This window comes from Natrix helvetica (assembly GCF_964273705.1).
Source record: "Natrix helvetica genome assembly, chromosome: 1".
Lineage (NCBI taxonomy): Eukaryota > Metazoa > Chordata > Lepidosauria > Squamata > Natricidae > Natrix > Natrix helvetica.
The window spans coordinates 349,189,276-349,250,852 of record NC_138548.1 but is presented as its reverse complement, the minus strand read 5'-3'; the positions used below and the strand labels follow the sequence as shown (position 1 = coordinate 349,250,852).

General features: G+C 43.9%; 3 protein-coding genes across 3 annotated transcripts in view; 1 reads left to right on the top strand and 2 right to left on the bottom strand.

Annotated features, from left to right (window-relative positions):
* Positions 1-1,126: 1,126 nt before the first annotated feature.
* On the top strand, positions 1,127-8,997 carry LOC309401804 (vomeronasal type-2 receptor 26-like; the record flags this gene model as incomplete). Its single annotated transcript, XM_081971061.1, has 4 exons — positions 1,127-1,408; positions 5,408-5,626; positions 6,652-6,778; positions 8,087-8,997. 4 exons carry the CDS (start codon positions 1,127-1,129, stop codon positions 8,995-8,997), a joined length of 1,539 nt encoding a protein of 512 aa, XP_081827187.1.
* A 6,308-nt stretch (positions 8,998-15,305) lies between these two features.
* LOC309401741 (vomeronasal type-2 receptor 26-like) lies at positions 15,306-28,847 on the bottom strand (the record flags this gene model as incomplete). The annotated part of the gene is made up of 5 exons (XM_081970932.1): positions 15,306-16,216; positions 22,559-22,616; positions 23,859-24,147; positions 27,663-27,893; positions 28,837-28,847. The coding sequence occupies 5 exons, from the start codon at positions 28,845-28,847 to the stop codon at positions 15,306-15,308; spliced, it is 1,500 nt and encodes a 499-aa protein (XP_081827058.1).
* Positions 28,848-50,943: 22,096 nt separating this feature from the next.
* Positions 50,944-61,577, bottom strand: part of LOC309401675 (vomeronasal type-2 receptor 26-like) — a gene marked incomplete at both ends in the record, with an annotated part of 19,323 nt that continues 8,689 nt past the window's right edge. Inside the window, 4 exons of the mRNA XM_081970799.1 lie at positions 50,944-51,845; positions 56,393-56,585; positions 56,973-57,170; positions 61,391-61,577. The exon at positions 61,391-61,577 is cut by the window's right edge and continues 102 nt beyond it. Of these exons, the coding sequence (XP_081826925.1) occupies positions 50,944-51,845; positions 56,393-56,585; positions 56,973-57,170; positions 61,391-61,577 (1,480 nt within the window). The remainder of the gene's footprint in view (positions 51,846-56,392; positions 56,586-56,972; positions 57,171-61,390) is intronic.

Below are 61,577 nucleotides of genomic sequence, written 5' to 3'. Positions count from 1 at the left end.
GAAGATCTGGTCCACAAGGACTTCAAGCATGACAAAGAACACATGGTGAGACTCCTGTAGGCACATTGCACAGGTCTGAATTTTAATGCTATCCTTTTAATGTGTCAGATTAAATGTTATCTTTGCTCGATCAAGTCCGTGTATCTGTGTTCTTTGGCAAAAGAATTGTGCATCCCCTTAAACAGCTCTGAAACCAAAGACAGTGGTGCCTGTCTCAGAGAACTAAAGAAGATCTTCATTATGGTATCTGAAATACTACTGCTGCTTCTTCTCCTGTTGTCCCATTTTCCATGTAGTACGCTGATGACTAAATGTCCATTAAATGTGCAGAAAGAAGGAAAACACGAATTTAATTACTACAAGCCAGGAGATTTCCTGATTAGTGGAATCATATCTACATCTAGCGCTATATTTAAACCATACATCTTCTTTAAATCTCCAAGATACACATTTACAAGGTAATTCCTGATGTGTACTTAACATTACTGATTAATTTTATGTTTTCCACTGTCCTACGTTTAATAGAGGTGGTTAGCTGTTACGAACGTTAAAATTTTATATGTTTTAAAGTTTAACATTGATATTTATGACATTAGCAATCTATGATTAAAACTATCTGGAGTTTCCAGTTAGGATGATTTTGAGTCTGAAGAAAAGCATTGGAAATAAAGTCCTCTCTAGTCAATAGGACTATCCTTCTAAAAACAACACCAAAGAAGCCCATCACCTGGCAAGGTCCCATAAATGACTAATATACTCATCTGACTTTTCTTTTCAATTGGACAAAGAATTTCTAAGAATATTTCTGCATTATAATACATTGGTGTGCTCCCTTCCTCCTTTTCCCTTCACGAGGTCAACCAGAATCCGAAGCTGTTACCAAAAATCACCCTGGGCTACAGCATTGCTAGAGATACTGTATATAATAGATGCAATCCATAACTAATTTCAGATTGTTAGATTGTTAAATTGCCCTACTAGCTTCCTAAAACAGCAATCCAACTGATGGCTAAATGTCATAAAGGAACAGCTTAAGGTAATATGATGTGATTTTATGAATTGATGATGAAACCCCCACATCAAGATGGAAACCAAATGCAGTCTCTTATCTTGCAGTATACAGAGTATGAGCTTCTGGAACATCCTGCCCTTCTTCTTTGCCACTCATGAGGTCAACCAGAATCCAAAGCTCTTACCAAACATTACGCTGGGCTACAGCATCTATGAGAACTTTTTCAATGCAAGGATAACATCTGAAGTCATGATGGACTTGCTGTCTACAGGGCAAGAGAATGTCCCAAACTACAGTTGCGGAAGACAAAAGAATCTTTTGGCTGTGCTTGAAGGGACTGATTCAGAACTCTTTAATTTCATTTCAGCTATGTTTGGCACCTACAAAATACCACAAGTATGAATGAATAATGAATCTAATTTCATTTTATCTAGTCTACTGATAGTTCAAAAGGGGTCAGATAATAAATAGAATAGAATAGAATAGAATAACAGAGTTGGAAGAGACCTTTGAGGTCTTCTAGTCCACCCCCCTGCTTAGGCAAGAAACCCTAAAACACTTCAGGCAAATGGTATCCAATGATTAGGGGATTGGAGGCTAAAACATATGAAGAAAAATTACAGGGTCTGTCTAGTTTAATGAAAGGAAGGACGAGTAGAGACATGATAGCAGTGTTCCAATATCTCAGGGGCTGCTACAAAGAAGCTTTTAACATTTAAAAACTTTTAAAATGAAATAAGTCAGATGACAGAGTTTAAAAGACACCCTAAATATTATATTTTCATCAGGCATTCAAATGTCTCTTTCTTCATTTAAACACCAGCACATCTCTTGATTTTTTAAAAAGATACACAGGTTACAAAGAGAGTTTGCAGCTAAAGGAACCTTCATCATGGCTCAAATGGAGTCAATCATACTTTGCATGAAATTTGCATCCGCTTCACAAACCCTTCTTCTGCTCTTTCTCCCTGTCTTCTGTTCGCTGCAGCTTTGGGAGACAAAAACATCTTTTCATCATTATTCCAACCAAATCCAAAGGAAATCCCAAAGACTGTAGGGAAATTTTACTTTAAGAGGGTGCTTTCCCCTGCTTGCACTTAAAGACAACGAGAAAATACCCAGCTGTCACATTTTGTCCTGCTGCGATCACAATGACATTCCATTTTCTCCAATCCATGATCAAATTGGATCAAATATATATATTTCTTTTTAACAGTCATTTACCAGTCTTTACAATAAAAGAGTACAGCAAAAAGAGAAACAATTGAATACAGCAATTTGTTATTGGGGAAAGGAAAAAAAACACCAGCATATTTACTAAAATGTTTTGTACAATTGTATAACTTGGTGAATTTATTTGACCACCTGTTGTGTCAGTGAAGGGCTAGCTTAAGAAAAAAAAAGGCCTTAACTTATTTTTTCTCCTTAAAAGTGAAGCAATCAACCATATTTTCTATCTCATCTTAGATCAACTATGGGGTGATCAGCCACATTCCTGAACAAAAACATCTTTTTCCTTTTTTCTACCGGGTGAGTCCAAAGCAAGAACTTCCTCACTTGGCGATAGTCAAATTGCTCCTGCATTTTCGATGGACGTGGATTGGCCTCGCTGCTCCGGACAATGAAAGTGGGGAAAAGTTTAGGAGAACATTTGTGCCAGGAGCCAGAAGGAAAGGAATCTGTGTTGCCTTCTCAGAAAGTTTACCCATGGTTCTTAGAGCAGGGAGGGAAAAGCACTTCCTTCAATATTTTAGCGACACCAAAGCAAAAAGTATTGTTTGTCAGTTGGATTCTCAGACCACATTGATACTAGCAGTGCTAATACAAGACATTGAAAAGCAAAACCCACTGTTTAAGGAAAAAGTATGGATTGCCACAGCTTTGTCAGATATCAGTGTGAGATTGTTTTATCGCCTGGTTAATCTCCAGCATAACCATCTTTTATTATCCTTCTCAACTCAATCAAAGAAAAGGACACAATATTATGATTTTAATTCACATTATTCTGCCACAGGGAAGTTTGGGAAGGCAGCATTTCAATGTTCCTATTCAATCCCCTTGTTGTCAAAGAAATCTTGGAATACATGCCTGGAAAAAGAGAGCTGGGAAACCCCGCCCCAGGATCTGGTTGAAAGAATCCTGTCTGAGGATAGCTCCAGTATTTCCACAACAATCCAGGTTGTGGCCTGGGTCCTCCATGCTGCCTCTTCCTCCCAAATGAGTAAGAGCAGGATGCGTGTTGGGGACCATCAGACACCCCAGATAATACAGCCATGGCAGGTGACACTTCTATTACAAAATTCCACTAATGGTTTCCTTTCCATTCTTTAGTCTTTAAATATTTTATTAGATTATAGAATAAAATGAAGAAATACGAAATCAGATAGGAGGACACAGTGGGGAGGAGAAGGGGAAAAAGTGAGGGGGGGGAGAGAGAATTTTTTTTAAAAAGTGTTGACTTTCTACTACCTCTGTTGCACTAGAATAAGGCATTAACATTCAAACCTCAACATTTTACTTTTCCATAATAATAGAAACTAGGCTATTTTATAACAACACATCAATTGAATCAATAAGGGGGGGGGCGTTCCACCAGGTTCACCTGGTGCGCCTGGTGCGCCAATTGCAACCCCTTTTGGACCGGGAGGCCTTGCGCACAGTCACTCACGCGCTGGTGACGTCTCGCCTGGACTACTGTAATGCTCTCTACATGGGGCTCCCCTTGAGGTGCACCCGGAGACTGCAGTTGGTCCAGAATGCAGCCATGCGGGTAATTATGGGGAGATCGAGGTTCTCCCATATAACACCTCTCCTGCGCGAGCTGCACTGGCTTCCTGTGGCCTACCGGGTGTGCTTCAAGGTGTTAGTCACCATCTTCAAAGCGCTCCATGGCACAGGGCCTAGTTATCTGCGGGATCGTGTCCTGCCCCATACATCCCTGCGACCCATTCGCTCACACAGAGAGGGACTCCTCCGGGTGCCGTCCTCCAGAGAGTGTCAGAGGGTGGTGCCCAGGAGTAGGGCCTTCTCTGTGGTGGGCCCTACCCTTTGGAATGACCTCCCCCCAGACATTAGGACAACAACTGACCTCCGCTCCTTCCGTATGAAACTGAAGACCTACCTGTTTCGACTAGCCGGCCTGGCATAATTCTACAGCTTCTCTACCCCTTGGTCATTTTTAACTGTTAATGTTAGTTTTTAAATTTTTAATGTTATTGGGGTTTTAACTTTTTCTAAGCACTGTAATTTATTTATTTATTTTTTACCTCCTCTATATGATACTGTTTTGATTGTTGCTTTTGTACGTCGCCCCGAGTCCCTGTGGGGAGAGGGGGCGACTAACAAGTTTAAATAAATAAATAAATAAATAAATAAATAAATAAATAAATAAATAAATAAATAAATAAATAAATAAATAAATAAATAAACAAACAAACAAATAAATAAATAAATAAATAAATAAATAAATAAATCTGAATACTAAAGTTTTATTTTTTCCCACCTCAAGCACAAAGTTCAGAAGTGATCTCCTTGTTGCCAAAAAAGTACTTATATTCTTTTCTTTGCTCAAAATGGTCAATTTCACCATCTCTGCCAACTCCATCAACTTTGGTGGCCATTCTTTCAATACTTAAATGTTACGTTAGAGAGAAGCAGAGACGATGGGGATAACACCAACAATAATTGCCTGTTTCTAATATTTGTTCTGAGCAGATGAGGAGGTTTAGAGAGAGAGAAATTGAGAGATTGTGTTGTTGAATCTTCTGGAGACTGTATTGCTGAATGTTCTAGATTAAACTGGATGTGCTGAATTAGGAGGCTTGTGAGAAAAGTATATAATGTCTCAAGAGACTGAAAGGTTTATTTCTTTTTATTTTATTTAGTTTGTCAAACATGTACAAGATAACAACCATAAGTATAAACATGGACATGAACAAGGGAAATTAGTAGAAATAAATGGGGACAGTATGTCAGAGATGGAAGGTACGCTGGTGCGCTTATGTACCAGGGATGGGTTTTGGCTCCCGCTACTGCCAGTTGGCAATGCATGCATGCACAGTACTATAAAGAATGCTTCTACACATGAGCAGAAGCAAAAAAACCCAATATGGCGCCACCATAGGCGCTGCCAATAGAACCAGTTCGGGGATGTGGCCTTCCGAGTTACTTCCTACTCATCCAAACTGGGCTGAACAAGTAGGAACCCACCTGTGTTATGTACACCCCATTTATGGACCTCTCATGAATTGGGTGAGGTCCACGGTAGACAGTTTAAGGTTGAAGTTATGGGGGTTTGAGGATTTAGAGAGAAGCACTGGGATAAAGTACCCCATTTTGACTTAGTGTTGAAATGAAACGTGTACATTGCAAGTGTGATTCTCCATATCTTTTCAGCTCCATCCTTTTCTAAGAAACTTCCAGATTTACAATTTTTCTGTAAATGATGTTTATTTGGATGAGAATGGAATTCCTACTGCCGACTTTGATATCATGGACTGGGCAGTGTTTCCCAACAAATCTGCTATTGGGGTGATGATTGGGAATATTGGAAAAGAAGATCTCAAGATCTCTGTCCACAAGAGTTCCATCATATGGCCAACGTCTTTTAACCAGGTAACCAAATCTGCCTCTTTGTAGGTTTTATTATTCATCTGTTCCTATATATCCATGTGGTTTTGTGGTTTATCAGTCTTTTCACTATAATGGAGGGTCTGCACTGGTAAAAGGACAGGCTGAAGGAGACGCTACTATTTTTCCTGGATCTCAGAAAGGATCTATTGCTTATGGTGGGAATAGCAGCATTGTTCTGGAATAGGATGCAAAACAGAGGTGTATTCAGCAGGTCCTGACCAGTTCTGGAGAACCAGTAGTGGAAATTTTGAGGAGTTCACAGAACTGGTAAATACAACCTCTGACTGGCTTTGCCCCCATCTATTCTCTGCCTCCCAAGTCCCAGCTGATCAGGAAGAAATGGGGATTTTGCAGTAACCTTCCCCTGGAATGGGGAGGAAATGGAGATTTAATAGTATCCTTCCCAATGGCGGGTTCCTTCTGGTTTGGAGCGGTTCGGTCCAAACCTAGAAATAAGGATAAATTTTCTGACAGTGACAGCAATCAGCCAATGGAACAGCTTGCCTCTGAAAGTTGTGGGAGCTTCATCACTGGAAGATTTCAAGAAGAGACTGGATTGCCATCTGTCAGAAATGGTGTAGGGTCTCCTGTTTGGGTTGGTTATTGAACTAGATGACCTACAAGGTCCCTTTCAACTCTGTTAATCGATAACCTTGTGCTTTCCATGCTTTGGACTACAATTTCCACAGTTTTTTTTATCATTGACCATTTGGCTGAATCTGATGAGATCTGAAGTCCAAATGCAGAAAAATCCCAGAAGGATAATGCTGCCTAGACAGGAGAGTCAACAGCCTTTTCTCGACATTAAGGGGACTCTGGGATCCTAGCCTGCTGAAATGAAACTGCCAGTGATGACTTTTCACTAAGACAAAAATGTTTTCATTCTATTTGACAAAAAAAGATCTTGAAAGTATCTTCTTGAATTTATGAACCCACTTTGGTGGTGAATTCCATTTTTAGAAGTAATCCCCGCATTCATACATTTCTCTGACTTTCTTTCTGTTTAGAAGGCCCCCTTTTCTAGGTGTACTGAAAGTTGCATCCCAGGATATACCAAGCTCTTGAGGGAGGGAGAGCCACTTTGCTGCTATGACTGTTCTCCATGCATGGAAGGAACCATCTCTGTGCAGGAAGGTAGGTAGTTCAAAAAGAAAAAAAGAACCAGTCTTTCATTCCAAGGACAATATATTAGCAATAGCAATTGCTCCAGGGGTGGGTTTTGGCCAGTACACAACGGTACGGGCATACTGGATGGTGAAATTTAGTGTGCCTTCCTGTACCTGATCTTCCAGAGGCCCCGTATCGAAATGCTCTCTCCCCTGGCCTGCCCCCCTCCTCGCCCCCCCTGCCTGCCCTGTTGTTGCTTGCTCACCCTGCCTGTCCGCACCAGGCTTGCCCTGCCCACCCACTTCCTTTGCCGGAGCGGAGGATTGGGAGAAGCCCACATGGCGTGCGCTCCTTTCTCTTTGACAACCGCCTCCTTTCCAATGGCGGGAGGAGAAATCCATGCATTTTTCCTCCGTCTGCATAGATTCCCCCCCTCATTGGAAACGAGGCGGCTGTCAAAGAGAAGGGAGCAGCATGCACCACGTGGGCTTGTCCAACAGCCAAAGAAGGAACAGGATCAGTTACAAAGGGAAGAGATGGGGAGTCTGCCCTGAGGAAAAATCCCAGCGGCGGCAGTGAACCAATGCAGCAAAGGGTCCTCGTGAGGCTTGTGGCGGCGGTGAGGACATGCTTCCTCCGTTCGGTCTAAGCAGTCCCCCCTGCCCCTTCTGGGCTTGGGAGATGCCAGCCGGGCTGACCCACATGCCATTGAGAGCCATCACTGGCTCGGAGCCATGGTTTTTCCTTGCCTCATTGCCTTTGCTGCCGTTTCGTCCTGTCTGGGAGCAGATGGTTTTTCCCTGCCGAGGCTTGAAGCAGTTGCCACTGAGTCCTGCTTTGCCTTCCGTGACTTCTCCCTCTACTATTGCGGCTCATGGCAATGGACTCACACCCCCACATGTGGCATCCTGCTCCCAGCCTTCGCCTGTACCTCCACGCCGGGGCATGGATGGGCCTAGGCAGCCCAGCAAGCTGGGCACCCAAAAATGGCATCGATGGGTCCAGGCAGCCCAGCAAGCTGGGCACCCAAAAATGGCACGGAAGCAATACACGCATGCATACAAAACCCCAATAAAAACCTCTAGGTATGCAAACCACAGTAAAAAAATGATCAGCTTTGGGGTTGGGGACGAAGAGGTCTTCAGTCGACCCCCTCCTCTCTTCACCCCTCACCTCCCCAAAATCCTATGCAAAAATGAACTCAAACCACAAATATTCCTTATAGGTATACTTTCATAAAGCAAAACCCTACACTGTATTGAGATATTTGTTCTGGCAGCTGCAAGAACTAATTTATCAAGAATGATAAAGCCACAAATACTTTGTGTTTTCCAGATGTAGCCCATTGTGAAAAATGTCCAGATGACCACAATTCCAACAACAAGCGAGATCAGTGTGTCCCCAAAGTTTTAACGTTCCTGTCATACAGAGAAAGCTTAGGTCTTGTCCTGGCTATCTCTGCCTTTTCTCTCTCTCTAACCACTGCTTTAGTTCTAGGAATTTTTATTAAATACCGAGAAACTCCCATAGTCAAAGCCAACAACCGGGATCTCACCTACATTCTGCTGATCTTTCTCCTGCTTTCCTTCTTGACTTCCCTTCTATTCATTGGTCAACCCAAGAAAGTGACTTGCCTTCTTCGACAAACCACCTTCAGTATTGTTTTCTCAGTTGCCGTGTCTTCCTTGCTGGCCAAGACTATCATGGTGGTGGCGGCGTTTCTGGCCACAAAGCCAGGCAGCAGAATGAGGAAATGGTTGGGGAAATCTGTGGCCAATTTCATCATCTTCTCCTGCTCTGGTGTTCAGGTGGGCATCTGTTTCATATGGCTGGGAATCTTTCCCCCGTTTCCAGATTCTGACTTATATTCCGAAAAAGGACAGATCTTACTGCAATGCAATGAAGGTTCAGTCACCATGTTCTATTCTGCCCTTGGCTATATGGGCTTTCTGGCTGTCATCTGTTTCTTGGTTGCTTTCCTGGCCCGGAAGTTGCCAGGGACCTTCAATGAAGCCAAGCTGATCACTTTCAGCATGTTGGTTTTCTGCAGTGTTTGGGTCTCCTTTGTCCCCACTTACTTGAGCACCAAAGGGAAATACATGGTGGCTGTGCAGATCTTCTCCATCCTGACCTCCAGCCTGGGCTTACTTGGCTGCATCTTTGTCCCCAAATGTTACATCATCATTCTGAGACCTGACTTGAATATGAAGGAACATCTAATGATGAAAAACAACAAGACCTCTTGATTTTGCAGATTTTTAAAATCCAAATTATTGCTAGGATAAAATGAGACATTGTAAATTATTTGTTATTTATTCTAAGAACTCTGCCTTTCTCCCATGTGATGAATCTTACTATCAATAAAGAGCATAGTGAAGATTATTGATGTTTCTTTTACCAATTTAAAACCATGTTATTTGTCTTCTAATTTACATTTCTTCAATATCCATTCAGCATATAAGATGAATAAATAAGAAGGGAGTATACAGTCTTGTCTCACTTCTTTACTGATCTGAAATAACTCTGTTTAATTCTGTTTTGTTTAGACTCTAGCTTCGAGACATTACCAATGAAGCAATTGTTCTCCCATTCCATATCTCCTTTAATCCTACAACTACATTTCCCTCCCTTGCTCTTTCCTGTTTTGTCATTCCACTCTTCAATAGCAATCTTGCTTATGTATTCAATTTCAAACTGAAGTTGACCCTAAAACTCTTCTGCATCTATGTTTGGGACATAAGTTTGGAGAATCATCACTCATCACAATCCTCATCACAAATAGCATTGAGCAGAGGGATAGTACAGAGATGAAGTAGCTAGTTTGGGATAGGGAGAAGAGAGATCTGGCTCAGGAACACATAGAAAACACGGGGTTTAGATTTCTCAGTGGAAAAACTGGGCTTCTTGGCTGCCTGAGGGAATTAGAACTGGGAAGCACATATCTTCTGTGATTCTTCTCCTTCCAAAACTAATTTCAGTTGGTGTGCAGAGAGGAATGTTTAGACTTAGGCCTCTGCTTTATGCAGTTCTGAAGGCTTCACTCTCTTCCCACTCCTATTTAACAACCCAGATGTCAGATTAATAAATGTAGTGAGGAATATTGATTGTCTTTTCTTGGAGATAATGATTCTAGTGCAGCTGGCCTGAATATAAGGAAGGAGATTTATCCAGAGGTAAGCTCCTACTGCTTTGGAACGGTTCAGCCAAACCGATAGTGCTATGCCGGCCTGGGTCACAGAACTGGCAGCAACCCAGCCTGGCCATGACCCTGAACAAATTCCCTGGTTGTCATCTATTTTTGGAGTTCTGGCATGCACAGAACAATTTCCATTGAACTGTACATGCGTGTGCCGTGTATATCCAGCATGCATGCATGCAAAGTGCACACACAAGCAAACCGGCAGTAATGCCAGCTAGAACCAACCCCTGGATTTATCCATATTAGTGTGGAGAAAAGTGTGTGTGTGTGGGGGTTATGTTCCCTTTTTAAAAAACTGTTCAATTCAGAAATTCTAATAGAAGATGGCACTGGGCTGGATGTAGAGATTGAGCTATTCTGCAATGTGAGTGTCCTCTTATTCTCATGGCTCCTGCTCAAGGAACACCTGGCAGTCATGGCTAAGGAGCATATGCACAGATTCATCTACTGCAGGGGTGTCAAACTCAATTTCATTAAGGGCTGCATCAGGGCTGTGTTTGACCTCAGGCAGCCAGGGTGGGCATGGTCACTCATGCGCTGGTGACGTCCCGCCTGGATTACTGCAACGCTCTCTACATGGGGCTGCCCTTGGGACGCGCCCGGAGACTGCAGTTAGTTCAGAATGCAGCCGCGCGGGCTGTGATGGGGAGTACGAGGTACTCCCACGTAACACCTCTCCTGCGCGAGCTGCACTGTCTGCCTGTGGTTTTCCGGGTGCGTTTCAAGGTGCTGATTACCATCTTTAAAGCGCTCCATGGCACGGGACCTAGTTACTTGCGGGATCGCATCCTCCCACATACATCCCTGCGGCCAATACGCTCACACAGGGAGGGACTTCTCCTGGTGCCGTCCACTAGGCAATGCCAGCGGGCGACACCGAGGAGTAGGGCCTTCTCTGTGATGGGCCCAACCCTCTGGAATGACCTCCCCCCGACATTAGAACCACTTCTGACCTCCGCTCCTTCCGGCAAAAACTGAAGACCCACCTGTTCCGACTGGCAGGCCTGGCGTAATTCAACTGTCCCTCCTGGCAAATGTATTATATCTGGTTATTTTAGGGGTTTTTTAATTTACTGTATTTGTTTTTAGGGGTTTGAATTTATTTTATATCTGCTTTGTACAGTTCTTTTAACTACATTTTAACCTCCTCCATGTCAATTGTCAACTGTACATATTTAATTTAATTTTATTGTATCCTGTTATATTTTGTATGAACTGTACACCGCCCTGAGTCCCTTGCGGGAGAGGGGGCGGTCTAGAAGCATTAAATATTATTATTATTATTATTATTATTATTATTATTATTATTATTATTATTATTATTATTATGGTCAGTTTGACATCACTCATGTCCGGGGTGCCTGTGGCAGCCGAAGCACTCTGTCAATAAAAGCAGGCTCCCGAGCTCCATTTTCGGCTATGACGGCCTCCTGCAACCCTCTGCCAGTGAAAACTGGCCTCTGTCAGTTTTTGCTGGTAGAATAACCATGGGCTGATCCTTCACTGTTTCCAGGTTCACCCTGCAGGCCAGATCTAAGCACGCCGTGGGCTGGATCTGGCCCCTGGGCCTTGAGTTTGACACCCCTGATCTAGTGCATCAATTGTGCCCCTTCCTAGACCAAAATACCTTGATCATGGTCATCCATGCCTTTTTCACCTCCCATTTGGACTACTGCAATGTGCTCTATGTGGAGCCCCCCATGAAGTCTGTTTGGAAGCTATGACCTGTCCAGAATGCAGTGGCACACACAGTAATGGGTGTCCCCAGGTTCACCCCTGTTACATCTCTATGGCATGAGTTGTGTTGGCTCTTGATTCTCCCCCCCCCCAGTGTACTCATCATTATCTTCAAAGTCCTATATGGCACAGGACTAGATTATCTGATGGAAGGCTCCTACACATGACAATTGTATACACCTGTTACATAGAAGATTGGGGCATGCAAGTTTTAAAGTTCCTGCTACAACTCTGACAACATATAAAGAACGATTGCTGGAACTCGGTATGTCTAGTCTAATGAAAAGACGGACTAGGGGGTGACATGATATTAGTGTTCCAATATCTCAGGGGTTGCCGCAAAGAAGAGGGAGTCAAGCTATTCTCCAAAGCACCTGAGAGCAGAAAACCGACATTTGTCCCTAACTAGTTAAAACAATACAGTTCCTTCTTTCCCTGTCCTTGTAGGGATGAAACTCTTTGCTACATTCTGAAGAAAGATACTGAACAAAGTATAACCAAGAAGTGAGATTTCATCCTGACCAAACATCAAAAGTGCCAGAGTTTGTTGTAGTAATCAAATCCAAAAAGCACACACAGGTAACTGATGCAGCAGGATTCATTATCTTCTCTTTATATACATAATAACATATGAGATGGTGGTGAACCTATGGCACGCATGCCACAGGTGGCACACAGAGCCATATTAGTCATAATAACATGAGACATATATACTCATGATGGTGAACCTATGGCACATGAAGCCATATTTGCTGGTATGTGAGCCATCAGCTCCGGCGCATATGTGCACTCCAGCCAGCTGATTTTCAGCTTTCTGGAGGGCCAGGGGAGGCCATTTTCGCCCTCCCCAGGTTTCAGGAAAGCCTCCGGAGCCTGGGGAGGGTGAAAAACAGGCACAAGGACATTCCGGTTGGCCATTGGGTCTGTTTTTTGCCCTCCCCAGGCTTCAGGAAAGCCTCCGGAGCCTGGGGAGGGTGAAAAACGGGCCCAAAAGGCCAACCGGAAGTTTGAAAACAATCCATTTCTGGCTTCCAGACGGCCTCTGGGAGCCTGGAAGAGGCAATTTTCATCTTCCCTAGGCTTCAGGAAAGCCCCTGGAGCCTTGGGAGGGCAAAAACTCTCCCACCCATGGGGCAGGGGATTTGTGCTTCCATGTGTAGGGTGGAGATTGTGTCCTTGCACAGGTGGGTGGGCATATTGAATTGTGGGTGTGGGTACGCATGCAAGCGCAATAGTGCATGCACAGACACTTTTGGCACACCTTTACAAAATGGTTCGCCATCACTGATATATACAATATCATGTATATATGTATGTATGTATAATATACCAAGAGTGGTTGTCCAACATGGTAGAGAGGAGAAATTGGTTTCAGTTCTAGCAGCAGACAAGTTTTAGTTTTAGCACAGACTCTGAGCTACACAGCTAAGCCACGTCCAGGCTCCAAAGTGTTTCAGCTTTCATTGGCTGACCTTGTTGCTATGCCCTATTCCAGTTCATGAATATACTCTGATAAGAGACACCTATTAAGAAATCTTCTCATTTCTGCAAAAGAGAAGACCAGTAACTGTCATGGTCTTCATAAAAAGCAGGGCATTTCCCCCAGATATTCCTATATGACAGGATAGACTCTGTATGATTTTGACTCAGTGGTAAATTTGGAAGTCTGTAAGCTTTTCATGGCCATAACAAGAAGACTGCTATGGAGGACATGGCGAGGCAGAAATCTGTTTCCCAGAAGACTAAACATTTTCTCTAGCTCTCTAAATGTTTTCACTAACCAGAGCAGAAACATGCAGGGACAACCCTAATTTATAATACAATACAATACAATTCAATGCAATGCAATGCATGCAATGCAATGCAATGCAATGCAATGCAATATAATACAATACAATGCAATACAATAGCAGAATTGAAAGGGACCTTGGAGGTCTTCTAGTCCAACCCCCTGCCTAGGCAGGAAACCCTATACCCTATATATTTTCCCCCCTCGTCTCTTATAATACATGTAATTAATATAATACATGGGAAGCACATGTGTAAAGTCAACAATTCCATAAATGTAGTGACCTCCCCCTTCACTGGATGTATTTACACACTGGTTGGGCAACCACCTGTCTGAGATGTTCTTTGATTCACTCTGAAAGACTTTTATCCAGTCATAGCAAAAATCCCATTAAGCAATCTTCAGCTGTTCTTCCAAACAGGTTATGTTACCCCTCAAGAGCCTCTGTCATACAAACAAAAGGGCAGCAATTGGGTGAATGTGGTGGTGGGAGGGGTGACATTCCCGGCCATTACTTACATAGGAAAATATATAGGACAGTGATGGCTTTTTGCCCTCGCCTGCTGAAAACATGCGCGTGTGCGACAGCACACATGCGCGTGCCCACACCCATGATGTAATGCATGTGTGACACCCCCTTGAACTCCACCCCCTGTGCATGTGCAGATGACCCCTGTGCTCCCCCCATGCATGTTCATGCAACCCCCCTCTCCGTGCCCTGTTTTGGGCATAGCAGGCCTCCCTGCAGCCCCCTGGGACCAAACATAGGCCATTGGGGGGACGCCACACCCCCATGACCCATTGTGGGCCTAGCAGGCCTCCCTGCAGCTTCCTGTTCCTGTGGCAAGGGCATGTATTCTATTAGTTGCTGTCAGACTCCCGGGGGCTATGCAAGAGTCATAGCTAATTCTGTAGGCTGTCTATGTCCCAGGCTTGGTTGAAGCTTCCTGGGTGATGTAATGAAGGGGCTGAGAGCTAATCCTACCTTTATTCAGACCTTGCTGCTTGGAGTAATGGATTACCAAATCTGCATTTCTAAAGGCTGGCCTCAGTTTAGTATCTGTTTGGGGGCAGGGAGCGGCACCTCTGAGTTTCTGTCTTTAGAAACAGATTTCTCCTTTAGGGGAATATAATATTTTGCCTTTTAAAAATATTTCTCAAAATACATCATTCTTCTAGGAGGGGTGGGTGCTAACTTTCTACAAAAGCAAGCGATGGACAGAATATTTCCCCCCACTGGAAGGCACACTGAATGCAGAATGGGAGAACTCACTGTGGCCAACTCACCACAGGATTACTCACCACAGTCAACTCACCATGGGACAGCTCACAGCAGGACAATTCAATAATTCAATTTAATTATTTAAAATAATAAAATAAAATTTTAATTTTTGTCATTCACATTTTCTTTTGTTCTTCCTTCAGCATCCTCTCTTTAACCATTCTATTCCATCATTTCTTCCTACCCTGTGGCAATTGTCCTGTGACAAGTTGGCTGTGGTGAGTTCTCCTAGAGCCCACTGAATGTTCCATTGTAGAAGGATCAGCAAAACATTTCTCATACCCTCATCATTGACATTCCTTCTATTCAGTGTGAGGACATGCCTGTTGAGGAGCATATTCCTCACACTCAGAACATTTGCATGGTCAATCCAGTTGGATTTTCTTCTTGACTAAGTCTTGACAGTTTGGCATGATAGAAATGCTGTTCTTGCATTCCAGGCCTCTCAAGGATCAGAAATATTTCTTACAACGCATAAAAAGGATTTTATTTTCCAACTATTTTATTTTATGTTACAGTGATTATTTAGAAAAAAAAGCACTATTAATCAATAAGTCTCATCGTTTTTCATCCTTAAGTGCTGTTTGGTGTTCATGTCAGGTCTCAGGATAATGATGTAGCATTTGGGAACAAAGATGCAGACCAGTAAGCCCAGGCTGGAGGCCAGGATAGAGAAGATCTGCACAGCCACCATGTATTTCCCTTTGGTGCTCAGGTAGGTAGGGACAAAGGAGATCCAAACACTGCAGAAGACCAGCATGCTGAAGGTGATCCACTTGGCTTCATTGAAAGTCCCTGGAAGCTTGCGGGCCAGGAAAGCCACCAAGAAGCAGGTGGCAGCCAAAAAGCCCAGGTATCCCAGTGTGCTATAGAACATGGTGATTGATCCTTCATTGCATTTTAGGAGAATCTGTCCTGGTAGGGAATGAAGGTCGGAATCTGGGAACGGGGAAGAGATTCCCAGCCATATGATACAGATACCAATCTGGATACCAGTGTAGGATAAGACAATGGAGTTGGGAAGACTTTTCCCCAGCCATTTCCTCATCCTGCTGGCTGGCTTTGTGGCCAGAAATGCTACTACTACCATGACAGTCTTGGCCAACAAGGAAGACACAGCAACTGAGAATACAATACTGAAGGCAGTTTGCCGAAGGAGACAGGTCATTTTCTGGGGGCGACCAATAAATAAAAGGGAAGTCAAGAAGGAAAGTAGGAGAGAGACCAGGAGAATGTATGTGAGGTCCCGGTTGTTGGCTCTGACTATGGGAGTTTTTCGGTGTATAATGAAGATTCCCAAGACAAAGGCAGTGGTTAGAGACAAAAAAGAGGCAATGAGAACCAGACTTAGACCTAGTGTTTCTTGATAAGATAGGTAACTTAAAACTTTGGGGACACATTCATCTCGATTCTTACTGGACTGCTGCTCATCGGGACACTTTTCACAGTAGGCTTCATCTGAGAAACATAAATAATTGCTGTGTAAGTAGTGAATCCAGTAATGTGTAACACATTATAACTTATTTACCAAAAGAAGACAGTGACATATACGTAGAACGATAATAATTTATCCTCAGTTCTGTCTTTGTCAGTTCTGTCTTTGTCAATTCTGTACCTAAATGATTTTTATATTTTGCCTAGCCACATATTTTCTATCATTAAAAAAAATGTCTTATGTTGATCGAATGTACTTCAATAATCACAAGAAAGAGTGAATAACTGGTCTTAGGAACACATCTCTGCATCCACAATTATCTGGATTATGGGGCGTTTGGAGGGAGAAATAGTTTGCTAGCTCACAAGTAGGTTATCCTCTCAGCAGGTGGCATCATTTAACACACTTGATTCAGTTTGTGAGGTAAGTAGGGTGAGATCTGGTTTATACTTGAACATCTTCTTTGCTATTGAGCCACCTACCTTCTTGTCTGGAAATCGTTCCTTCAATGCACGAGGAGCAGTCATAGCAGCAAACCGGTGCTCCCTCTCTCATCACCTTGCTGTATCCTGGGAGACAACTTTTAGTACACCTAGAAAAAGGCGCCTTCTAAACATAAAATTGGAGAAATATGCAAATGAGGGTATTACTTATGAAAAGTAAATCATTCAGAAGATTCCAATTTAGAATATTGAAGGATGCAATTTTCATGTTTCTTTCAAAATGCAATGAAAATATACTTTTTCTCACAAAGTATGGTAAACATCATCCTCATATAAGAGCTTGAAGGCCAGCATGATTTTGTCCCAGAGTCTACTCAACTCTGAGCATGTGTTACCGTGTTTCCCCGAAAATAAGACAGGGGTTTATTTTCTTTTGCCCCACGAAATATGGCCTTGGGTTTATTATAGGGGAGGGCTTATTATTTTCTGGGGCAGGCGAGAAGTGAAGTGCGCCTTTTACCTTTCCAGCTCCGTCGCGTTCCTTGCCATTGTGCTCAGGGAAGCGGCTGGTTAAAAAAAAAAACCTCCCGAGTTCAATCAAACTTCTTGAACTCGCAAGAGGTTTTTTTTTTTTTTTAACCAGGGCTTCCCTGGACACAATGGCGAGGACTGCGATGGACCTGGAAAGGTAAGAGGCGCGCCTCGTGGCCCAACACCGCCCACCTTGCCCCAATGGTAAAGGCAGCCTGCCTAGTTCTCTTCCCTGCCGCCCCTTGAGCGAGGGGTGGCAGGTAGGGGGAGGAGAAGCGAAGCGCGCCTTTTACCTTTCCAGCTCCGTCACGTTCCTCGCCATTGTGCTCAGGGAAGCGGCTGGTTAAAAAAAAAAACCTCCTCCCGAGTTCAATCAAACTTCTTGAACTCGCGAGAGGTTTTTTTTTTACCAGGGCTTCCCTGGACACAATGGCGAGGACTGCGACGGACCTGGAAAGGTAAAAGGCGCGCCTCGAGGCCCAACACCGCCCACCTTGCCCCAATGGTAAAGGCAGCCTGCCTGGTTCCCTTCCCTGCCGCCCCTTTTGGGTGGGGGGGGGGGGGGGCGGAGAAGCGAAGCGCGCCTCTTACCTCGCTGCGTTCCTCGCCCATTCATCCAGTGAAGTCCCTTGTAAAAAAAAAACCCATGAATTCAACTAGCGAGGTTTTTTTTTAACAAGGGGGTTCAATGGGCAAAGAACGCAGCGGAGCTGTCAATCTCCGGTAGCTCTAGGACACGCGCCTGGCGGCTCCCCCCCCACATTGGTAAACGTTGCTACAAATGAGACTCCAAACAAATGATAGAATGGGGGGGGGGGAACGAAGACAGAGGACAGAGAATGAAACAGAAAAGGAAGAGAAGGGGGGAGGGAAGGAAGGGAAAGGAAGGCAAAGGACAGAGAAAGAAACATTCTCCCCCCCTTCTCTTCCTTTCCTGTTTCTTTCTCTACCCTTTGCCTTCCTTCCCCCCATTCACTTCCTTTGCTCTTTCTTTCTCTGTCCTTTCCCTTCCTTCCCCTTTCTTCCCCCCCCCCATTCTCTCCCTTTCCTGTTTCATTCTCTGTCCTTTGCCTTCCTTTCCTTCCCCCCATTCTCTTCCTTTCGTGTTTCTTTCTCTGTCCTTTGCCTTCCTTTCCCTCCCCCCTTCTCTTCCTTTCCTGTTTCTTTCTCTGTCCTTTGCCTTCCTTTCCCTCCCCTCCCTCCCCCCTTCTCTTCCTTTTCTGTTTCATTCTCTGTCCTCTGCCTTCGTTCCCCCCCCCCATTCTATCATTTGTTTGGAGTCTCATTTGTAGCAACGTTTACCAATGTAGAGGGGGGGGAGCCGCCAGGCGCGTGTCCTAGAGCTACCGGAGATTGACAGCTCCGCTGCGTTCTTTGCCCATTGAACCCCCTTGTTAAAAAAAAAACTCGCTAGTTGAATTCATGGGGTTTTTTTTTTTTACATGGGGCTTCCCTGGACGAAACGGCAAGGAACACAGCGGAGCTGTCAATCTCTGGTAGCACTAAGATACGCGTCGCTTCCCCCCCCCACTGCTACCCCCTCCCTAAAGGGAGGTTGGGGAAGGGAAGCAGCCAGGCAGCCGTTATCATTGGGGCTTGGTGGGAGTTGTTCTTTTTGCTCGGGAGGGAATGGGGTGCGAGAGGGATCAGGTGGGGGAGGGGGGATCGCATTGCTGAACTCTTTTTGCAGCGGACTCTTTTTTTCATGGGACGGAATGGGGCGGGAAGCACTTTGCTTCGCCTGCTGCTCCTTTTGCGCTGGGCTCTTTGCAAGGGAGGGAACGGGTTTTTTGAAGTGCATTGCTGCCGCGGGATCGGGACAGAACAGGGTTTTTTTGAAACGTATTGCTAGCCTACCGCTCTTTTTGCGGTGGGCCCTCTTTTTGCCCGGCAAACTGTACCCGTAGGTACGGCAAGGGCTGTGGGGTGCGTGGGGCATGCCCCCCCTCTTCCCACTCCGGTTTTGGGGGGGCTTATTTTGGGGGGAGGGGCTTATTTTGGCTCATGCTCTGAAAAACCCGATTGGGTTTATTAGCAGGGCGTGGCTTATTTTCGGGGAAACACGGTATGTATTATCATCTTCTACATGAATGGCCAATGATTAAAAAAAGGGGGGGGGAGTCTAATGCAAAGTGGGGAATGGAAAGGTTGTTTGCTCCTATTTCGGACAGTGTTGGCGAAACCTTTCGGCACCAAGTGCCCAAAGGGGAGCTTGCCGGAAACCAGAAGAGCAGCTGCCCAGTGTGCATGTGCATGCACATGCCAGGTAGCTGCTCTTCCAGTTTCTGGTGCGCGCAGGAGCACCAGCCACCTAGTCTTCTGGTTTCTGGTGTGCATGCAAAGACCGGGTGACCTGTGCACATGCATGCACCGGAAACCAGAAAATCATTTTCTCGGCATGTGCATGTGCACAGGGCAGTGACTTTTCCAGTTTCTGGCACTCCCAGGTACATGACGATGACATGCCAGAACCTGGAAGAGCAACGGGTGACCTCTCATGTGCCCAGAGAGATGGCTCTGCTTGCCAATTCTGGCATGCATGCCATAGGTTCGTCATCACGGTGCTAGGACAACATCCACTATAATTTGTTATGTGCCCTCCTTCTTCCAACATCTCTCTCCTGAATCTCAAGTCTTAAAGCATGATCCAGATTGGAGGAAGCTATCTGCCTTTAAAATGGCTTTACAGACCTGCTTAGCTTCCTTATAGGCTCCACCATGGATTAACCAACCACATCATTTCCATCCTGCCCAAGAACAATTCTGGCATCCACGCACTTAGAAATTTTGTGAGTCCAAGGAGAAACTGGAGAGCGTCCTTCAACCCAACCATTTTTTAAGACACACCATCCATCAGAGTGGCATAACATCAATTTCCATATATAGCAGCAGATAAATGATAAAATGACAACTGAATTACCTGGTTAAATGACGTTGGCCATTTGATGGCACTCTGATGGATGGAGACCTTGACTTCTGAAGAGGCTCCTCTTTCTATATTCCCAATTTTCACTCCAACAGTAGACTTGTTGGGAAACATTGCCCAGTTTATGATATCCAAGTCAGCAACTGGATTTCCGTCATCATCCAAATACACATTATCCACAGAAAGATTGTAAAGCTGGAAGTTTCTTAAGAAAGGATGAAGCTAAAAAGACACGTATTACCACGTGAATCCTAATTCAAAATAGTCTGCTTCAACTCAGTGCCTCTGTCTGCAAATGTTGGCAGAAAGAATCCAAGTAAGGATTAATTCTCTCTCTCTCTCTCTCTCTCTCTCTCTCTCTCTCTCTCTCTCTCTCTCTCTCTCTCTCTCTCTCTCTCTCTCTCTCTCTCGTCTCTCTCATCTCTCGTCTCTCATCTCTCTCTCTCTCTCTCCCCCCCCCCATTTCCTTTATCACTGAGGCCTGATCCCTTTTATGAAGTTGCTAGTCTCAGGTAACAAATAAATTTTGACTCCTGCTATCAATAGAATACAATACAATAGCAGAGTTGGAAGGGGCCTTGGAGGTCTTCTAGTGCAACCCCCTGCCTAGGCAGGAACCCCTATACCGTTTCAGACAAATGGCTATCCAACATCTTCTTAAAACTTCCAGTGTTGGGGCATTCACAACTTCTGGAGGCAAGTTGTTCCACTGATTAATTGTTCTGTCAGGAAGTTTCTCCTCAATTCTAAGTTGCTTCTCTCCTTGATTAGTTTCCACCCATTGCTTCCTGTTCTACCCTCAGGTGCCTGGGAAAATAGTTTGACTCCCACTTCTTTGTGGCAACCCCTGAGATATTGGAACACTGCTATCATGTCTCCCCTAGTCCTTCTTTCTCTTAAGCTAGACATACCCAGTTCCTGCAACCGTTCTTCATATGTTTTAGTCTCCAGTCCCCTAATCATCTGGAGACATCTCACTATGGCTGGTTCTCCAATATTGATCTTATATGCCAACCAACTATGGTGATAAATTTGGCCAGAACACCAATATCCCAAATTTCTTTGCCTGCAACTTTGACTCCTCTCTGTCTTTGAATCGTCTTCAGCAACTTGATGCTGAGTTGTCCTATCTTCGTTGGTAGGTGTGCCAATGCAATCTGTCTGTTTTATCTCTCTTATCTACCTTTCCCTTCTTCCCCCTCTGCTTGGAGATTGTTCTTCATCTCAGAACATGTCAAAGAAACTATGGTCGCCTGGGCAAATTTTTTTGGTTATAATGTGGAATTGGCTAAATGGGAAAAACTTTGGATACTTAATTGGAAACTAACAATGACCATGGCTTATAAAGAAAATCTGTATAAGATGTTCTACAAATGGCATCTTTCCCCAGCACTGCTCTCCAAAATGTTTAAAAATTTGCCCCCAAATTGCTGGAAGTGCAAAAAAACACCAGGCACCTTTTATCATATGTGGCGGACATGCAATGAGGCAAAAAGTTACTGGAAAACGATACAATCTTGGTTGGAACAAATGGTGGGAGATCAAATTTTGTTCAAACTAGAAATTTTTCTCGTAGGCATAATACCGGAGGAGTATAAGAAAGATGTGCTTTATCTAATTATACATGTACTAACTACGGCACGTATAACTTATGCACAGTATTGCAAAAAAGAAAATACACCATCAGAGGTAGATATATTTATGAAAAATTTGGCCTGTGTGGAAGCAGATAGGCTCACCCTTGAATTAAAAAATAAAGGGGAATCAGAATATTTTGAAGTTTGGAACAGATTTTATTATTGGTATAAGACAAGGTGACAAGACTGGAACAAACTGTAAATAATGTGATTGGATAGAAGGATAGATAATGCATTAAGCAGGCTAACAGTTATTGGATGAGATTATCTGTATATAATATGATTGTAAGGTCACTACGACTTCGCAGTGCTACACTGTTTTAAATGTAAAAACAATAAAAATATGTTTTAAAAAAGATTGTTCTTCATCCCCTTGTCTATGTCTTCTGAAACAAACCCTCCCCCCCCCAACATCAACTCTCTATATTGTAAGAAGGAAGAGAAGAACTTCAGCAATTGACCCGGTAGTTTCCTGAAGATATTGAGTAGAGGCACAGTTTTGAATTGCCTATATCTTCACAGTCGACAAAGTCAAGGTTGGAAGATCAAGGAGAATATGAGAGTTACTATGACATGCTGGTGTTGTTTAATCTACAGATATGGAATGGAACTCTCTATTGAATAGAGAATCCTACAGAATCCTGAACTAGCACAAGTATTCAATTTAAAACAGGTAGCCACAATAAATCTCACTCTCTCATTCTTCTTACCCTACATAGAAACTGGGAAACTGTACAGCACTCCACTCTGTATCCAGACTATTTCTGCTCCATTATGAAACTGAAGAATTGAATGGATTGTCAGAATTCCACAGAAGGAAAATCATACCTGCCATGGCTGTACTACTTGAGGAAACTGAGGATCCCCAATCTGGACTGTTCTCCAACTGAGGGGAGAGGAACGCACAGCATGAAGCACCAAGGAGACAGCCTGGATTGCAGTAGAAATACTGTAGCTGTCCTCAGACAGAACATCAGCCACCACATTGTGAGGTGGCATTTCCCAGTTCTCTTTTTCTATGCATCTTCCCCAAATTCTCTTTGACAACCCAGGGCTCACATACGAACGCTGAAATGCTGTCTTCACAAACTTTTTGAGAGTGGAAAAATATGAATTTAAATCATAAGATCGTGTCCTTCGGTTTGTCTGGGTTAAGAAGGATATCAAAAAGTGTTTATGCTGGAGATGAACAAATCGATAAAAATATCTCACACCTATATCCATCAAACCTGTTGCAATCCATACTTTCCCCTCAAACATTTCATTAGTCTTTTCAATATCGTGTATTATTATTGTTAATATAAATGAGGCCTGAAAATCTAATTGACAAACAATAACATTTACGTGGCTGTTGCTAAAATACTGAAGAAGGTCCTTTGTTTTCTCTTTATTGACCACAGGGAGGATTTCTGAGAAGGCAACACAAATCCCATTCTTGGTAGCCACAACTGTAAAGGTTCTTCTGAACTTTTCTCCATTTTCATTGTCTGGAGCAGCCAGGCCAATCCATGTCCATCGGAAATGGAGGAGCAATTTAATAATAGCTAAGTGAGGAGGTTCTTGCTTTGGACTCATCCGGTAGTAAAAAGGGAAATGCTGTTTCTGCCCTGGAATGTGATTGATAACCCCATAGTTGATCTAAGATGTAATAGAAAAGATGAGTGGTTATCTGGCTCTTAGGAACAAATATGAGTGTTTAATTTAAAATTATTTCCAAGTGCAAAGTTGTGCTTTTCATGTGTGATTGAGAACACTACAGTTAATATATGGATAGACAGAATAACAGAGTTGGAAGGGAACTTGTAGGTCATCTAGTCCAACTCCCTGCCCAAGCAGGAGACCCTACACCGTTTCTGAAAGATGGCAATCCAGTCTCTTCTTGAAAGCCTCCAGTGATGAAACTTCAGAAGGTAACTTCTGTTCCATTGGTTGATCGTTCTCACTGTCAGAAAATTTCTCTTCGGATATTTTGAATCCATTTCATCAGTAAGAAGGGGAACTCTGCAAAGTCAGTCTGTCTTTCAAAAGCTATGCTGCAAACTGATGCCAGAATGAAGAAAAATAAATATTTAGGTCCATCATGGAAAAGTATTATTTTAAGAAACCTAGCTTGAACTTTCATTCATACCTGAGGGATTTTGTAGATGCCCAGCATGCTTGAAACATGACTGAAGAGCTCAGAATCAGTCCCTTCAAGCACAGCCAACAGATTTTTGGGTCTTCCACAACTGTAGTTTGGGACGTTATCCTGTCCCATGGATAGAAAATCCATCATGGCATCATATGTTATTCTTGCATTGAAAAGGATCTCATAGATATTGTAGCCCAGGGTGATGTTTGGTAAGAGCCTTGGATTCTGGTTGATCTCATGAATGGCAAAGACAAAGGGCAGGACATGAACAAAACTCACAAACTTACTGCAAGATAAGATATATTAATAGGTGTTCATTTTTGGATTGATTCATTATTTTTATTTTTGGGTCATAGCCTTTTAAGGGAATATGTGAATCATCAGTTATATTTCTATCATTTACATGTACTTTGGACTGTTAAAGATCTGGTCTGAAGTCAATGGAAGAGAGATGGGATGGCTCATTCTAAAAACTCAACTGGGTCATCTGATGAAGGGCTGGGGAGGTTATGAAATGCTAACTCTTACTACATTGCGATGTAGGAAATATTGTCAGTTGTTTATTGTTGTAAATTGGCCCATGAGTTAAGTCATCAGTTGAGGACTATGTCCAGGAGATGATAAAGGTGATAAGGAAGAGAGAAAGAGAGTGGGAGTGAGAATGAGTGAGTAAGAGACAGAGAGAGAGAAACTTTGGCAGACTGTAGTGTATCATAGACAACATTGTAGGGAATGAGAAGATATGGTGAGAAGGACCTCCTATTTTTGCCTTCTGCTCCCTCACATCACCTACTGTATGTTATAGAATAGAATAGAATGGAATAGAATAGAATTCTTTATTAGCCAGGTGTGATTGGACACATAAGGAATTTGTCTTTAGTGCATATGCTCTCAGGGTACATAAAGAAAAATAAAATACATTCATCAAGAATCATAAGACACAACACTTAGTGATAGTCATAGGTTGCTAATAAGCAATCAAATCATACTAGGAAACAAATAAAACAATATAAATGGTAAAGATACAAGAAACATGGTTATAGCCATAAGTAGAAAGGAGATAGGTACTAGAAAGGATGAGAAGAAGAATAGTAATACAAGCTTAATAAATAATTTGACAGTATTATGGGAATTAGTTGTTTAGCAGAGTGATGGCATTCGGGAAAAACTGTTATAGTGTCTTCCTGTATTGTTGTGCAGTGCTCTATAGCATCATTTTGAGGGTAGAAGTTGAAACAATTTATGTCCAGGATGTGAGGGGTCTGTAGATATTTTCACAGCCCTCTTGTTGTGAAGAACCAAGCTCCATCAACCCTACAACCATTTTGTGAGATTGACAGTGACTCTCAGGAGCTAATACCTGCTTTTATAGAACAGTTAATAAAAACCATCAATGTGCATGGTATGTCTTAGGTAGAATAAGTGTTTTCTTTAAAGCACATAGGGAGGAGGTCACAGTGACTTTGTACTAGGAAGTGGGAATCCATGCAGACAAGATGACCAATTAATCAAAATTCAGTGCCCATGAGTAATTACCTTGAAAAGCTGTTGGTGGGAGGCATGAAGAAACTATATGGTTGAACTACAGCACTGGATGTAGATATGATCCCATTAATCAGATAATCTCCTGGATTGTAATAATTTAACATGTACTTTTCCCCTTCTAACACATTCAGTTGACATTTGACCATCAATGCCCCACAGGGAAAGTAGGACAATAGGAAAAGCAGCAGCAATAGCATTTTCCATACCATGAGGGAGATTTGCGATATTCTTTGAGAGAGGAGCCACTGCCTTTGGTCTCAGAGCTGTCTCAGGAGAAGCGATATTCTCTCACCAAAGATGAGATACACCCTGGCAGCTAAAACAGAGGGAGAAACATGAAATGTCATGCTACTATAGCTCCTGATTACATAAACCCCATCTGACTGTCCACTAGCAAAGCATCCCTTGCCTATGGCGACTCGAGGGCTAGAGATGCTCGAGGCTCATGATTTAATTAGGACATCAGTCGGAACCCTGACACTGACATACTTGGAGTTGTTTTTCCAGGATTTTTATATGAAAAGTTACCAAATATTTGTCAAGTTCTGTTGATGGGCAATTACTAAGTATTCTCACTTTGGTTTCTGAGCGGGGGAAATTCCAGAGGATTTGTTGGAAATAGAATAAATCACCATCATTTTGTTAATCATAAGGGGAGACTTGATCACAGTGGGTTCCCTACAAGAAGCCTCTGTGATCCTGGGCATAGCTGCAATTTAAGTGTTTATGTGTTTCCCTCAAGGGACCAGTTCTGGAAAGTTTGGCTGCTTTTTACTCACCAAAGTGATTCTTGTAATACTAAATGTTGCAATACGCTATGACAACTGAACGGTATTCAATTAGTTACTGAACACATTAAAATTCCTTGCTACCTACTTCTGGTATGGATGAGGCTTCTTCAATGGTGGTATTCAGCCAGTTCGCACTGGTTCAGGTGATGCGCTTGTTAAATTATCACCCACCCACCCACCCTGCTATCAAAGTGGATCCTGGGTGCTGCGCTGTAATGGAGAAATGGGCAATGGAGCGGCCGGCACTAGGAAAGGATGAGGGTGCTTTCCCTTTTTCTTCTCCCTGCTCCACCTACTTCCCTTGTGACAGCTGCTACATTGCCCATTTCTCCATTGCAACACAGCACCCAGGATCCACTTTAATAGTGTGTGTGTGGGTTAATTTAACAACTAGTTCACCCAGGGTCAGGTTGACCATTGCAGGAGGCTCATCCTGCATGTGTGGCAGAGCTGGAAGATGGGGATGGGCCATGCCTCCCATGACAGCCAACCTAACCCTGGGTGAACCATTTGTTAAATCTCAACACTGAGCTTCTTCCTGCATTTAGGACAAGTCCCTGAAATATCAGCGTCCAGGAGGCGATATTTTAGTCTAATCAGATTAGACTAAATCCTCAGATTAGACAAAAATATCACCTTAAAATACCTCCTTTTTCTGAATTCTGCAAAAAGCAAAACAAAATTAGTTTCATTGATGTGTGTAGTCACCATGAAAGCTTGGCCCATTGCAGAAGTATTATGTGTTATGACAATAGCAAATTATTTAACTTAACTAATTTACAAAAAAGATACAACTTTGGCTTAAAAAGGTAAAGGTTCCCTTCACACATACGCATTTGCTCGTCGTTCCCTACTCAAGGGAGTGGTGCTCATCTCCATTTGAAATCTGAAGAGCCAGCGCTGCCTGAAGATGTCTCCGTGGTCATGGGGCCAGAATGACTAAACTCCAAAGGCGCATGGAACGCTGTTACCTTCCCACCAAAGGTGGTCCCTATTTTTCAACTTGCATTTTTTACATGCTTTCAAACTGCTAGGTTGGCAGAAGCTGGGACAAGTAACAGGAGCTCACTCTGTTACATGGCGCTAGGGATTCAAACTGCCAACCTTTCTGATCGACAAGCTCAGCATCTTAGCCACTGAGCCACCGCATCCTTTATAACTTTGGCTTATTGTTAGATTTGGGCAAGGAGAGGACAGACTCAAGACGAACGTGACAACAGCTCTTTATTTAGTCAAGTAGATCCGATCCAACTGAACTACGGGGTCGTGCAGCTCCCCTTTTATGGGGAGCTGGCAGACCTCCCGACCAATCAGAGTAACCCTTTGTTCCCGCCGAAACGGCGGACCTGAGTGAAGACTACAGCAGTTTATGCAAATATCTAACACCCCTCCCCTCTTAGTAAGAGCGTTCCAGTTCATTACGTAATCCTGTAAGTATGCGGGTTTTTGCTTCGTTCTGGTTGACCTGCGTAATTCGGGCTGAGCCTGTTCCTGTACTTGGTCGGAGGGGTCTTTTTGTTCCGCCACTCTGGTTGGAGTCTGTTGAGCCAGTTCGTTCGGGGTGCGCTCCGTTCTTTCATTTACCTCGGGCCCCTCTGTCGGCTCCGCTGAACTGAAATCATCTGCGAGGGGTGTGGAGGTCTGCTCCTTCTGTGCCGGCAATCCATCGGTGGGTGTTAGCTCTTCGTTTGGTGACCTAAGATTGGAATGGGTTAGGCGACCCCGGAGTTGGTCAATGTGCCTCCTCCAATTCCTACCGTCCTCCAACTCTAACAGATAAGAGCGAGGTCCGGTGATGCCTATTACCTTGGCAGGAATCCATAGAGTTCCCCCTGCATAGCTGTGGGCGTATACTGAATCCCCTATGCTAAAATTCTGAACCTTGCTTGTGGAGTCTGGGGGCGATGTGGCAGAGTAGTTTGGGTGTAGCCGGTCTAGGTGGGACCTCAACCGGTGACCCATGAGAAGCTCAGCGGGGCTCCTCCCCATGGTGGCGCTGGGCATGATGCATTGGATTAAAAGGTAATGATCAACCCGTGTTTGCCAATCACCTGGGCCCATCCTAGTGAGGGCTTCTTTTGCGGATCGCACCATTCTCTCCGCCTGCCATTGGATGCCGGATGGAATGGCGCGACCAGGGCATGCCGAATTCCCTGGCTGGCTAAGTAGGTCTCGAACTGCATGGCCGTGAATTGGGGCCCGTTGTCGGAGACCAGAACATCGGGCAGGCCGTGAGTGGAGAAAAGTCTCCGTAGTACATTGATGACCGCCTCTGCTGTGGTAGAGGTCATCAGGACTACCTCTAGCCATTTCAAATATGCGTCCACAACTATTAAGAACGTTTGGCCTTGAACTGGTCCTGCGAAATCTATGTGTACCCGTGACCAGGGTGCCTGCGATCGCTCCCACTCCTTAGCGGCCGCCTCTGGGGGAGCTGGTCTGGATTCCTGGCAAGGATTGCACGTGGCCACCCATACCTCTATTTCCCTGTCCATGTTAGGCCACCAGACGTAGCTCCTCGCCAACGCTTTCATCCTTACGATCCCCAGATGCCCCACATGTAAAGCCTCTAATACATTTTTTCGTAGCATGTTCGGTACAACCACTCGATCCCCCCACAATAAACAACCTTTCAATACCGACAGTTCATCGCGCTTGGACCAAAACTGTTTAAACTCGGCCCCCCAAAGTCCTTTTGGCCACCCCCTCCATACCCATGTTAGCACTTGTTTGATTAATTTGTCCTTAGCTGAAAAACGTGCAACATCAGCAGAGGAGACCGGTCCTGTGTCCAAACAGTCAATCAAAAGGACCAGTGTCTCCGGAGTGGGGTCAGCCAACAGATTCGGCAACGGGCAACGGCTTAATGCTTCCACGTGCCCCAATGTGGAACCCGGTCGGTGTACCAGTTTGTAGGAGTATGCAGCCAGGAAAACAGTCCACCTGGTCATTTGCGGGGAAAGAGATACTGGTGTGGGTCGGTTTCCCGCCAGCAGATCCAGCAACGGCTTGTGGTCTGTCATGAGTTCGAAATCGCGGCCGTAGAGGTACTCATGAAAACGCTTGACCCTCGCTACAGCAGCCAATGCCTCCCTGTCCAATTGGCTATAATTCCGTTCCGCAGAAGACAAGGTCCGTGAGTAGAATGCGATGGGAGCTTTGTGTCCATTTGGCATTCTGTGGCTGAGTACTGCGCCGACGCCGAAAGGTGAAGCGTCGCAAGTTAATACCAGAGGTAGGGTCTGGCTATACTGGACCAGCAGGGAATCGGTCGTGAGCAGGCGCTTGACTGTGGCAAAAGCGGCCGTCTTGGGTCGTCCCCAGGTCCATTTGGCATTTTTCGCTAGAAGTCGGTGCAAGGGTTCAGCAACGGTAGCTTTCTGTCTGAGAAAGACGCTGTAGAAGTTAAGAAGTCCGAGGAAAGCCTGCAACTCGGTCTGGTTTCGAGGTGTGGGGGCGTCCTGAATGGCTTTAATTTTTTTGGATGTTGGGTGGATTCCCGATCCATCGACCAAGTAGCCCAGGAATTCTACGCTGGGCACATTAATTTGGCATTTCTTCTCTGCAAAAGCCGTTCCATGACGCTCTGGAACAGCCCAGGGGCAATACTCACTCCGAATTGTAGGCGGTTGCATTTGAATGCACCCCTATGCGTCACTATAGTCTGGGCCTTCACCGTGACGCTATCTACAGGCAACTGCTGGTAAGCCTGTGCAATGTCTAAATTTGCAAAAAAAATTCCTGGCCCCAATGAGTGCAATAGATGTTGTACTACGGGCACAGGGTACGCACTCTGCTGTAGAGCGACATTAATTGTACATTTATAGTCCGCGCAGATGCGGACTGACCCGTCTGGCTTTACTGGGGTCACTATTGGCGTTTCCCAACGAGCATGGTCGATCCTGTTGGGGCATATCTCTCTTTCTGTGTGTGCTTCTGTGCTGTAATTGCTGATTGCTGTTCATTTGAGATCTGACTAAAGTACATGTATGTATATATATTCCTTGTAGGTTTAGGTTTAGGTTTATTTGGATTTATATGCCGCCCTTCTCCAAAAGGACTCAGGGCGGCGTACAACATTAAAAGCACACATCACAAAAGTTAAAAACAAGATTAAACCCATTTCCAAAAAGACCAAACCGATTTTTTAAAAAAGAAACAATACATTTAAAATAAATTAAAATTAAAATTAACATTAACAGGCCAGGCCGGCTTGCTGGAAAAGCCAACTTTTTAGGGCGTGTCAGAAGGACCGGAGGTCAGGGATTATGCGGAGCTCCGGGGGCAGCTCATTCCAGAGGGAAGGCGCTCCCACAGAGAAGGCTCTCCCCCTGGGGGCCACCAGCCGACACTGCTTGGCCGACGGCACCCAGAGGATGCCAACTCTGTGGGATCGTACTGGACGGTGGGAGGCTACTGGTGGCAGTAGGTGGTCTCGCAGGTACCCTGGGCCTAAGCCATGGAGCGCTTTAAAGGTCATAATTAATACTTTGAATCGCACCCGGAAAACAACCGGCAACCAGTGCAGGCCGTCTAAAAGGGGTGTGACATGGGAGCACCTAGGTACCCCCATGACAACCTGCACGGCCGCATTCTGGACCAGCTGAAGCCTCCGGGTGCTCTTCAAGGGCAGCCCCATGTAGAGAGCATTGTAGTAGTCCAGGCGAGAAAGGACGAGGGCATGAGTGACTGTGCACAGAGCATCCTGATCCAGGAAGGGGAGCAACTGGTGTACCAGGCGAACCTGGTAAAAGGCCCCCCTGGTCATGGCCGTCAGGTGTTCTTCTAAACTAAGCCGCGTATCCAGGAGGACTCCCAGATTGCGAGCCTTCTCTGAGGGGGCTAAAATTTCTCCCCCTATCGTCAAAGATGGAACAAGATGTACAAATCGGGATGATGGGAACCACAGCCACTCAGTCTTGGAGGGATTGAGCTTGAGTCTGTTCCTCCCCATCCAGATCCGCACAGCCTCCAGGCAGCACTGAGTCTCCCCATAATCCTGTCCATGCCTTCGGGGGTCACAGGGTCAAACCCATCCCAGATAGTCTCCTCAAGATTCATCCCCGTCGGCTCGCCCGAATCTATCCAGTCAGAGTCCAAGCCTGTCCGGATCTGAGCGATTTTATCCTGCAGATACTGAACAAATTCTTCAGCCCTACCCTGCAAGGGGTCTTCCCCAGTTCCTTGGTTAAGTAAGGAGCGGGTCACCCTAAACAGGGCAGCTGGGCGGCTATCTGCGGACACGATAAGAGCGGAAAAATATTGCCGTTTTGCCGCTTCTATCGCCACTAAGTAGGATTTAATATAAATTCTTACTAGTGTTCAATCAGATTCGGACCAGCTGGCCCTCCAGCCACTCTCTAGGCGTCTTTTCCGGCGTTTCATCTCCTGGAGCTCCCCGGTAAACCAGGGAGCCATCCGGGATCAACACCGGGTCAGAGGCTGCAAAGGCACAACACGATCCAAAGCCCCAGTGGCAGCCCTATCCCAGGCTCCCACTAGGGCTTTGGTTGAGTTGTGAGCAAGGGATTCAGGAAAAGTCCCAAGCTCCATCAGGAACCTTTCGGGGTCCATCAGGTGCCTGGGGCGGAACCATCTAGTCGGTTCCCCCTCCCTGCGGCGAGGGGTAGTGGTATGGAAGTCGAGCCTGATGAGGAAATGATCAGACCATGACAAGGGTTGAATAGAAATATCCCCTAAATCTAGATAATTCATCCACTGCCCAGAGACAAAAATCAGGTCGAGCGTGTGTCCCCCATTATGGGTGGGGTCTTGAATTAACTGAGTTAGGTCCATAGCTGTCATGGAAGCCATGAACTCCCGAGCTGACTCGGATGTCTCGCCAATGGAGGGCAGATTGAAATCCCCCAGGACCATGAGCCTGGGGAAATCAACCGCCAATCCAGCTAATACATCTAGCAGCTCCGGCACGGCCGATGAAACATAGCAGGGAGACAGGTATGTAACAAAAAGGCCCACCTGAGCTCCAAGGCCCCACTTCACAAAGAGGGACTCACACCCGCCTATCTGAGGCACAGTGACCTCATGAGGTCTGAGACTTTCCCTAATAACCACCGCTACCCCCCCTCCCCTGCCCTGGGCTCTCGGCTGGTGAAACGCCTGGAAGCCTGGTGGGCATAGTTCGCTAAGGGGTACACACCCCTCATGGCCCAACCAGGTCATTGTAGATAAACTACAAACTTCTGTTTACTGTATTTGCTCCTGCCTTGTCTCACATAGCCACACTGTGTGCATTCTGACAGGTCCCCTACTAGGAAATCTATGTAAGTGATAGCAAAAGTGATCATATCATAAACAAGTCAGTAAAAGGCCATTTACAGATTAATTCACTAAAGGCAAACCAATACAAATTAAGCAATACATAAAATAAAATCCAAGGCATTGCAGCACCATCCAGGGAATTTCTTAGCAGATCTTATCTTTAACCTTGTAGAGGCTAATCTTCCCCATTTAGAAAGATAGAAGTAAACTTTTAACAGAGGCCTCTGATGCAGAGGTGGTATTCAGCAGGTTTTGACCAGTTCTGGAGAACCAGTAGCAGAAATTTTGAGTAGTTTGGAGAACCGGTAAATACCACCTCTGAAATTTACCGGCTCTGCCCCCATCTATTCTCTGCCTCCCGAGTCCAAGCTGATTGGGAGGAAATGGGGATTTTGCAGTATCCTTCCCTTGCCACATCCACCAAGACATGCCATGCCCACCAAGCCACACCCACAGAACTGGTAGTAAACAATTTTTAATCCCACCACTACTCTGATGGGTTTTTTAAAATAACTTATGGAGATATCCATTCTGGAGAATCCAACCTTCATTGAGGAAGATTGTCTCATCCACAGTAGAGAGAATAATAAGAAATTCTAATGTCCCTACTGGCCAGTGTTCAATTGTTTTAGCACATTGCACATTTTAGCACATTTAAAATCTTAGGAATAAGTTTATAGAGTAGAGGACAACTTTCCTAAATCCCCTTCCTGACTCTTAAATTAGAGCTATGCCCTTGCGTCATGCAGAATTGTATTTTTTCCAGTTGTACACCTGTTACAACAACAATTCCCAATTCCCCTTCTAATTATCAAAATCATGGTTATTTATTCTATTTTGAACAACGTTTGTGGGAATTCCATCATTACAATTAGTTGCAAACCAATGTGATGGAAATGGGATTTATAACAACTGAAAATCTGACATGTAACCATCTCAGACTCTGCTGAAAGCAGGTTGTGGTAGAATTGGGACTGTGCCAGTCTGAAACTGCAGGTTCCTCTACCTTGATTTGGGGCCAAGCTGGATCATCTTCACTGCAGTTGTGTGCTCTTTTGTTCTGAGATCCAACTCTGTGCCAAAGACATAACTATAGGAAGAATCCCCATCAATACACGTCAAATGCTGCTGTTGCAAATACAGTTTTTTCTGCTTCAACTTCTATCCAAATTTCCCTGTGCCACGATGCTGACAAAATGCCCATTGAAGGTGATAATAGAAGAAAAGAAGCAGTTCAATTACTACAAGCCAGGATATTACCTGATTAGTGGAATAACATCAGGAATGATTTCTCAACTCTACCCATATATTTTCTCCAAGCCGCCAACCCACCGATTGAAAACGTAATTTTCTCCATGTACAGGATTCTGGTGATTTTGCATGTTCTAATGTATTTTTTTCCCCCAGAAATACTTTCCATTTCCCACTTCCTCACCTTGAGAAAGGCAGGTCGTTGTTTCTCCCAATTTGCTTTAGGAAAAGGCTCCTGGTAGATAGTTTTGCAAAAGTTAAGCATGCAAAGTTCCTTTTAAGTTCTTCTACAAAAGTCAGACTCAACATTGGGCAGTCCTGGCAAAACGCTCCCAAGATGATTTTTGCCTTTTGTTCCCAAAATTATCACTGTGGAGAGTCAACAAATAATCTATTTTTATGTATAAATCATAGATATATAGTGACATATCTCACAATCAAATGACCCAATACCTTTGAGCAGTGGGAGACCTCTTGAGATTATTTCCCACCATCTTTTCTCTTCTATGTTGTACTCTATCCTTCCTTTACAATCATTCATTCCATCCTATTCCTTTCACCTGTTTTCTAAGCTTTTGTGACTTCCATTTCACTTTTTTCCTTTTTTTAAAAAAAAGGAATACCTTTTGAAAACCAAATTCAGGGAGAATAGAGACCGTATACGATAAGCTAATGGTTTGGTAACAGTGGATCACATTAATATTTATTTAGCTCATTTTATTTAGTTTGTCAAACATGTAAAAGGTAGCAGGTATAAGTATAAACATAAATATGAACACAGTAAATGGGTATGAATAAATGGGGACGGTAGAACAGGGACAGTAGGCATGCTGGTGTACTTTTTTTTTTAAAAAAGTTAATTTTTATTGAATGTTTTAATCTTTAAAAACAGTAAAAAAGACACAACAAGGAAAAAACACAATAAAACAAACAAAACACGGAACATACATAACAATATAGAGTAATTTTACAGCTTTCAATATTGGCTTTCCTGCCTAGCTTTTACAATTCTCCCTTCTGCATTGCCTTCCTATTACTATAACCTTGTCCTATGATGTAACAAGCATAATATAAACACTTATAGTAATATTCATTATTTGTATCTCCATCTATTTGTATTCTCTATTTCCTGTTTTGGCTTCTGATTTCTAGCCACTTGTATATTTTATTCCATACATTATAGAAGTCCGATTCTTCTCTTTCTTTTAGTTCTATTGTCATTTTGTCCATTTCTGCACACTCAAGTATTTTTCTGATTGTAGTTTCATCTGAGGGTGTATTAATTTTTTTCCAATTTTGTGCGAAGGCAATCCTGGCTGCCGTGAGTATATGTATGGTTATGTATTGAGATTGTTTGTCCATTTTTTAATCCAGTAGTCCTAATAAGAATGCTTCTGGTTTGAGTTCTATTTTTTGCTCAGTAATTTCTTCTAACCACTTTCGAATTTTGCACCAGTACTTCCTTGTGATGGGTCATGTCCACCACATGTGATAAAATCTTCCAGGCTTGTGATTGCATCTCCAACAATTAGGGGATAAATTTGGGTACATTTTGGCCAATCTCGCTGGAGGCAAATGCCATCTATAAAACATTTTATAGAGATTTTCTTTGCCTTCGTAAATTTATAATTTCTTTCCCACAGTTTATCCCATTTCTCAAACTCTATATTGTGGCCAAAATTTCTTCCCCAGCTAGACATTGTCTCCTTTACCGTCTCTTCCTCCGTTTTATTGTATTATTGTATTATATTTTAAAAGAAAATTATATAATCTAGTGATCATTTTTCCTCCCGTTCCTAGTAATATTTTATCTAATTCCACTTGTGTCTCATATATTCCATATTGTTCCCAATCTTTTTAAAATCTTGTTTTAATTTGTAGGTATGGCCACCATTCCATATTTATTCCCTGTGCTTTCAGATCTTGTACTGATTTTAGTTCTCCTTTTTCATCTAAGAGGTCTGCATATCTTACCATTTTACTAAGGTCTATAGTAAATGGATATGTCATTGCCTCCATGGTTGATAACCAGGAATGCTGGTGTACTTATGCACGTCCCTTACTTACTTACTCTTAGGAATGGGATGAGGTCAACAATAGACAGTCTTAGGTTAAAATTATGGGGGTTTGGGGAAGAAACCCACGGAGTCAGGTAGTGCATCCCAGGCATTGACCACTCTGTTGCTGAACTTGTATTTTCTGCAATCGAGTTTGGAACGGTTTACCTTGAGTTTGTATCGGTTGTTTGCTCATGTATTATTGTGGTTGAAGCTGAAGTAGTCATTGAAGGTAGGACATTGTAGCAGATAATTTTGTGTACTATGCTTAGATCAGACCGTAGGTGGCATAGTTCTAGGTTCTCCAGGGCCAAAATTTTATGTCTGGTGGCTGAGGGTATTCTGTTGTGAGAAGAGGAGTGGAGTACCCTTCTCGTGAAATACCTCTGGACTCGCTCAATCATATTAATGTCCGATATACAGTGTGGGTTCCAGGCGGATGAGCTGTATTTGAGAATTGGTCTAGCAAAGCTTTTGTATGCCCTATCCTGTAGCAAAACAATATTTGAGACTAAAGGTGGCTTGTTGAGAAGTGGATCACCTCCACTCGCTCAAGAGCTAATTCAGCACTTGAACCCAAAATTAGTCACCTCCCGGGTGGTATAATGGGAAGAAATAATATAATACAATGATGACATATAGCTATACTTGGTAACATCCCCTTTTAGCATTCTGGAGAACTGTGAAGACTGTGGTTCTTTTCCCAAACACTGGGTAAGGATGGAGGATTTTGCTGTGAGGCTATCTAGTCTGGCTTTGAGGAGAAGGGTATTTTCTTTTAACTATTATGGATTGTTGTGAGTCATAGATGGCCCTGTAAGTCCTGTAAATAAATGTTTGGTTTTGCAAAAGTTTATTTAAACAGACTGAAGCCATTTTCTACTTTCTTTTACTAGTTTTCTCAACTGAGTTAGTGAATGTGTTGTTGTTTTTAGTTGCAAAGTCATGTCCGGCCTATCACAACTTCATGGACAACATTCCTCAGGGCCTTCCTGTCCTCTATCATCCTCTAGCGTCCATTTAAGCTCACGCTGACTGCTTTGGTGATTCCATTCAGCCACCTCATTCTCTGACGTCCCCTTCTTCTTTTGCCCTCAATCATTCCCAGCATCAGGCTCTTCTCCAGTGAGTCCTTCCTTCTCATTAGTTGGCCAAAGTATTTGAATTTCCTCTTCAGGATCTGGCCTTCTAAAAAGCAGTCAGTGTTGATCTCCTCTAGGACTGACCGGTTTGATCGCTTTGTAGTCCAAGGGACTCGCAGGAGTCTTCTCCAGCACCAGAGTTCGAAGGCCTCAATTTTTTGGCACTCAGCTTTTCTTATGGTCCAACCTTCACAGCCATACATTGCAACTGGGAAAACCATAGCCTTAACTGTACACTCTTTTGTTTATATGCACATATGGATGATTTTCCTAACACACACACACACACACACACACACACACACACACACACACACACACCCTGCAAGTCATAATTTGGAGAAAGTTATAGTTAAGATCAGCTCTGGTGATTTTGGTAGGATCCCTCTGATCCTGATATACCAAGTTTACTATAACTCTGTGGTATTTGTTTTGGAACACCAAATCCCTCTGATCCTGTTATACCAAGTGTACTATAACTTTGTTTGGTGTTTGGAAGAAGCTCCTATTGGAATCAATTGGAATGTTCTTCTAATAGAAATCTCCAAAGACGTCTATCATCTGGAAAAGGCAAGGAAAAAATGATTATTGTTTAACTGAGCGATGACTATCTGACTATTTTTCCAGCATTGCACTATATAGATATAAAGCTGCAGTAAATCTAGCGTGCTTTCATGAATTGGTAGATGAAATCCAAATTGAAGATGATGAACTCTGAATATCTGTTACGTTGCAGGGAGTTGACCAACTTCTACCACATCCTACCCTTTCTTTTGACTGTTCGTGAGATCAACCAGAATCCAAAGCTCTTACCCAACATCACCCTGGGTTACAATATCTATGAGAATTTTTTTAATGCAAGAATACTATATGAGGCCATGCTGGACTTGCTGTCTACAGGGCAAGAGAACGTCCCAAACTACAGATGTGGAAGACAAAGGAACCTGCTGGCAGTTCTCGAAGTGATGGATTCTGAACGGTTTGACCATATTTCTACTGTCTTGAGCATCTATAAAATTCCACAAGTACAAATGTAATCAGGATTTAATAGCAATAGCACTTAGACTTATATACCTATTCACAGTGCTTTTACAACCCTCTCTAAGCAGTTTACAGAGTCAGCATATTTGCCCCCAACAATCTGGGTCAGAAGGTTGGAAGGCTGAGTCAACCTTGAGCCTGGGGAGATTCAAATTGTTAAATTGAAGGCAGCCAGCAGTCAGCAGAAGTAGCCTGCAGTACTGCATTCTAACTACTGTGCCACCATGGCTCCTTAATTCTAAATTAGCTCAGAAAACAGTACTCACAAAACACGCAAATAACTTTAAAGGCAGATATTAAAAGACCTGAAGATCAAAAAGTACTTTTTTATTGCATTCCACAACATGGCTTGGAACCAAGCCTTGGCTTTGTGACTTTTGCTCTTCTACCAGTGAAGATCTGTTCTACAAATAGCAAGTAGATAAACTTGGGTCTCTTAATAGAACAGTGACGTGCGGTGAGGTTTATGGCTGGTGAGGCACTGACCCAGTGGTGGGTTTCAAATATTTTTAGACTTGTGGACTTCAACTCCCAGAATTCCACAGCCAGGCATGCTCAGTTCCAATTTAAAGTGACAGCATTTGTTTTTCTCTTTTGTGAAAGAATTTTCTTTCTTTCTTTTTCTTTTTCTTCTCCCTTCCCCTCCTTCCTCCCTCTCTCCCTCCCCCCTCTCTCAAACAAACACACACACACACACACACACACACACAAGTTGGATTGGACTACACACACTTTCCCCCAGCCCCGGAAGGATCCAGCCCAGCTTCACTGATTACAGGTTTGAAAAGGCAACGTGGCTCTGCCTGCAATCAAACCCTAACCCTTCCCTCCAGCCTTTGCCAAAGCCCTGCACCAGGAGGATGAAGTTTGAATCCCTCACCCTCCCTCTGACCTACATGTACCTTTTCCAGCTGTTTCAGAGAGAATTTCAACTCTGCTCTTGCCTCGGGTCCTCTGAAGAAGCCCCGCCCAAATGAGCGCCCTCTACTATGAGGCAGGAGAACTGCATGCCTCACCTACGTCAGGAATTTTTAGGCTTTTAACCCTTGCTTAACTCTGCTCGAGTGATCATAAAACACCTAAAGTCAGACTAGGTGAGCATGCAGTTCTCCTGCCTCATAGTAGAGGGCGCTTTTTTAGAAGCTTTTTTAAACAGTTAAGGAGAGTCATCCATGGTGAGGTAGCAAGTAGCTCAGCCTGACCTCAGCTCTCGCCTTTTTCCTTTTACATTTTTTTTCTTTTCATGATGACAGTGGTGAGGCTGTGCCTCCCCTGCCTCCCCTGACTGCACGTCACTGTAGTAGAATGTTTATTAAAGTTGGGGGGAAATGAAGAAATGTTAAGGCTTGAAGAAAAGAATTTGAATGTGGTCTGTTGCAAGAATGAGTGTTTGTTGAAAAGCCTTTCGTAGGTGTACAAAACAGTGTACTTCTGTTGGTAAATGAAAGTGTGAGTGGAGTTTGTTACAAGTATATTAAAAAATGAGCGGGAGACCATGGCTGTTGGGAATTTTGTAAAATGGGTATATCAAACCAGAAGAAAGAAAGCCAAGAATGCAAGCGCGTTGAATAACTGAGTTTGAAATTTAAAAAGTTAATGACCAAAACAGGTTATTTTGGTCATAAAATTATAGAATGAAAAAAATTAAAAGGGACCATAGAGATCTTCTAGTCAGGGGTTGGCAACCTTAAACACTCAAAGAGCCATTTGGACTCGTTTCCCACAGAAAAGAAAACACAGGGAACCACAAAAACCTTCCCATGCCTGACTATTTTCTAAGCATCCACAAAACTGGCATATGTATTTGAAATAAAGGTTCTGTTTTCTTCTGAACCTTTTCTTTTCTTGGATTTATCCATGGTTGGCTTACTGGGGGTCTAAAAGCTGAATAAATTGTGTGCTGGCGGGTGTCTCACATTGGCGGTTGTGATACATATTTTGAGCCACAGGAAGCTGCAACAGAGGGATGAAAAAGCCACATGTGGCTCTGGAGCCGTGGATTGGTGACCCCTTTTCTAGTCCAATCTTTTGCTCCGAGATTGAATCTTCAGACCAGTCCAGACAAATGACTGTCCAATTTCTCCTTGGAAATTTCCAGTGATAGAGCTTAAGAATGTAGGTTAGTGCAGCACTAAATCACTCTCATAGTCAGGAAATTCCTTATTTTTTAAAAAACAAAAGTATTGATCTGAAGATCAAATTTGCAAAATAAAGATGTGAAGGAAAAGTGAATGGGTCAAGGAAGACCATGAAACAACTTACGACACATCCAGACAGCAGCATTAAAATGCTTTCTTTTGCCCACATGACAACTCAAAAGATGTCACTATAAACTCATTTTCTGCTATCTCTTATCACAATGTCAGCATTCTTGGGTTCTTTAGAATGAGATTATTAAGCATGTATCTGCAAATCTGGAAGGGACATTGGAGGTCTTCTAGTCCAACCCCATGCTTAGGCAGGAAACCCTGTACCACTTCAGACATATGGCTATCCAACATCTTCTTAAAGACTTCCAGTGTTGGGGCATTCACAACTTCTGGAGGCAAGCTGTTCCACTGATTAATTGTTCTGTCAGGAAATGTCTCCTCAGTTCTAAGTTGCTTCTCTCCTTAATTAGTTTCCACCCACTGCTTCTTGTTCTACCCTCAGGTGCTTTGGATAATAGCTTGATGTCTGAGTCTATTATTATTATTAACCAATTAAATGGTTTATTAATACATTTTTGAAATGGGGGGAACCTTGGTGCTGTCTGAGCTCGGTTGTTTTCTTGCAGACATTTCATTATTTAATGCACTGATGATGTTACCTAGTTTGGGCCATGGAACGTCTGCAAGAAAACAACCAAACTCAGAGACCACCAAGGACCCCTCCTTTCAACTCTGAGCTAGATAATTTGCTCCTTTATTGGCAAATTTTTCAAATCACTGATATAAAACTAATGAAATAATATTCATCAAATAATAAATTTGATGGGGTGGGATATACAAAACAATATTTCAATTCAGCATGTACAGTAAAGCAATCAAATAAGGAGCAGTAATCTCTGAGAAATAAACATGTTTGTCTATTCAATGAAAGAAAAGAACTTCCATGAGTAGCATCGTATGGACTGGGATTGGAGTTTAGGCATGTTCTGATTGAAAACTGAAATTCTGGATTTATCCATCACTAACAATCTGAGTGGGAGATCTCTCTCTGTCTCTCTCTTTCTCTGTCTCTGTCTCTCTCTCTGTCTCTCTGTCTCTTTGTCTCTCTCTCTCTGTTCCTGGTAAAGCAGGTGAGTTTTCTGTTCCAAAGTATTAAGATGTTCTTATCAGCTTGGATTACTTGCTGACTATCTACTATGTGGATGACCCATAGAGTGTTAGGGCAAATGTGAGCCTTAAGTGTTGGCAGCAGAATTGTCCCACTGCATCCACTCCATGACCCAGAATTAGTTGCATGGGTAGGGATGTACTTGCATGAGAATCACTGACAAATTCTAGAGAGGGCTGCCTAGAATCGAAGGGAGTTAACAAGTTTCATGTAGGTATTGATTTTTGTAAACTTCTCTCAGCAGTTGGGAAAGGCTCTTACATTTAAATATCTGTGTCAACATTCCCACTGACGAACCCAAGCAAAGCAAGCACAGTCGAGATGATCCAATCTCTTAATGCAAACCTTTATTGAGTCTGTCTTTTGCACCCCTATAACTGTCTGGTTTGGCTCTGCAACCAAGCAAGACAGACACAGACTTCAACAGATAATTAGAACTGCAGAAAAAACAATTACTGCCAATCTGCCTTCCACTGAGGACCTGTTTACTGCACCAGTCAAAAACGGGGCTGTAAAAAAATCGCATCCTGGACATAAATTGTTTCAACTTCAACCTTTTATGGACCAGAAACAAATTCCTTCTATGTCTGATCACAATTGGCCAAATAAAGCTTCTATTCTATTCTATTCTATTCCATTCCATTCCATTCCATTCCATTCCATTCCATTCCATTCCATTCCATTCCATTCTATTCTATTCTATTCTATTCTATTCTTCTACTCTACTCTACTCTACTCTACTCTACTCTACTCTACTCTACTCTACTCTACTCTACTCTACTCCCTTAGTTCTCATGGCTGGCATCTTGATGTCTGGAACCTAAGCTCTATCTCCCCCTTCCCTTCCCCCATAGATCATTGGCAAGCTGAGAAACGATAATCGTTGCAACAGCAAAAATGCCTTTTTGAAGATTGACAATCTGATTTTTATCATTAAAGGGACACAAATTACCAATATCTTTTCTTTTACCTTAGATCAACTATGGTGCTATCAGCCACATTCCTGAGAAAAATAATCATTTCCCCTTTTTCTACCGAGTGACCCCAAAACAAGAACCTCCGAACTCAGCCATTGTCCAAATGCTCCTGCATTTCCGATGGACGTGGATCGGCCTCCTTTCTCAGGACAATGCAAGAGGAGAAAACTTTAAGAGAAGCTTGGAAACTCTAGCTGTAAAAAATGGGGTTTGCATTGTCCTCTCAGAAACCATCCCTGCAGCAAATATGGATATAAGTTTTGGAAAATTGTTCATGAAAAGAAAAAGGCAAAAGCTTTTTTCTCTTATCAACAGTCAAATAAAAATTATAGTTTGGCAACTGGACTTTCAGGCCACAGCAATGCTATCAGGATTAATACAAACGTCTGGAAGGAAGAATGCATCCGTTGCGGGGAAAGTGTGGATTGCTACAACGTTGACAGATATAAGTATAACAATGTTTTACTATGTGGTGGATCTCCAACATAAACATGCTTTGCTTTCCTTCCTCACCCAGACAAAGGCAAGGAAACCATACCACAACTTTAATTCCTATTCTTCTGCTGTCTTTCAATTTGGAAAGGAAGCATTCCTGTGTTCCTACACAAAGGCGGTGAAGTCTAAGAAAGTTTGGGAAAGATGCCAAGAAAAAGAGAACTGGGAATTCCCACTCCATGATGTGGTTGCAAGAATGCAGTCTGAGGATGCCGCTGCTATTTCCAAATCAATCCAAGCTGTGTCTTTGGCCCTCAATGCTGCCTTATCCTCCCAACAGAGTAAAAGGAGGATGCATGTTGGAGACCATCAGTCACCACAAATTTTGCAGCCATGGCAGGTAAGACTTGTTCTTCAAAGTTCCATTGATGATCCCCTTTCAATTCCTCGGTACTAAATTGGAAATAGAGAGGGGTGAGAGACCCCAAATACCAGTTGTCCACTTTGTAGTATTTGAGAGTGTTGAGAAAGAGATGATGGGGATAAATCGGTGGCGGTTGAGAACCCCAAACTTTTAGTGATGGGGGATTTTAACCTGCCATCGATGGGAGAAGCATCAGAGGGGGTTCGGGAGTTCATGGCTTCCATGACAGCCATGGACCTGACTCAAATGATTCAGGGCCTGACACATGAGGGAGGACACACTCTGGACCTTGTTTTTGTCTCTGGCCAGTGGCTGAGTGATCTGGGAGGAGGGGACTTAACCATCACTCCCCTGTCTTGGTCAGATCACTCTCTCCTTCGTCTTGACTTCCCTGGTGCTACCTCCCGCTGCGGGGAGGCGGAACCGGAAAGTACCAGATGGTTCCGCCCCAGGTGCCTGATGGAACCTGATAGGTTCCAGACGGAGCTTGGGCCACCTCCTGTAACCTTGACCCGCCCCCGGGTAGAGGACCTGGTGGTCGCGTGGAATAATGCGACTACCGGGGCCTTGAACCGGGTGGCGCCTTTGTGGCCTCTCTGGCGGCAACGATCCACCCTGGCCCCTTGGTTTACCGAGGAGCTAAGGGTGATGAAATACCGCAAGAGACGTCTAGAGAGTCATTGGAGATCCTCTCGCTCCGAATTTGATCGAACACAGGCACGAGCCCATTTAAGGACGTACCTTGTGGCATTGAGAGTGGCCAAACGCCAATATTGTGCCACTCTCATTGCATCTGCGGAGAACCGCCCTGCTGCCCTGTTTCGGGTGTCCCGCTCCCTCTTGTTTCAGAGGCCACGGGAGGCCCCTGTACAGGGCAGGGCAGAGGAATTTGGTAAATATCTGCAGGATAAAATCGCTCAAATCCGGAGGGATTGGGTCCCTGTCAGTGGTCCAATGGAGACGTCCATGGCGAGTCTTGAGGAATCGATCTGGGAGGAGTTTGACTCGGTTGCCATCGAGGATTTGGACAGAATGCGTGGACGACTGCGACCCACCACATGTTTATTGGACCCGTGCCCCTCCTGGCTTGTACTGGCATCCTGGGAGGTTACACGAGACTGGCTCCTGGGCCTAGTGAATGCTTCGCTGAGCGAGGGGTCTCTCCCGGCCGCCTTGAAAGAGGCGGTGGTGAGACCCTTGCTCAAGAAGCCTTCCCTGGACCCTTTGGAGCTGGCCAATTATCGTCCTGTCTCCAACCTTCCCTTTTTGGCGAAGGTTGTAGAGAGTGTGGTGGCCTACCAGTTTCCACGACATCTGGAGGAAAATGATTATCTAGACCCGCGCCAGTCCGGCTTCCGCCCCGGTCACAGCATGGAGACGGCCTTGGTCGCGTTGGTGGATGATCTCAGGAGGGCCAGAGATAGAGGTTGTTCCTCTATCCTGGTCCTATTAGACCTCTCGGCGGCTTTTGATACCATCGACCATGGTATCCTGCTGCGCCGGCTGGAGGGGTTGGGGGTCCGGGGCACCGTTTTGCGGTGGTTCGGCTCCTACCTGTCTGGCCGGACGCAGCGTGTGTTGGCAGGAGAAGAGAGGTCGACCCTACGCCCCCTTACTTGTGGGGTACCACAGGGGTCGGTCCTCTCGCCACTCCTGTTCAACACATATATGAAGCCACTGGGTGAGATCATCCGTGGTTTCGGGGTGGGATACCATCTGTACGCTGATGATACTCAGCTGTACTTTTCCACCCCGAACCACCCCAACGAGGCAATCGAAGTGATGTCCCGGTGTGTGGAAGCCGTACGGATCTGGATGGATGACAACCGACTCAAGCTCAACCCCTCCAAGCCGGAGTGGCTGTGGGTACCAGCTCCCCGGTTCAGCCAATTAATTCCATCATTGGCCATTGGGGGCATTCAACTTGCCCCCGTGGAGCGGGCGCGCAATTTGGGCGTCCTCCTGGATGCCCGGCTGTCCATGGATGACCATGTGACAGCCGTGGCAAGGGGGGCGTTCCACCAGGTTCGCCTGGTGCGCCAATTGCCCCCCCTACTGGACCGGGACGCCTTACGCACAGTCACTCATGCGCTGGTGACGTCTCGCTTGGACTACTGTAACGCTCTCTACATGGGGCTTCCCTTGAAATGCACCCGGAGGCTACAGTTGGTCCAGAACGCAGCCGCGCGGGTAATTATGGGGAGTACTAGGTACTCCCATGTGACACCGTTCCTGCGCGAGCTGCACTGGCATCCTGTGGTCTATCGGGTGCGTTTCAAGGTTTTGATAGCAATCTTTAAAGCGCTCCATGGCTCAGGACCTAGTTACTTGCGGGATCGTATTCTGCCCCATACATCCCTGCGACCAATCCGCTCGCACAGAGAGGGCCTCCTCCAGGTGCCGTCCACTAGACAGTGTCGGGGGGCGGCGCCTAGGAGTAGAGCCTTCTCTGTGGTGGGCCCAGCCCTGTGGAATGACCTCCCTCCGGATATTAGGAATACCTCTGACCTCCGCTCCTTTCGTATTAAGCTTAAGACCCACCTATTCCAAGTAGCTGGCCTGGCTCAACTTTGATTTAACCATATCGCTCCTGACGGGTTTTTAATCGGGGTATTTTAATTATATTTAATTATTTAGGGGTTTTTAAACACTGTATTTTAATTGTTTTTTATTCATCAGCCGACCTCCTCCTTGTGTATGTCTCGGTATATGTCTCTGTCATATGTTTGTCTTGTCCACATATTTATTTCATATGTTTTGTTGTACGCCGCCCCGAGTCCTTCGGGAGAGTGTGCGGCTAAGAAATAAATATTTATTATTATTATTATTATCTTCCAAATTTAAACTACCTGTGTTGATTTGGGATAGTAATAGCAATAGCATTTAGACTTATATACCGCTCCACAGTGCTTTATAGCCCTGTCTAAGAAGTTTACAGGTCAGCATATTGTCCCCAACAATCTGGGTCCTCATTTTATCCACCACGGAAGGATGGAAGGATGAGTCAACCTCGAGCCTGGTGAGAATTGAATTGCCAAACTGCTGGCAGTCAGCAGAAGTAGCCTGCAGTACTGCGTTCTAACCACTGCATCACCACGGCTCTTCAGGGGATGCTATAATAAAAGTGATACCTCCAACTGTCAAAGCAGTTTCCCCATTTGCAAATTAAATAAGCATCAGAATGCTTCATCCATCCACAGCTCTCATCCCATGATAGCACATGCTGGTCCTGCCTAGTTGTTAAGCCAAAGAGTTAATCCTAAATTTGTATTTTAGATTAAAAGTGATTTTTTTTCCTGCTAAAAAGATGCCACCAGAGCAAAAAAAAAAAAGTGTAAATCAATGTCTGCTCCCAACATCTTCTGGAGGCAATAAAAAGCTCATCCACACATATCCTTTACTACTACTGATGCTTCAATAGTTAGTCTTTGAAAGAGATAACGTTGTTATGAAACATTTGTCTTCAATGAGCCATGGTGGTTAGAATGCAGTACTGCAGGCTATTTCTGCTGCCTGCCAGCTGCCTGAAATTTGGCAATTCAAATCTCATAAGGCTCAAGGTTGACTCAGTCTTTCATCCTTCAGAGGTGGGTAAAATGAGGACCTGGATTGTTGAGGGCAATATCAGGGGTGGGTTTCAATTTTTTTAACTACCGGTTCGGTGGGTGTGTCTAGTTGGGGGAATGTGACTGAGTGGGTGTGGCCAACTTGACATTACTCATGCCCACTCAGACACATGCCCCCAACTAGCCACGCCCACTGAACTGGCAAAAATTTCTGTTTTGCCAGCTGGGAGACTTGCTTTCCGTGCTGCTGTAGCTGCTTCTATCCCAGTGCCGAATGGTCCATGCCCTCCCCCTACAGACTAATGTTGCAAGAGGGCAGGAAAGAAGCTGGTCTTGGGAGAGACCTTCCCTCCGTCTTCAGAGAGCCCGTGTGGAGAGAGAGGAGGTGGGCTGGTTTGCACATGGGTGGGTGGCTTGTGGCCAGTGCCTCCTTCACTTCTTGGGGCAGGCGCAGCAAGACGCATGTCGTAGCAACACCCGCGCCACCTGCCTGGGTGAAGACAGCACACGGGCAGGTGAGTTTTTCTCCTCCCTCTCTCTCTCTTCGTCCACCTGCTTCCTGCTGCTTTTCCTCCTGCCCTGCATTGCCTGGTCACCACGGCCAAAGAAACAATGGTGTGGGATTAAACAGAGACAAGAACTCTTGAAATTTCAGCATTATGTAATTTGGTTTTTTATTGTTTCTGTTAAGATTGTGATGCTACAATTTGAATTCATGTTAAATCATAACAATCCTCAACGATATTAATAAAATTTCTGAAACCAGGCCAGATAAACTGTTACCAGAAATGTTTTGATGTGGTTTTATATGAAATCAAAGAATATGGCTAATGATGGTTTGTGTTTTTGTTATTAGATAGGTTGGTGTGTGGGTGTTATATATTATTTTCTGGGTGATGTTCTGATTTTGTTTTAAAATATTTAATTTCAAATACTGCATATGTTTGATTGATCTCTTTCCCTCTACAAACCTTGGTGGGGTGTGTGTGTGGAGTTCTGGCCCTGTTTCAGCAAGTGGATTGATTGGATGTGTGGCTGTATCATGGAAAAGCCAACTTTTTAGGGCGCACCGGAAGGACAGGAGGTCGGGGATTATGCGAAGCTCCGGGGGCAGCTCATTCCAGAGGGAAGGCGCTCCCACAGAGAAGGCTCTCCCCCTGGGGGTCACCAGCCGACACTGTCTGGCCGACAGCACCCTGAGGAGGCCAACTCTGTGAGATCGTACTGGACGGTGGGAGGCTACTGGTGGCAGTAGGTGGTCTCGCAGGTACCCTGGGCCTAAGCCATGGAGTGCTTTAAAGGTCATAATTAATACCTTGAATCGCACCCGGAAAACAACCGGCAACCAGTGCAGGCCGCCTAAAAGGGGTGTGACATGGGAGCACCTAGGTACCCCCATGACAACCCGCGCGGCTGCATTCTGGACCAACTGAAGCCTCCGGGTGCTCTTCAAGGGCAGCCCCATGTAGAGAGCATTGCAGTAGTCCAGGCGAGAAAGGACGAGGGCATGAGTGACTGTGCACAGAGCATCCCGATCCAGGAAGGGGAGCAACTGGCGTACCAGGTGAACCTGGTGAAAGGCCCCCCTGGTCACGGCCATCAGGTGTTCTTCTAAACTAAGCCACGTATCCAGGAGGACTCCTGGATTGCGAGCCTGCTCTGAGGGAGCTAAAATTTCTCCCCCTATCGTCAAAGATATTTATTATTCATTTATTTATTATTCATGCTTCTAGACCGCCCCCTCTCCCAAAAAGGGACTCGGGGCGGTGTACAGTCCATGCAAAATATATCAAAATACAATAAAAATTGAATATGTACAGTTGGAATGGAGGAGGTTAAAAATGGAATTAAAAAAACTGTACAAAGCAATATATATAAATATAGGATTTTGAACCCCTAAAACACACACAATAAGTTAAAAACAATACCCCTAAAATAACCAGTTAATACATTTGCCAGGAGGGACAGTTGTAATTATGCCAGGCCTGCTAATCGGAACAGGTGAGTCTTCAATTTTTGCCGGAAGATAGAACAAGATGTACAAATCTGGATGACGGGAACCACAGCCACTCAGTCTTGGAGGGATTGAGCTTGAGTCTGTTCCTCCCCATCCAGAACCGCACAACCTCCAGGTATCGGGACATCACGTCGAGGGCATCGTTTGGGTGGTTTGGGGTACAGATGAAAAGTTGGGTATCATCAGCATATTGATGATACCATACCCCAAAACCACGAATGATCTCGCCCAGCGGTTTCATGTATATGTTGAACAGGAGGGGTGAGAGAACCGACCCCTGGGGCACCCCACAAATGATGCGCCTGGGGGTCGATCCCTGCCCTCCAGTCAACACAAACTGCAACCGATCCGACAGGTAGGAGGAAAACCACCGTAAAACGGTGCCCCCCACTCCCAACCCCCCGAGTCGTCGCAGTAAGATACCATGGTCGATGGTATCGAAAGCTGCCGAGAGGTCTAATAGGACCAGGACAGAGGAACAGCCCCTGTCCCGGGCCCGCCAGAGATCATCGACCAACGCGACCAATGCCGTCTCCGTGCTGTACCCGGGCCTGAAACCTGACTGAAACGGATCCAGGTAGCCAGCTTCATCCAGGTACTGGGGAAGCTGACGTGCTACCACACTCTCGACAACCTTCGCTACAAAGTGAAGGTTGGAGACCGGAAGATAGTTGGCTAAAGAAGCTGGGTCCAGGGAAGGCTTCTTGAGGAGGGGCCTCACCACCGCCTCCTTCAAGGCGGTGGTAAAGAACCCCTCTCTCAATGAAGCGTTGGTAATCGCCTGGAGCCAGCCTCGTGTCACCTCCTGGGAAGCCAAAACTAACCAAGAGGGACACGGGTCCAGCACACAAGTGGCAGCACTGAGTCTCCCCATAATCCTGTCCATGCCTTCAGGGGTCACAGGGTCAAACCCATCCAAGATAGTCTCCTCAAGATTCATTCCCGTCGGCTCGCCCGAATCTACCCAGTCAGAGTCCAAGCCTGTCCGGATCTGAGCAATTTTATCCTGCAGATACTGAACAAATTCTTCAGCCCTACCCTGCAAGGGGTCTTCCCCAGTTCCTTGGTTAAGTAAGGAGCGGGTCACCCTAAACAGGGCGGCTGGGCAGTTATCTGTGGACACGATAAGAGCGGAAAAACATTGCCGTTTTGCCGCTTCTATCGCCACTAAGTAGGATTTAATATAAATTCTTACTAGTGTTCAATCAGATTCGGACTGGCTGGCCCTCCAGCCACTCTCTAGGTGTCTTTTCCGGCGTTTCATCTCCCGGAGCTCCCCGGTAAACCAGGGAGCCATCCGGGATCGACACCGGGTCAGAGGCTGCAAAGGCACAACACGATCCAAAGCCCTAGTGGCAGCCCTATCCCAGGCTCCCACTAGGGCTTCGGTCGAGTTGTGAGCAAGGGATTCAGGAAAAGTCCCAAGCTCCATCAGGAACCTTTCGGGGTCCATCAGGTGCCTGGGGCGGAACCATCTAGTCGGTTCCCCCTCCCTGCGGCGAGGGGTAGCAGTATGGAAGTCGAGCCTGATGAGGAAATGATCAGACCATGACAAGGGTTGAATAGAAATATCCCCTAAATCTAGATAATTCATCCACTGCCCAGAGACAAAAATCAGGTCGAGCGTGTCCCCCCCATTATGGGTGGGGTCTTGAATTAACTGAGTTAGGTCCATAGCTGTCATGGAAGCCATGAACTCCCGAGCTGACTCGGATGTCTCGCCAATGGAGGGCAGATTGAAATCCCCCAGGACTATCTCATTTATTTAACTGAGACTGATCTTACATTATCTAACCAGAAGAGATCAATCAAATATATACAGTATTTGAAATTAAATATATTTAAAACAAAGTCAGAACATCACCCAGAAAATAATATATAACACATGCACACCAACCTATCTAATAACAAAAACACAAACCATCATTAGCCATATTCTTTGATTTCATATAAAACCACATCAAAACATCTCTGGTAACAGTTTATCTGGCCTGGTTTCAGAAATTTTATTAATATCGTTGAGGATTGTTATGATTTAACATGAATTCAAATTGTGAAAATTGAAGGATATGGTTATTTCAAAAAGTTGTTTTAGCAACATTTTACTCCATTATTATAATTCAAAATTCACATGGAATTAAGAAAGATAAAGGACAACACATAAAACAATAGTTCAAAGTATTTGATTTTACACTGCATGAAAACTGAACAAAAATAAACACCAAGATAAGGAGCCTTAATGAGTTTTCATCATCAGCTGTTCTTTAGTGTTCAGGGCAGGTCTCAGGATAATAATGTAGCATTTGGGGATAAAGATGCAGCCCAGTAAACCTAGGCTGGAGGCCAGGATGGAGAAGATCTGCACGGCTACCATGTATTTCCCCTTGGTGCTCAGGTAGGTGGGGACAAAGGAGATCCAAACACTGCAAAAAACCAACATGCTGAAGGTGATCAGTTTGGCTTCATTGAAGGAACCAGGCAGCTTTCGAGCCAGAAATGCCACAAAGAAGCAAATGGCAGACAGAAAACCCATGTAGCCAAGGGCAGAGTAGAACATGGTGACAGAGCCTTCATTGCATTGCAGCAAGATGTGTTCTGGTTGGGAATGAAAGTCAGAATCTGGGAATGGGGCAAAGATTCCCAGCCATATGATACAGATGCATATTTGAATACCGGAGCTGGATAAAACAATAGAGTTGGCCAGACTCTTCCCCAGCCATTTCCTCATGCCGCTGCCTGGCTTCGTAGCCAAAAATGCAACTACCACCATAATTGTCTTTGCCAGCAAGGAAGAGACGGCAACTGAGAAAACAAAACTGAAAGTGACTTGCCGAAGAAGGCAAGTCACTTTCTTGGGATGACCAATAAACAGAAGGGGGGTCAAGAAAGCAAGCAAGAGGGAGATCAGAAGAATGTAGGTGAGGTCCCGGTTGTTAGCTTTGACTATGGGAGTTTCTCGGTATTTAATGAAGATTCCCAGAATAAAGGCGGTGGTTAGGGACAAAGCAATGGCAAAGAAAGCCAGGATGAATCCCAACAACTCTTCATAGGATAAGAAGCTTATATTTTTGGGGACACACTGATCTCGCTTCTTATTGGAATACTGGTCATCTGGACACTTTTCACAATGGGCTGCATCTGGAAAAAAAATCACCTATCTAATTCTGCAGCTGTAGAATCATGAAAATTACACCTGAAATCAATTGCTGCTATTACTACATTATATAAAACATGTTTTTAAAAGTGAGAAATAGTATTGAAGGCAGTCAAGAACATACTCAAAAATATTTTCCCATTGTACTTGGTTAAAGCCTACATTGGATAGTGAGAGAACATATTCATAAAGAATAAATCAACAAGTGATTTATATTTTATATATCTCTCAACAAGTGAGAAATTATATGGAACATGGAACTGAATACGACCTGAAAGAAGGAAGTGTAGTCATATTTTGACTTCTACTAAATGCAAAAGATGGGCGGAAATCTGCATCTTTGCCTTTAATTGGTTCAGTTATATTGGGACATATACAATTGTCTTGTTTCTTTGCATATTTGATAATGACAAGGACTCTTACGTCATGTTCAGTCACTTGATTGTTCCAGGAAGTGGAATAAAGTTGTTGATGGTGTGAACTCAAATTGTACTAACTCAAAATATTCATGTCCAAGTTAAGTGGAATATATTTTCACTCCATTTTAATTATGGATTGTGGCTCTTAACTCACGCAGTAAGGCCTGCAGCTGGAAGTATTTCAGTATTTCTTCCCCGAGGAATGTGTACGTCCCAACATTAATTAAAAATAATCATTGCTTGCTTTAAAGACTGAGATAACAATGAGTACAAGTGTACAAGACAAACTTTTTCCCCCTTAAAAGAGGCTGAAAATTTGAGTGCGTCTTATACTCAGAATGTAGCTTTTTCTAAGCTTTTTTTCAGCCCTAATGAGGTGCTAACGTGTGAAGTGACCTTCTGTGCTTTGCCTGCTTTTCTCATTGCTGCTCCCTCATTAGGGCTGAAAAAAAGCTTCTAAAGCACAGTTGATTGTTGGAGGGAGTAGCAATGAGCAGGCAAAGCATGGAAGATCAGATGATCGCTTCACTCATTAGCACTTCATTAGGGCTGATAAAAAGCCTCCAATATTTTTACTGCGGCATACTCACCCCTTTGGATACCGGTACGTCTAAGTGAGGCTTGGAAGTTTAGAGACAAACAAAATGGAGTCTGTGCTTCAAAAACAATTTGTCAAGGAATGGAAAATCTACTTCTCTCCAATGCAACACATTCTTTTGCAAATAGTGGCTATCTTCTTTGAATTTTCTCATTTAAGTATGCCCTTTAACTGCGGAGCAAATAATTTGCTGGTGCTACTGCTCCAAGTTTCCAGAACAGAAATATCATCGATCGTACTGGTTGATGATCTCAGATAGAGTTCAGATAGGAAAATTATACTCCTTTTTGGTCCAAATAGACTTTTCACTTGCCCTCAGTAATGATTGTTTGTAATGATTGTAAGTGATTGTTAATCATTGTGGCCTCACTTGGAATACATAGTCCAGGGGATAAAAAGTGTGCAAGCTCAAAACAGCAAACCTATGTGCTGAAGCTGACCAGACTAAGGATTCTAGCCAGATGAATACCTGGTAGGCAGAATTTTTTCCCAATTTTCCTCCCCCAAAACTAAGGTGTGTCTTATACTCTGAAAAATACGGTACCTTCTTGCATAGAGAATGTTCCGTCCATACACAGAGAACAGTCATAGCAGCAAATTGGCGCTCCCTCTCTTATGAGCTTGGCATATCCTGGATAACAACTTTCTGCACATCTCGAAGAAGGCACCATCTAAACATAAAAATCATTTAGGACAACCTATGAATTGGGGTGGAGTGGGTTTTATTTCAAGGAACTGGTTTCTGGTAACCAGGTAGCACAGTGTGCCAACTTAGCCAAGGAGTAGTTGGCACAGCAGTTACTGATGGAGACCACCGCTGCCTTTCCTTTTTAAGTATTGGAGACACCATTTAATGTGAACCTTTATGGGACATGGTGGCCCAGGGGCTAAGACACTGAGCTTGTTGATCAGAAAGGTCAGGAGTTTGGCGGTTGGAATCCCTACAGCCGTGTAACGGAATAAGTTCCCATTACGTGTCCCAGCTTCTGCCAACCTAACAGTACGAAAGCATGTAAAAATGCAAGTAGAAAAATAGGGACCAGCTTTGGTGGGAAGGTAACAGCATTTTATGCACTTCGGCGTCCAGTCATGCCGGCCACATGACCATAGAGACGTCTTTGGACAGCACTGGCTTTTCGGCTTTGAAACAGAGATGAGTACCACTCCCTAGAGTCAGGAACAACTAGCACTCATGTGCAGGGGAACCTTTACCTTTAATGAAGACAGTAAACACCCCAACACAATTTGTAATAGCAGGTTGTGATAAGTATTGAAACACAATTAAAGACACATGATAGCTAGTGAATTAATAGGACTTTAGGTTCCCTTATTTGGAGGTTATCTCAATTGTCTTCGATGATAATTATTTCTGAGCAGAAAAGTCTTCAGATGTAGAGGTAAATAGAAGACTCAAACTTTAACCTTGTTAAATGATGTTGGCCATTGGATAGCACCCTGATTGATGGAGACCTTGACTTCTGAAGAGGCTTCTCTTTCTACACTTCCAACTTCCACCCCAGCAGTAGACTTGTTAGGAAAAACTGTCCAGTGGATGATATGAAAGTCAGCAGCAGGAACTCCATTTTCATCCAAATAAACTCTGTCTCTAGAAATATTCTGAAGCTGGAAGTTTCTCATGAACTGATGAAGCTGCAATGACAAAGAAAATCACATGGGCAGATTATTCACCGAGTCCTAAGTCACTGATTCTATGATTATAATTCTGGACTGGAAGTGCTCTGAAAAACTTCAACTTCTTTAGCTCAGCACTTTGGCCTGCAAGAGGATGATTCCAGACTTTTCTTTATGGGATACCAGACCCCTTTCCAATATATTCTATTTTTTGAAGGAATCTTTAGATTGTCCTGCAAAGCTATAGCTTAGCATCACAATCTTAACAGCAACAATAAAAAACAAAATTACATAATGCTGAAATTTCAAGAGTTCTTGTCTCTGTTTAATCCCACCACCACCACCATCGTTTCTTCGGCCCTGGTGACCAGGCAATGCAGGGCAGGAGGAAAAGCAGCAGGAAGCAGGTGGATGAAGAGAGAGAGAGGGAGGAGAAAAACTCACCTGCCCGTCTTCACCCACCTACGACATGCGTCTTGCTGCACCTGCCCCAACAAGAGAAGGAGGCACTGGCCACAAGCCACCCACCCATGTGCAAACCAGCCCACCTCCTCTCTCTCCACATGGGCTCTCTGAAGACGGAGGGAAGGTCTCTCCCAAGACCAGCTTCTTTCCTGCCCTCTTGTAGCATTAGTCTGTAGGGGGAGGGCATGGACCATTCGGCACTGGGATAGAAGCAGCCGCAGCAGCACGGAAAGCAAGTCTTCTTTGCCAGCCTCCTAGCTGGCAAAACAGAAATTTTTGCCAGTTCAGTGGGCGTGGCTAGTTGGGGGCATGTGTCTGAGTGGGCATGAGTGATGTCAAGTTGGCCACACCCACTCATTCACATGCCCCCAACTAGCCACACCCACTGAACCGGTAGTAAAAAAAATTGAAACCCACCCCTGATATTGCCCTCAACAATCCAGGTCCTCATTTTACCCACCTCTGAAGGATGAAAGTCTGAGTCAACCTTGAGCTTTATGAGATTTGAATTGCCAAATTTCAGGCAGCTGGCAGGCAGCAGAAAAGCCTGCAGCACTGCATTCTAACCACCATGGCTCACTGAAGACAAATGTTTCATAGCAACGTTATCTCTTTCGAAGACTAACTATTGAAGCAACAGTAGCAGTAAAGGATATGTGTGGATGAGCTTTTTATTGCCTCCAGAAGATGTTGGGAGCAGACATTGATTTACACTTTATTTTGCTGTGGTGGCATCTTTTTAGCAGGAAAAAAATCACTTTTAATCTAAAATACAAATTTAGGATTAACTCTTTGGCTTAACAACTAGGCAGGACCAGCATGTGCTATCATGGGACGAGAGCTGTGGATGGATGAAGCATTCTGATGCTTATTTAATTTGCAAATGGGGAAACTGCTTTGACAGTTGGAGGTATCACTTTTATTATAGCATCCTCTGAAGAGCCGTGGTGATGCAGTGGTTAGAACGCAGTACTGCAGGCTACTTCTGCTGACTGCCAGCAGTTTGGCAATTCAATTCTCACCAGGCTCGAGGTTGACTCATCCTTCCATCCTTCCGTGGTGGATAAAATGAGGACCCAGATTGTTGGGGACAATATGCTGACCTGTAAACTGCTTAGACAGGGCTATAAAGCACTGTGAAGCAGTATATAAGTCTAAGTGCTATTGCTATTACTATCCCAAATCAACACAGGTAGTTTAAATTTGGAAGATTTATCCCCATCATCTCTTTCTCAACACTCTCAAATACTACAAAGTGGACAAATGGTATTTGGGGTCTCTCACGCCTCTCTATTTCCAATTTAGTACCGAGGAATTGAAAGGGGATCATCAATGGAACTTTGAAGAACAAGTCTTACCTGCCATGGCTGCAAAATTTGTGGTGACTGATGGTCTCCAACATGCATCCTCCTTTTACTCTGTTGGGAGGATAAGGCAGCATTGAGGGCCAAAGACACAGCTTGGATTGATTTGGAAATAGCAGCGGCATCCTCAGACTGCATTCTTGCAACCACATCATGGAGCGGGAATTCCCAGTTCTCTTTTTCTTGGCATCTTTCCCAAACTTTCTTAGACTTCACCGCCTTTGTGTAGGAACACAGGAATGCTTCCTTTCCAAATTGAAAGACAGCAGAAGAATAGGAATTAACGTTGTGGTATGGTTTCCTTGCCTTTGTCTGGATGAGGAAGGAAAGCAGAGCATGTTTATGTTGGAGATCCACCACATAGTAAAACATTGTTATACTTATATCTGTCAACGTTGTAGCAATCCACACTTTCCCCGCAACGGATGCATTCTTCCTTCCAGACGTTTGTATTAATCCTGATAGTATTGTTGCGGCCTGAAAGTCCAGTTGCCAAACTATAATTTTTATTTGACTGTTGATAAGAGAAAAAAGCTTTTGCCTTTTTCTTTTCATGAACATTTTTCCAAAACTTATATCCATATTTGCTGCAGGGATGGTTTCTGAGAGGACAATGCAAACCCCATTTTTTACAGCTAGAGTTTCCAAGCTTCTCTTAAAGTTTTCTCCTCTTTCATTGTCCTGAGAAAGGAGGCCGATCCACGTCCATCGGAAATGCAGGAGCATTTGGACAATGGCTGAGTTAGGAGGTTCTTGTTTTGGGGTCACTCGGTAGAAAAAGGGGAAATGATTATTTTTCTTAGGAATGTGGCTGATAGCACCATAGTTGATCTAAGGTGAAAGAAAAGATATTGGTAATTTGTGTCCCTTTAATGATAAAAATCAGATTGTCAATCTTCAAAAAGGCATTTTTGCTGTTGCAACGATTATCGTTTCTCAGCTTGCCAATGATCTATGGGGGAAGGGAAGGGGGAGATAGAGCTTAGGTTCCAGACATCAAGATGCCAGCCATGAGAACTAAGGGAATAGAATAGAGTAGAGTAGAGTAGAAGAATAGAATAGAATAGAATAGAAGTTTTATTTGGCCAATTGTGATCAGACATAGAAGGAATTTGTTTCTGGTCCATAAAAGGTTGAAGTTGAAACAATTTATGTCCAGGATGTGATTTTTTTACAGCCCCATTTTTTACTGGTGCAGTAAACAGGTCCTCAGTGGAAGGCAGATTGGCAGTAATTGTTTTTTCTGCAGTTCTAATTATCCGTTGAAGTCTGTGTCTGTCTTGCTTGGTGGCAGAGCCAAACCAGACAGTTATAGGGGTGCAGAAGACAGACTCAATAAAGGTTTGCATTAAGAGATTGGATCATCTCGACTGTGCTTGCTTTGCTTGGGTTCGTCAGTGGGAATGTTGACACAGATATTTAAATGTAAGAGCCTTTCCAGACTGCTGAGAGAAGTTTACAGAAAACAATACCTACATGAAGCTTGTTAACTCCCTTCGATTCTAGGGAGTCCTCTCTAGAATTTGTCAGTGATTCTCATGCAAGTACATCCCTACCGATGCAACTAATTCTGGGTGATGGAGTGGATGCAGTGGGACAATTCTGCTGCCAACAATTAAGGCTCACATTTGCCCTAACACTCTATGGGTCATCCACATAGTAGATAGTCAGCAACTGATCCAAGTAGATAAGAACATCTTAATACTTTGGAACAGAAAACTCACCTGCTTTACCAAGAACAGAGAGAGAGAGACAGAGAGAGAGACAGAGACAGAGACAGACAGAGACAGAGAGAGATCTCCCACTCAGATTGTTAGTGATGGATAAATCCAGAATTTCAGTTTTCAATCAGAACTTGCCTAAACTCCAATCCCAGTCCATACGATGCTACTCATGGAAGTTCTTTTCTTTCATTGAATAGACAAACATGTTTATTTCTCAGAGATTACTGCTCCTTATTTGATTGCTTTACTGTACATGCTGAATTGAAATATTGTTTTGTATATCCCACCCCATCAAATTTATTATTTGATGAATATTATTTCATTAGTTTTATATCAGTGATTTGAAAAATTTGCCAATAAAGGAGCAAATTATCTAGCTCAGAGTTGAAAGGAGGGGTCCTTGGTGGTCTTTGAGTTTGGTTGTTTTCTTGCAGACGTTCCATGGCCCAAACTAGGTAACATCATCAGTGCATTAAATAATGAAATGTCTGCAAGAAAACAACTGAGCTCAGAGAGCACCAAGGTTCCCCCCATTTCAAAAATGTATTAATAAACCATTTAATTGGTTAATAATAATTGACTCAGACATCAAGCTATATTCCAAAGCACCTGAGGGTAGAACAAGAAGCAATGGGTGGAAACTAATCAAGGAGAGAAGCAACTTAGAACTGAGGAGAAACTTCCTGACAGTTAGAACAATGAATCCGTGGAACAGCTCCAGAAGTTGTGAATGCCCCAACACTGGAAGTCTTTAAGAAGATGTTGGATAACCATTTGTCTGAAGTGGTACAGGGTTTCCTGCCTAAGCATGGGGTTGGACTAGAAGACCTCCAAAGTCCCTTCCAACTCTGTTATTCTATTCTATCTGATTTGCAGATACATGCTTAATAATCTCATTCTAAAGAACCCAAGAATGCTGACATTGTGATAAGAGATAGCAGAAAATGAGTTTATAGTGACATCCTTTGAGTTGTCATGTGGGCGAAAGAAAGCATGTTAATGCTGCTCTCTGGATGTGTCGTAAGTTGTTTCATGGTCTTCCTTGACCCATTCACTTTTCCTTCACATCTTTATTTTGCAATTTGATCTTCAGACCAATACTTTTGTTTTAAAAAAAAATAAGGAATTTCCTGACTATGAGAGTGACTTAGTGCTGCTTTCTTAAGCTCTATCACTGGAAATTTCCAAGGAGAAATTGGACAGTCATTTGTCTGGACTGGTCTGAAGATTCAATCTAGATTGGACTAGAAAAGGGGTCACCAATCCACGGCTCCAGAGCCACATGTGGCTTTTTCATCCCTCTGTTGCAGCTTCCTGTGGCTCAAAATATGTATCACAATTGCCAATGTGCGACACCCGCCAGCACACGATTTATTCAGCTTTTCGACCCCCAGTAAGCCAACCATGGATCAATCCAAGAAAAGAAAAGGTTCAGAAGAAAACAGAACCTTTAATTCAACTACATATGCAATTTTGTGGATGCTTAGAAAATAGTCAGGCAGGGGAAGGTCTTTGTGGCTCCCAGTGTTTTTCTTTTCTGCGGGAAACGAGTCCAAATAGCTCTTTGAGTGTTTAAGGTTGCCGACCCCTGACTGGAAGATCTCTATGGTCCCTTTTAATTTTTTTCATTCTGTAATTTTATGACCAAAATAACCTGTTTTGGTCATTAACTTTTAAAATTTCAAACTCAGTTATTCAATGCGCTTGCATTCTTGGCTTTCTTTCTTCTGGTTTGATATACCCATTTTACAAAATTCCCAACAGCCATGGTCTCCTGCTCATTTTTTTTAATATACTTGTAACAAACTCCACTCACACTTTCATTTACCAACAGAAGTTCACTGTTTTGTACACCTACGAAAGGCTTTTCAACAAACACTCATTCTTACAACAGACCACATTCAAATTCTTTTCTTCAAGCCTTAACGTTTCTTCATTTCCCCCCAACTTTATTAAACATTCTACTACAGTGACGTGCAGTCAGGGGAGGCAGGGGAGGCACAGCCTCACCACTGTCATCATGAAAAGAAAAAAAAATGTAAAAGGAAAAAGGCGAGAGCTGAGGTCAGGCTGAACTACTTGCTGCCTCACCATGGATGACTCTGCTTAACTGTTTTAAAAAGCCTCTAAAAAAGTGCCCTCTACTATGAGGCAGGAGAACTGCATTCCTCACCTAGTTGACTTTAGGCGTTTTATGATCACTCGAGCAGAGTTAAGCAAGGGTTAAAAGCCTACAAATTCCTGACGTAGGTGAGGCATGCAGTTCTCCTGCCTCATAGTAGAGGGTGCTCGTTTGGGCGGGGCTTCTTCAGAGGACCCGAGGCAAGAGCAGAGTGGAAATCCTTTCTGAAACAGTTGGAAAAGGTACATGTAGGTCAGAGGGAGGGGGAGGAATTCAAGCTTCATCCTCCTGGTGCGGGGCTTTGGGCAAAGGCTGGAGGGAAGGGTTAGGGTTTGATTGCAGGCAGAGCCACATTGCCTTTTCAAACCTGTAATCAGTGAAGCTGGGCTGGATCCTTCTGGGGCTGGGGGAAAGTGTGTATAGTCCAATCCAACTTCTCTGTGTGTGAGAGAGAGGGGGGGAGGGGGGGAGAGGGAGGAAGGAGGGGAAGGGAGAAGAAAAAGAAAAAGAAAGAAGGAAAATTCTTTCGCAAAGGAGAGAAACAAATGCTGTCGCTTTAAATCGGAACTGAGCATGCCTGCTCAGGGAGTTCCACAAGTCTAAAAAAAATTGAAACCCACCACTGGGTCAGTGCCTCACCAGTCATAAACCTCACCACACATCACTGTTCTACTAAGAGACCCAAGTTTATCTACTTGCTATTTGTAGAACGGATCTTCAGTGGTAGAAGAGCAAAAGTCCCAAAGCCAAGGCTTGGTTCCAAGCCATGTTGTGGAATGCAATAAAAAAAGTACTTTTTGATCTTCAGGTCTTTTAATATCTGCCTTTAAAGTTATTTGTGTGTTTTGTGAGTACTCTTTTTCTGAGCTAATTTAGAATTAAGGAGCCATGGTGGCACAGTAGCTAGAATGCAGTACTGCAGGCTACTTCTGCTGACTTTATTTTATTTATTTGTTTGTTTCGATTTATCAGTCGCCCCCTCTCCGCAAAGGGACTGCTGGCTGCCTACAATTTAACAGTTTGAATCTCCCCAGGCTCAAGGTTGACTCAGCCTTCCAACCTTCTGAGGTGGGTAAAATGAAGACCCAGATTGTTGGGGGCAAATATGCTGACTCTGTAAACTGCTTAGAGAGGGTTGTAAAAGCACTGTGAATAGGTATATAAGTCTAAGTGCTATTGCTATTAAATCCTGATTACATTCGTACTTGTGGGATTTTATAGATGCTCAAGACAGTAGAAATATGATCAAACCGTTCAGAATCCATCACTTCGAGAACTGCCAGCAGGTTCCTTTGTCTTCCACATCTGTAGTTTGGGACATTCTCTTGCCCTGTAGACAGCAAGTCCAGCATGGCCTCATATAGTATTCTTGCATTAAAAAAATTCTCATAG